This window comes from Phoca vitulina, unplaced genomic scaffold, assembly GCF_004348235.1.
Source record: "Phoca vitulina isolate PV1807 unplaced genomic scaffold, GSC_HSeal_1.0 scaffold12, whole genome shotgun sequence".
NCBI lineage: Eukaryota > Metazoa > Chordata > Mammalia > Carnivora > Phocidae > Phoca > Phoca vitulina.
In genome coordinates this window covers 22,954,771-23,024,714 of record NW_022589715.1, presented here as the reverse complement: position 1 = coordinate 23,024,714, position 69,944 = coordinate 22,954,771, and the positions used below count along the sequence as shown (strand labels likewise).

The following is a 69,944-nucleotide window of genomic DNA, read 5'->3' as shown; positions in this document are numbered from 1 at the left end:
TGAGTCCCGCTGGGAGTCTGCTTGTCCCTCTGCCTCTCCCCCACCTCATGCTCTCACTCTCCTCATTCTCTCTCAAATAAATAAAATCTTTGGGTGCCTGGGTGGCTCAGTTGGTTAAGCAACTGCCTTCGGCTCAAATCATGATCCTGGAGTCCCTGGATCGAGTCCCGCATCGGGCTCCTGTCTCAGCGGGGAGTCTGCTTCGCCCTCTGATCCTCCCCCCTCTCATGTGCTCTCTCCCTCAAATAAATAAATAAAATCTTAAAAAAAAAAAAAAATCTTTTTTAAAAAATTAAAAAATAAAAATAAATAAATCTTAAAAAAATAAAATAAAGCAAAATAAACATTAAAACAAAGTAGGATAAATACAGATGCTCTCGAGAGGGGCAGTCTCAGTCTTCCCTATGGCCTATAGGCTTTCCTTCTGAGGCCTCAGACAGCCACCTGGTCTCAACTATGATCCCAATACAATGATTTCCAAAATCATGTCTAGCTCTGACCTCCCTCATGAGTTCAGGCTGCTGGGTAGCTCTGGGTAGCTGTTTTGCAGGGCCAAAGCCTTAACACACCAAACACTGACCTCTTCACTTCCTGCCATACTTTCCTTTGGCTGTTGATGGCACCATCATTCTCCTGGTCTTATCCTGACACCTACCAAGTCTGGATTTTACCCCCTCAGTGTCCTCAATCCTGCTCCTCCTTGCCAATATTATTAGCAGCTCACACCTTGCAGTTGCACAGGGTGTGCACTGCACAAGTCTGGGCGGGGGTGGGGGGTGAGCACCATTAATATGGACTACCACGTGGGCCTCGATCATTGTCATAGAGTCCTCCCACCATGGGCAGGGGTGTGCTGGAAGAGGACCACAGCAGGCCCCTCTAAAGCTGGTGGCGCAGGGCAGAGGCCTCTCATAACTTGGTCTAAAAATGAGACCTTTCAGAAGATTGAGTGACTCACCCAAGACCATCCAGCTAGGGAGTGGCAAAACCCAGACTCAAACCCAGGTGTGTCTGACACGAAAGCTTGTGCCCTGTCCAATTCTATCCCCGCTTCTTCTTCACCTTAGGAGCCGTGTACTCAAGGGATACCATTGTTCTACTGGCAGGAACCTACCCCCAAGCAGAGCTTAAGGCATGGCCGGCAGCCCGGGGGCCTGGGGGCACGAGAGGCACAGGCTGCAACAAGGGGCTCTGCAGAAAGACGTGCTCTTGCACTTTTTCAACAAGTGTCAGTAGCTGAAAGCCTGCTGTCCTGTCTCTATTTGATCTCTCTGCCCACCTCACCAAAACCAATCTTACCCAGATAATAGTCATAAAAACCAAATCAGATGATACAATTTCCCTGTAACATCCTCACTGCTCCGCATTTGGTACAGCTCTCAGGATAAGTGCACCAACCCAGCTTTGTCGCGGGGCCCTGCAGGACCCGGCTGGGCTCGCACCTGTAGACCACCGCAGGCCAGGCGGGGTCTTCTGGTCGGCGGATTACCGCCTCAGCACCCGCCACTCCCAGTGGCTTCTCAAATACCAAGGGGCTTTCAGGCTAATGGTAGTGCAATACCACCGAGAACTCATTCCTTTTAAAATCTATTAAAATATTACATAAACTATAAAACTACTCCAAATAAGTTATCAATAAGAACAAAAAGATCAACAAGATTTTACTCAAAGAAGTCTGAATAAATAGGAAGACAAGTTATCTGAAACAAAACAAAACAAAAAAACCTTTTGCCGCACAAAGAACAACATTAGGAATTCAAAGCAGCAACGAGTCCTTTGCAAGCAAGACACAGGTTAGATAGTGACTGCAATCTATTTTCAAAAACATTAAAAAGAATATCTCACCTACTCAACAAAGTCAAGATTACCTGATGACAGACCGAACAGCGTCTATGCTGAAAGCATAACTGATGTGCAGAGAACAGAATAACCAAAGCAGATTAGCAAACAGCTATTTAACGGGAAGGAATATACAGGATGACGCACGAGGCCGTAAAAGACCATGAGAATAGAGGGCTGAAGGGCCTCCTGAGAACCCGGAGAGTCCCCGTAGAGGACACAGGATACATGGTTCCGAATCAGTAATCCAAGGTCGATGGGAACAGAAATATTCTGAACGAGGTCAGATGAGAACGGGCACCACAGGTTGTGGCTCATGCCAAAGAAGTGAGAGTCCCGGAAATTCACTTCCTCCTGATCACCTGAAGACACATTTCTGCAAAGACCTTTGGACTCTTCAGCATGTTCGCATTCAGAACCTGGAGCAAAAGCTGCTGCCCCTTGTCCCAGACCCGCTCACCCCGTAGCCGGCATGGAGCACGTCGCTCTCAGCAGCTGCTGTGCTGGGTGCTGGGCACATGGGGCCAGGCCCACACAACCAAGCAGTTGCATGGATATTTTAATATTAACATGGACCGTATATTTTAACAGCTAGTGTACCCTCACTGCTCTTCCCTTTCGGGAGTTTCCTAGCTGTTCTTGCATGTTTATTTTTCTATGTGAACTTTGGAATGAACCTGCCTAATGCCAGGAAAGAAATACTTGTTGACACTTTTATTTGACTCACTCACATTAAATTCACAAGTTACTTAGAACTGACGTTTTTACGTGGTTGAGTCCTTCTATATAAGAACAAGGTTACATTTGCCATTTGTCCAAGTCCACTTCCTGGTCACTTAGAAATTAACGCACACGGAGTGCAGGGCAGGCGTGTAGGTGAGGAGTGATGGGGGGGCGGGGGGCTGGAGGAGACCCAGGAGGCAGCCCCTGCATGACGCGTGACAAGGGGATGAGATGGGGGGTGGCCAGGGAGGGACCCACAAGGAGCCGTGCCCCTGGGAAGCACCCTTTCCCCCCGCCACCTGGCCTGGGGCATGGAGGGATCAGTTTGACTTAGAAAACCACACACAGTGAGAAATTGCTATTCTTGAAAAATATATCCCATGCGTCAGGGAAGGGACAGAGATCAACTCAGCTATGCAGAGCAACTCAGGACCATTTGAAGAAATACCAACCTCGGGGCACCTGGGTGGCTCAGATGGTTAAGCGTCTGCCTTCGGCTCAGGTCATGATCCCAGGGTCCTGGGATCGAGCCCCACATCGGGCTCCCTGCTCAGCGGGGAGTCTGCTTCTCCCTCTCCCTCTGCCTCTCCCCCTGCTCATGCTCTCTCTCTCTCTGTATCTCTCTGTCTCAAATGAATAAATAAAAAATCTTAAAAAAAAAAAAATTAAAAAAAAAGAAGAAATACCAACCTCAAAAGAAGTCGAAGGAGGAAGAAAAACACAAGCACACATCACGGAAAGCTTTCCCTTCCACCCTGTGAGCTGAATGAGTGATCACGCGGGGCAGCCCTAACTGACCCGCCACAACTTGACATCACAGACAACTGTGGAGTGCGCGGGCTGTGGCCAAGACCTGTGCGGGGTGGGAATGGCACTCTCGTGAATCACGGAAGACACATGCTCACCGGAAGCAACTTAAATCAAGTCAAAGACGATTTGAGCAAGATTGCAAAAAGACTGGCAGAGCTCAGCAGTGTTTTGAGAAAATGATGCTGACAGGAATGTTTTAAAACGTGGATGGTGAAAAGGCACACCACCAAGCTCGAAGGCTTGCCAATGGCAGAGGACAGCAATGCAGAACACGCCTCAATTCTCCAAGAAATGCTACCATGTGCTGCGTGAATATTAACATCCTCATAGTTCGAACATCTTGCAGAAAACACGAAGGGTGGAGGCAAGGAGGAGAGTGAGAACAGGAGAATCAATGAAGACGTGCAGAGATTGATCAGCGGGCGATAGCAATCAATGAAAAGTTCTCGGAGAGAACAGGAAAAGCAGCTGAATCAGTGATCTGGAAAATGTCACAGCTGGTAATAGAAACTGTCAGGTCAGAGTCTGAGCCTTGCAGAGACACCTGAGGATGACACTCAGCCAAAGAAGTTACTGTGTCTGAGAACAGTTTTTCCAATTCCAGAGAAGGCAAACCAGAGGTCAAATCTGTTAGCAAATCCAAAAAGAAGTTATGGCTGTTTATAAGAATAAATAAGTCTCCCGAACAGAAAAAGGAACTCACTGCTTCAGTGAATTCATGATCTTCAAACTCCAAATTCACTGTTTCAAAAGCCTCAAATGGAGGGGCTACAATGCTAGAGGATTTCAGTAATCTTCTGCCTCAACAAAGAAGGAAGAGGCTATAAAAGAAAGTCAATGAATTAAATAAAGAAATCCAGATGGAGATGGATCAAAGAGATGGCATAACAAAGATGAAGAATGACTCTCTAAAGAATCCTCAAATAGGAGACCCAGCCAGTTTGGGTCAGAGATTAACAGAAGTTGCCCCAAAATATAGAAAAACTGTGACAAAGTCTGGCTGGCTGAGGTTTAAGGCAGGCTCCCAGCACCAAGCGAATGGGCCTGACAACAGAGGAAAATGTACAAAACCCCCAAACCCCAAATAATGGTGTACAAGCCTGGGGGGCCACAGAGGAGCCGAGTTGGGAGAGTGAGGTGCAGGTTCTGGGCATGGATTTTTTTTTTTTTTAAGATTTTATTTATTTATTTGACAGAGAGAGAGACAGCGAGAGAGGAAACACAAGCAGGGAGAGTGGGAGAGGGAGAAGCAGGCTTCCCGCTGAGCAGGGAGCCCGATGTGGGACTCGATCCCAGGACCCTGGGATCATGATCTGAGCCGAAGGCAGACGCCCAATGACTGAGCCACCCAGGCGCCCACTGGGCATGGATTTTAACAGTGAATTTGAGGACAAGGAACCCCTTCCCACCATGGAAACATGTAAAGCTCTCTGCCTCTGTGAAGGGCAGAATGAAGGGGGCATCCCGGCCGCTGGGGCAGAACCACCGGACGGTGGAGAAAGGAAGTGAGCAGGGTTATGTTCCTACTTTCTTTGTCAGAGTCTGTTTGGACAAAAATGCCAAAGGTGCTAAGACATAGATTTATATCTCTTTTAAAACTTAAAAAAAAAAAAGAACTGGAATTGTTTCTCCCCACAACTGTGATTGTTACAGGCAGTTCTTCAAAACACAGGATGGATGGATAGCGCCACAGTCTATGTTTTTACAGACCACCATAGTAGGCTTTTAGGCATCATACACCTGAGTTTCCCTCATTTTTTTTCTAGCTAGACAATGATTTTATTGCTTGAATACATGGACAAATTTATGCCACCAGGGCAGAGGCTGTGGATGACTCAAATTTCCAACTGGGGACGAGGTGGGGGGGGGGGGGGACTTGTTTGGTCTTCAAATACCGAGCCATCCAGTGATTATGGTTCTTGATCAGAATATAGTCCGAATTTAGCATCCCTATCCTTTCTGTTCCTCTCAAGATGCTTGTAAATAGCAACAGCTTTCTTAATCACATGGTAGAGATCCTCAGGAGCATCAGGAGAAAGTCCTTTGGCCTTAAGAACTCTCAAGATCATATTGTCTGTCACAAGACATGCTTGTGCAACACCATGCGAGTCTCTCCAGATCACACCAATTTCCCGGCAGCGTGCACGCGACCCATGACAGCAGCGTCCACATAGCGGAAAAGAGCCTACTTTGGACTCTAACCCAGTCTCTCTTGCTAAGAGGAAGCTTTACACCAAAAGCTGCCAACTGCCAATTTACAACTGTACCATTCGAAATCTGATACACCTTTTTTCTTTTGGCAGCATCTGTATACAACAAAAAAGTTGGATTCTACCTTCTAACCATTATTTCTTAACCAAAAAGGATAGCCTCGCGGGGGTGCAGAAGACTTCAGCTCTCTTCTGCATGTACAGTGTCTACCATGTAGCGTATCATCCACTCGCCACAACTTGACCTCACAGCATGTGAGCAGGGTTATGTTCCTACTTTCTTTGTCAGAGTTGACATCAGAATGTTACATTTTATAACTTAATAAATTGACCTAAGCTAGTTTGTTAAATTTACTTAGTAAATTTACTAAGGGGAAATCATGAACAAAATAAAGTCTCACCCTTCCTGAGTAAAGAAGTAAATAAAAAAATACTTACACTGGTAATAAACCTTTATATTTTTCCTTAAATGCAGTTAAGATCATGGGCAGTTCATCGTGATTATGCTAGCATGTCTATTTGATCCCACATAACCAGTTGAAATCTGGGAAAGTTTGGACAATCAACCTGTTGACTTTTACACATGACATCAATTGACCTCTCTCCACAGAACTAACACAGTAGATCAGATGTTCTCATGTTGGATAGACATGTTTATGTGCAAATAGTGCTTGTCTGCTTCTCAACCACCTTGGTTCTGATTCAGCAGGTTTGGTGGCAAGAGGAGCTGCATTCAGCTCCAACTCCCCTAGGCTGGCCTCCACCCAGAACACAGTGTGGTCGTAGCTACGGTCACACACGGATGCTCAGCATAGTGCTTCTCAAAGGGCGGATTTTTAAAATCATTGGCATCTTTACAACTTCACTTTCAAATTGACTGGGATTTAAAAAACATTTTATTTATTTATTTGACACAGAGAGAGAGAGCAGAAGCAGGGGGAGCGGCGGGCAGAGGGAGAGGGAGAAGCAGGCTTCCCGTGGAGCAGGGAGCCCGATGTGGGACTCGATCCCAGGACCCTGGGACCATGACCTGAGCCGAAGGCAGATGCTTAATCAACTGAGCCACCCAGGCGCCCCTTGACTGGGATTTTTAAAAAGCAATACAAGTAAAGGCTCATTTTAGAAAATAGTATGATTAATTTTAGCCAGAATAAAATAAAATTTTCTCACCAACTTTAAAAACCTGCCCACGCAGGATTTGCATTCTTAAATTGGCCCTGAAGCACGAGGATGAATAGTGAAACTAGTCACGTGCATAGACAGCTACCAAGCCCAGGGTTTAATCATGCTCAGTAATGAGATCTACCCAGAGATCAGAGAACCAGCTATTAAGTTAAATGGGTCAGAAGAGAGGTGTCAGGTTGAGATCTTCTTCTTCTTATTATTTTTTTTGAGAAATATTTATTCACGTCCTTCCTACTTTTAGACAGGAAAATTAGCTTCTTGTTTCTACATTATGGGCTCATTTCATAAGGTCAAATCAGAAGATCAGAAAGTGGCAGGAAGGGAGTCACGCTTGCTGCTCCGGCTGGCCCATGTTGCAAGGTCCCAGAAGTGAGGTGGCTGACATTTTATAAGGGCTACCAAAGTGAAATGTTGTGGACTTAATGACAGCCTGACTTACAACTATACAGTTTTCTAAATTTTGTAATTAAAAGCTCTGTTGAATTATGCCTTTACTGACATGATATTGATAACGCCGCTCATTTTGACCCAGACCTCTTCAGGGGAATCCAGTTCTCTTTTTTCATGCATTGTAGCAAGAAAATCAGCTGATCCTCAAACCATGAGGATTTGTTTTAATGAGCCAGAAATGCTTCTCCTCACTGCAGCACCAGTAGATTCCTAGCTTCAGACATTTAACCAAATGAAGAGGAGAACAAAGATATAAAAAAGATCCAACCTTCCCATCCCAGATGAGGAGCTCATTTCCAAACTGTTAGCTACCAGAGAAGGCAAAATAAACACCGAAAAAGCCTAAAACGGGGCAAGTCAACATTAGCTTCTAAAAATCCTGCCTTGAAAAACATCCTGTTCTTTGAACTTTTTTTTCTTCTTTAGAGTTGTGCAAATTTGATTCAGAAAATAGCTCAGTTGGTTTTTACAGGGCGGGGCAGGCGGCTGTGTGCATAAATGTATGAGCCTTAGTGTACGTTGTAAGCCTCAGCTCCGAGAACAGAGGAAGATGTGGGGCAGGGGTGCAGCAGTTTAAGATATTTTGTATTTTCAGTTCCGCTAGTCAATGGCTGAAGTATTAGAAAAAGTACAATTTCCAAGGCATCAGAACTTTCTACTTCCATCCGAAGTATTCTTTTTCTTCCAACAGTTCTCTGTTAGATAAAAGAAGGACAGTCTCAGCTTGTTTATAAAGTTTTCTTCCTTTGTTTCACAAGTTACTAATTACACGCTTACAGGTTAATAATGTGCGTGGAGAAGCCTTTCCTACCTAACCTTGTTTATAAATCTACCAAACCTCACCCAAGACAATGCCTTCCTTTAAACCCATCCTGTCTGGGGGAAGCTGCTACTTTCTGATGCCTCTAACTCAGGGCACCTGTTTTATTTTTAATACTGCTGGTGCACTTTTTTGGTGTGATGTCTAAGATGTGACTATTTCATGTTTGCCAAAATGTCTAGAATAGAGTAACTTTCAATTGGCCATCTGGATGGTGACTTCTTTTGCAGTTTTGTCTTTGTTATAAAAATTGCTTTCTGTAGCAAAAACCAGTAATAGATATGCAAACAATTAAGAGAAAGGAATCCAAGTATATCACTAAAGAAAGCCAGCAAACTGTGAGAGAAGAGAGCAAAAGAAGGAACAGAGAAGGGGGCGCCTGGGTGGCTCAGTCGTTAAGCGTCTGCCTTCGGCTCAGGTCATGGTCCCAGGGTCCTGGGATCGAGCCCCACATCGGGCTCCCTGCTCAGCAGGAAGCCTGCTTCTCTCTCTCCCACTCCCCCTGATTGTGTTCCCTCTCTCGCTGTGTCTCTATCAAATAAATAAATAAAATCTTTAAAAAAAAAAAGAAGGAACAGAGAAGAACTACAAAAACAACCATAAAACAAGCAACAAAATGGCAATAAATACATTCCTATCAATAATTACTTTGAATGTAAATGGACTAAAAACTCCAGTCAAAAGACAAAGTAACAGAATGGATAAAAAAGCAAGACCCATCTACAGGCTCCCTACCAGAGATTCATTTCAGACCTGAAGACATCTGCAAATTCAAAGCGAAGGGATGGAAAAGCATTTATCACGCAAATGGAAGGGAAAAGAAAGCCTGGATAGCAATACTTATTTGGACAAAATAAACTTTAAAACAAAGACTGTAATAAGGGACAATGAAGGACACTACATAATCATAAAGGGAAAAATCCAACAAGAAGATACAACAATTATAAATATTTATGCATCCAACAGGGCAGCACCCAAATACATAAAGCAGTTAAAAACAAATATAAAGGAAGTAATTAATACAATAATATAGGGGACTTTAACACCCCACTTACATCAATGGACAGATCGTCCAAACAGAAAATCAACAAGGAAACATTGCCTTTGAATAACACATTGGGCCAGATGGCTCTAAGAGATATTCAAAACATTCCATCCTGAAACAGTGGATTACACATTCTTTTCAAGTGCACACAGAACATTCTCCAGATCACATGTTAGGACACAAAACAAGTCTCAACACATTCAAAAAGACTAAGGTCATACCATGCATCTTTTCTGACCACAGTGCTATGAAACTAGAAGTCAACCACAAGAAAAAATTATGGAAAGAGCACAACTACATGGAGGTTAAATAACATGCTACTAAATAATGAATGGGTTAACCAAGAAATTTAATTAATTAATTAAGTAAGTAAAAAAATACATGGAGATGAAATGAAAACACAATGGTCCAAAACCTTTGGGATGCAGCAAAAGCTGTTTTAAGAGGGAAGTTAATAGCAATCCACACCTACCTCAAGAAGCAAGAAAAATCTCAAATAAACAATCTAACCTTACACCTACAGGAGCTAGAACAAGAAGAATAAACAAAACCCAAAACCAGTAGAAGGAAGGAAATAATAAAGATTGGAACAGAAATAAACAAAACAGAAACTAAAAAACAATAGAACAGATCAATGAAACCGGAGCTCGTTCTTTGAAAATTGATAAACCTTTAAACAGACTCATTAAGAGAGAGAAAGAGAGAGAGAGAGGACTCAAATGAAATCAGAGTGAAACAGGAGTAATAACAATTGACACAACAGAAATACAAAGGATTATAAAGAATATCATGAAAAATTATATGACAAAAAACTGGATAATCTAAAAGAAATGGATAAATTCCTAGAAACATACAATCTTCCAAAACTGACCCAGGAAGAAATCGAAAATCTGAGCAGATCAATTACTAGTACAAAATTGGATTGGTAATAAAAAAACTACCAAAAAATAAAAGTCCATGGCTTGACCATCTGGTAAATTCTACCAAATATTTTTTTTAATATTTTTATTTTTAAGTAATCTCTACACCCAATGTGGGGCTCAAACTTACAACTATGAGATCAAGAGTTACACAATCTGGGCGCCTGGGTGGCTCAGTTGGTTAAGCGACTGCCTTCGGCTCAGGTCATGATCCTGGAGTCCCTGGATCGAGTCCCGCATCGGGCTCCCTGCTCGGCAGGGAGCCTGCTTCTCCCTCTGACCCTCCCCCCCCTCATGTGCTCTCTCTCTCTCATTCTCTCTGTCTCAAATAAATAAATAAAATCTTTAAAAAAAAAAAAAAGTTACACAATCTACCGAGTCAGCCATGCACCCCCTCTACCAAACATTTAAAGAAGAGTTAATATCTATACTTCTCAAACTAGTCCAAAAAAATAGAAGAGGAAAGAAAGTTTCCAGATTCATACTATGAGGCCAGCATTACCCTGATACCAAAACGAGAGAAGACACTACAAAAAAAGAATGACAGGCCACTATCTCAGGTGAACACAGACACAAAAATCCTCGACAAAATATTAGCAAACTGAATCCAACAATACATTGGAAAAAAATCAATCATTTACCACAATCAACGGGAGTTACTCCTGGGATGCAAGGGTGGTTCAATATATACAAATCAATCAATATGATATATCACATCAACAAGAGAAAGGATAAAAACCATATTATCATTTCAATTGATGCAGAAAAAGCATTTGACAGTGTACAACATCCATTCATGATAAAAACCCTCTGCAGGGGCGCCTGGGTGGCTCAGTCTCTTAAGTGTCTGCCTTCAGCTCAGATCATGATCCCAGGGTCCTGGGATGGAGTCCCACATCTGGCTCCCTGCTCATCAGGGAGCCTGCTTCTTCCTCTCCCTCTGCCACTCCCTCTGCTTGTGCTCTCTCTCGCTCTCTCAAATAAATAAATACAATCTTTTAAAAAAAACCCTCTGAAGAGTAGGTTTAGAGGGAACACACCTCAAGATAATAAAAGCCATATATGATAACCCACCGCTAACATCATATTCAATGGTGAAAAACTGAGAGCTTTTCTCCCAAGATCAGGAATAAGACAAGGATATCCCCTCCCACCACTTTTATTCAACATAGTACTGGAAGTCCTAGCCACAGCAATTAGACAAGAAAAAGGAATAAAAGGCATCCAACTTGGCAAGGAAGAAGTAAAACTTTCACTATTTGTAGATGACATGATACCAAATACAGAAAACCCTAAAGACTCCACCAAAAACCACTAGAACTGATAAATTAATTCAGTAAGGTTGCAGGATACAAAATCAATATATAGAAATCTGATGCATCTCTATACAGTATAATGAAGTAGGAGAAAGAGAAATTTAAAAAACAATCCCATTTACAATTCCACTAAATATAATAAAATACCTAGGAATAAACTCAACCAAGGAGGTGAAAAACCTGTACTTTGAAAACTATAAAACATTAATGAAAGAAATTGAAGAGGATGCCAAGAAATGGAAAGACATTCCATGCTTATGGATTGGGAGAACAAATATTGTTAAAATGGCCATACTACCCAAAGCAATCTACAGATTTAATGCAATCCCCATCAAAATACCAACAGCATTTTTCACAGAACTAGAATTTGAATGCAGCCACAAAAGACCCCAAATAGCCAAAGCAATCCTGAAAAAGAGCACAACTGGAGGAATTGCAATCCAGATTTTAAGATACACTACAAAGGTATACTGATTAAAACAGTATGGTACTGGCACAAAAACAGACACATTTAATTAAAAATAGAATTACCATATGAACCAGCAATTCCACTACTGGGTATTTACCCAAAGAATAAGTAAATACTAATTTGAAAAGATATATGCACTCCTGTGTTTACTGCAGCATTATTTGCAGTAGCCAAATTATGGAATTAACCCAGGTGACCATGGATAGATGAATGGCTAAAGAAGATGTGGGGTGTGTGTGTGTTTGTGTGTGTGTGCACGTGCCCATGCGTGTGCACTGGAGTATTACTCAGCCATGAAAAAGAATGAAATCTTGCCATTTGCAACAATGTGAATGAATCTAGGGAATATAATGCTAAGTGAAATAAATCAATCAGAGAAAGACATACTATATGATTTCACTTGTATGTGGAATTTAAGAAACAAAACAAATGAACAAAGGGGAAAAAAGACAAACCAAAAACCAGATTCTTAACTATAGAGAACAAATTGATGGTTACGAGAGGGGAGATGGGGGGTGGATCACAAAATGGGTGATCGGGATTAAAGACTACATGTATGATGAGCACCAAGTAATGTATAGAATTACTGAATCACTATATTATACACCTGAAACCAATATAACATTGTATGTTAATTACACTGGAATTAAATTTTTTTAAAGATTTTTTGTTTTTTAATTGTTTATTGTTATGTTAATCACCATACATTACATCATTAGTTTTAATTTATTTGACAGAGACATAGCACAGATAGGCAGAGCGGCAGGCAGAGGGAGAAGGAGAAGCAGGCTCTCTGCGAACCAGGGAGCCCAATGCGGGGCTCAATCCCAGGACCCTGGGATCATGACCTGAGCCGCAGGCAGACGCTCAACGACTGAGCCACCCAGGTGCCCCAGAATTAAATTTTTTTTAAATGATCAAATGAAATCAGGGATATGAGAATATTATACAAATTGCTTTAAGCTTAAAAAACTAAGCTCTTATTTATGCTCAACTCCAAACATTTTCCCCAGAAGGGGAAACACACTGGAAATCTGAAATCCCTAAACACCCAAGTGTTTGCTAATATGGGTACAGTTCCATGGTGCCCCGAAAGAAAAGGTTTCCTGTGACCACATGTGGTTGAGGAATATGTTTTTGGCGTCTAAGGCACAGTTCTTCTTAAATCTAAAATAAGCAGAGGATTTTTTTTTTTTAATTTTATTTAAGTAACTCTACACCCAACACGGGGCTGGAACTCACTATCCAGAGAACAAGAGTCGTATGCTCCTCCGACTGAACCAGCCGGGGGCCCCAAACAGAAGCTTGTCTTTAATGACAAAAAAAATTGCTTCTGTCAAACACATCCATAATTTGCCCCCAGAATATATTGGTTTGCACTGCTATTTAAAAACTAAAAGGTCGTCGAAAGCAAGGAAATTCTGAGAAACCGTCGGGGCCAAGAAGAGACAAAGGAGACAGGACAATGACATGTAATGTGGAGTTGTGGAGGGGACACTGGGAACAAGATATTAAGGAAAAACTAAGGAGATCCGAATAAACTATGGGCTTTAATTTGTAATATTGTATCAATATCGGTTCATTAATTGTAACAAATGTACCACACTAATCTCAACCGTTAAGAGGAGGGGAAACGGTGTGGAATACACCAGGCACTCTGTACTCTCCTGTCCATTTTTCTGTAAATCTAAAATAGTTCTAAAAACAGTTATATAACTGTCCTAAAAACCGTTTACTTAAAAAAAGCTAACATTATTACTTGAACTTCAGTTGTTCTCACTTTTTACTTTTTCATCCATTTGTTTAGCTGGCTATTCGGCTCCCTGAGGACCTCTGGGTTTTTATGACTGCTGGGGAGGTGGCTGAGGCCAGAGACCATTACAGACACTCGGGTTCTGAACAAAGGGCGTTTGAATAAAGGTCAAGGTGATTGAAGAAACTGGCATCTTTTACTTGTACCCTCTTACCTGCCTCCCTAATAAGCATTATATTTTTCTTTTCTTTTCTTTTTTTTTTTTTTTTTTTAAGATTTTGTTTATTTATTTGAGAGAGAGAGCACATGAGGGGGGGGAGGGTCAGAGGGAGAAGCAGACTCCCTGCCGAGCAGGGAGCCCGACGCGGGACTCGATCCAGGGACTCCAGGATCATGACCTGAGCCGAAGGCAGTCGCTTAACCAACTGAGCCACCCAGGCGCCCCAAGCATTATATTTTTCTAAAACAAAACAAAATTAAAGTGCATAAATGTTCTTTGAAATTCCCAGTGTCAGGCCATCTCACCACGACCTGAGAAACGCGCTCAATTTCCTGAAAGGAGGCGCCTAATGACAGACTTGATCCTACCAGCGTTATTAGAGCAAATGCAAGGAGAAAAGATGCAGAAGTCGGGCTCATTCGGTAAGGGGTGAACTGCAAGATACGGATGGCGTGGCTTAAGGCTCTCTGGGTTGCAAGTAAGAAACAACTCTGCTGACTCAAGCCAAAGGTTTCTGACACGCACGCGGGCACAGGCGGGGGCGTCCTACCTTGCGGGCCGGAGGGAGCGCAGGGCAGCGACGCGGTGCGTGGTGCTGCTCCGGAAAACTCGGGAAACTCCCAGCTGCCAGAGGCCTGGCTCCTTTTTCCTCGGACCCACAGGCCGGATTCCGCCTGGGGCAGCTGGGGGGCCTGGGGCCCGCCCCCAGCTCGGGTGGCATGGGCGCTCTCCCACTGCTCACCCCGTGGAGTTAGGGGGTGCAGGCAGCCCCCCCACCCCGCCCCAGCCAGCAAGGTGGGTAGGAGATGGAGGGGAGCTGGCAAACTGACGCAGGCGCAACAGCTCCCTGGGAGGAAAGGGGGTGGGCAGGACAGGCCTCACCCAGGTTTCGGGGCAGAGGTAGGGGGTCCGGCCTGACTCTGGAGGCTCTAAGGCGTGCGGGGCGGCTCACGTCTGTTTTTAACTGCCTGGTCTCTGCCTCGTGGTCCTGGGAACGCCCCAGCTGTGAGTATTTTAAACACCCCGGGTGGTTCTCATTTGCAGCAGGATTGAGAATCACTGTCTTCTTTATTCCCCAGTGTCGGCTTCCTCTCAACTCAGATTTGCCAATGCCCCCCTGGCATCTCCCAGGCCATTTTTCCAACTTCCGTTTCTCCTAGACGGATTCTCTCCGTATTTCTTGACTGGAGTGCCCTTATTTGTTTGCCCAGAGCTTTCCACCAGCCATGAGCTGTCCTTGGGTCATTTACTCTCGCCTTTCCAGTTTGGATTCCCAAGAAAGACGACTGGATTCCTTCGCTCTTTGCCAGCACCAGCATATAGGTGGGGCTTCGTGGCCCTGGGTCCCCTCCCAGGCTGCAGGCCAGCCGGTGCCCTGGCTGCTCGTTCGGTGGTCTAATCAGGGGAGAGAGGGGCACTACATGAACCCATGGGACCAAAGGGGCCTGGGGGAGGGCTGTGCATGGGGCAGTGTCCCTTAGATTGATTGATCTGGTCAGCAAGCACCTACCTCAAGATGCTTTGAATTTTCCACTGGAAAACTGGACACTATTTTTAAAAGGACACATGACTCAGAAACTGTGCCCTCTCCTTCCACAAGTAGCACGGAAGCAGCAAGCTAAGAGTTGGCTGTCAGATTCAACCTTATACTCTGGCCACTCTGATTAAACAATTTCTTCTTGTTTAATCAACTAAAAAGAAAGTCTGATTCCTCCAACTTTCCTTTTAATTTTGGAGGAAGAACAACTGCAGAGGGGGTAGGGGAGCTCCTTGAAGAAGTTCTTGTTGCCAGATTTGGGAACAGACATGCGGCCGCGGTAGGGCTGACACATTTCTCCGGGCCTGGAGGGTTGCCTGGGGTGGGGAGACGGGGTGAAGCCAGGGAAGACTCCGAGTTTCCCTGGTGTCCCCGGACTCCTAGCAGGCCTGCTAGGCCCCATCACCTTTCCCTCCGCTCAAGAATACCTGTTGTTTGTCCCCAGCCTCTTCTTGGAACAGAACCCCCCACTTTTTGAGGCGATTGCTCCTCCCTCCACTCTAACGCCGAGTCCGGAGAGAGGCTGCCGCGTCACCTGCCTCCTGGGTGGCTCCTGATTCAAGGCGGGCCGGTCGGAGGCCTTCCCGGGCATTCTTTGGACTGGAACTTGGAAGGAAAGTCTGCCCTTCTCACGGCTTGGACATTAAGTATAAAAATTAAGAGCCACGGGCAGGACAGTGAGTCATACCCTGGCAGTATATGGTGAATGCCAGTCTACAATACATATATCTACGATAAAGCTGATCTGCAGAGAGAAGCAGACAGGAGATGCGGAGACCCAGGGGTGTCGTGAGCTCCTGACCTTGCGCTCCTTTCTGCAGTCCGGCCCTCCCACCTCTCCTTCAATATGTGAAATGCCCCAGCGTCCTGCCCATACTGCACACGTGTACCAGTGTACACAGTTATCTGTTGCTCTAGAACTTACCCTGAAACTTAGTGCCTTCAAACAACAAATATTTATTACCTCCCAGTTTCTGTTAGTCAAGAATTGGGAGTAGCTTAGCTGAGTGGTTCTGGCAAGCTGCAGTCAAGATGTCAGCTGGGGCGACAGTTGTCTGAAGGCTCAACGGTGACTGTGACTTGGAAGGACCCACTTCCAAGATGGCTTACCCAAATGGTTCTTGTTTTGGCAGAAGGTTTGGTGCCCTGCTGGCTATTGGCAGGCCCGGGTCATTGGCTGTTGGTAAGAGGCCTCCGTTCCCCACATGGACGTCTCCACAGGCTGCTTGAGTGCCCTCACAACATGGTGGCTACCTTCCCCCAGAGTGAGCAGTCTGAGAGAGAGCAAGGAGGAGGCCACAGTGTCTTTTATGACGTAGTCTCTGAAGCGGCCCCTTGTCCTTTCTACTGGATTCTGTTCTTTAGAAGCAGAGGACTACGTCCAGCCCACCCTCAGGACAATTAGACTCCACACAAGTAACCAACATGTGTCTAATTCTGTGATCTCTCTGTCCTCACTGACCGCTACCATCTTCTGGCCCCTGGGACTCCATTCTTCGGTGTTTCCCCACTACGCCACCTAAAAGCTGTCCTCTGGGGCGCTCTTTTAGAGGTGCCCCTGATCCTCAGTTCTGTTTTATCCTGGCTTCTCAGCTCTTATACAACTCAGTGAATCTCTTCCATGTAAAAGGCGGCTCTGCCTTGGCAGGACACCAATCCCTCCCCCTTACTGTGGAGTTAGAGAATATTTTTAAACCCCAAAATGGGGGCATGGTATATGAACAGATTATTTAAAATTTGTGCTGCTCCAAAACTCGGGCCCAAGGTTGTTTTAACCACATACTTTCATTACTTCGGGACATACTAGGGAATCTCCAGAAATGATAGTGACCACAGGTTTCCCCGGTGAGCAGCTCCACGAAAGACAAAGGAGGCATTTGAGGAAGGAGCGGATGGTCAGCCTGGCGTCACCATGGTGACTGGGGTGCCGAGGACTGAGAGCGGCAGTGGACACGGTCTCTCAGACAGCTGTCCAGGAGGGAAGTGGGGGCGGGACGGCAGGAGCCCCACTGTGAGGGGCGGGTGAACCCATCAGGGCTCTCTCTCGGTTGCAAGCAACAGACACTGACCAGACTGATGTGAACAATAAAGAATTTAGTGAAAGGACATGGAACAATCCCAAAATTTCTGGGAAGATTGGCGAACCGGCTCCTGAAAGTGGGCAGGAACAGGAAGGCTCTGTTACCAGAGCCCGGATCATGCCGCAGACCCAGACACGGCGACCGCCACCACGGACTCCAGAGCCCCGCAGCTTGCGACACTGATTCTGTCACTACCAGCAGCCGGAAGGCCGGATCCGCTGCCTCGGCGGCTGGGACGGGTGCGCCGCCACCCCTCTTTCTCGGCTCACTTGCTCCGCATTCAGAGTCCACGTCCGTCTCATGGGCTGAGTCTAGACCTACCCGTGCCCATATGCAAGCGAGCTAGGAAAGCAGACCTTTCCCGCTTCTGCTGCGGGAGATGGGCTGCACCTCCCTCCAAGATGTGGAGGGCGGGGCATCTTCAAGCACGAAGAAGACCTTAACCCTGGCATCCCAGACTCCTCAGAGTTCGCTCCAGGGAGTCAGAAAGTGAAGGTCTAAGATCATTCTTGTAAGAAGTTTGGAGGGGGAGGGAAAGCCAGGCATTCGACCGAGGGAACAGCAAAACCAAAGGACATATTTTTTCTCTTCTCTTTTTCTCTTTTGGGTAAGATTAAGGGGCCTTAAGAGCAGTTTATCCTAGAGGAGAAGAAACAAGAAAGTCTCTTGACATGACAGAACGAGATGGCACTCCCCTCCACATGTGTAGCAACAGGACACAACTGACAAGGACGAGACCTTTGGACAAAGGACACTGCCTCCGAAACAGAGGAACCAGACGCATCACCAATGACTCTTCGAAGGTTTCGGATATCTGTTGCCTTTAATTAAACTCTAAATAGAGAACATATTCTTCTATGATTATAATATGGAAATGTCTATGAACAAAATAGATAACTTTTTTGGCAAATGCCTAGGAAAGGATGGTGTCAGCCAAGTTCATCCAAGGCGTTAAGCAGCAGCATCTACGCGGCCAGGACGTGGTCAGTGTTTGGGGACGGAGGTAAATATCCGCAATCCGTGCATCCCTTTGATTTCTTCTTTCAGTGCCTACGTAAGGAGAAGAGCATCACTGTTTTGCATCCGACCCCGAGCACAGTAAGTCCCTCTGAGAGTATCTGTATATGGCTCTCTCCGTAGGAGGCGCTGCACGTGCTTTGTCTGAGCAGTTTCCCCTTTTTTTTAGAAAACAGTTTTTTGTTTTTTTGAATCAATACCTAATGAGGCTCAAAAATCAAAAGTTATAGAAAGGCATGCAGTGAAGTTTCCCCCCTCCACCTGCCCTGCACCACCTCCCATTCCCACCCCCATCCCCAAAGGAGAGAAGTGGTGTCAATTTCTTGTATGTCTTTGCAATGATTGAAAAATGCATGTTTAAGCTAATATGAATATATATCCACCCTGCTACCTTTTATTTTTTTTAAAGATTTTTATTTATTTATTTGACAGAGAGAGACACAGCGAGAGAGGGAACACAAGCAGGGGGAGTGGGAGAGGGAGAAGCAGGCTTCCCGCAGAGCAGGGAACCCGATGCGGGGCTCGATCCCAGGACCCTGGGATCATGACCTGAGCCGAAGGTGGACGTCTAATGACTAAGACACCCAGGCACCCCCACCCTGCTACCTTTTAATAACATAAATGGTAGCATGTCAAACACATTGTTCTATACCTCCCCTTCTCCACCAGCCACTGGAGATCTTAATTGTGTACAGCTGGTGGGCCTACCAATTTGCCTGGTATTTAGGTAGCTATGTGCCTCTGGCCCAGCCTGATTGGTCCAGGGGTGACACATGACCCAAACTGGGCCAATCAGAATCTCTGCTGGGATTTTTCCCTGTGGAGCCTTGTCTCTTGGGTCACTATATTTGAACAATGTCAATTGGAGGTGGCTGGGGGCCATGTTCTCCAACAAAAAAGAGAAAGCCCATCTCCAGTAGGAGAAAATGAGGCCAAAACACAGAAGCCAAAAGCTCAGCGAGGGGGAGAGAGAGAACATGAAAAAGAGCAAGCAGATGAACTTAAGACCCTAAATCTAGATATGCCAGAAACCAGATAATTTAACTGCACAGGCCAATTAATTCCCTTTGTTTGCTTTTGCTAGCTTACAACAAAAAAATTCCTAACGTGCAGTCGGTTTACAGGGAAGGATCCTTAGAGATAATCTAGTCCTATCCCTTTCTTTGATAAAAGACACAGAATCTACCCCCTGTCCAAACCCAGCAAGTGAGGAGCAGAATCAGGACCTGACCCTGATGTTCTGGTGATCCCTCGTCCCCCTCGGGCCCCCGTCCCGCCCTGATGCTAGGAGCTGCTGTGTGCTGGGGGCCGATGAACTGCCCTGGCCCTTCCACATTCACCGGCAGCCCCCTCAACTCTGTAGACAACAGAAATACCCTGGGGAAAAAGCCTCATGTCATGTCACGGGGCGGGGGGGGGGGGGGGGGGGGGAGGGAACACAGCCCCCTGGGCCCCAAGCTCTCTGCTTTCTGCAGGCACAGAATGCCCCCTAAAGGCTGTCCCCGTCCCTGTGTTTGGGCTGTCACCTGGGTCACAATCCTTAAAGCCTCCTTGGCTAGGCGTGGGCCCAGCCGCCCTTCACGTGGAAAGCCTTGACCCCTCATGCCCTGTGCACTTAGCCCTCCCAGTGCCTTCTACCAGCTCTCTCGCAGGCTTCTAAGGGCCTGTGACCCAGGTCACAGTATCTCCCAGCTACAGGGGGCCCTAAAGGTCATGCGGGTCACTTCACAGTTGAGGTCCTGGTCGGGAAGTGACTTAGCCATAGCCCCACAGTTCACAAGATGTAGTTTGGGTAAACATTTCTCAGCGTCCGCTACTGTGATGGGGTCGCAGGTGCAAAAGGCAAAGGGAAGTAATACAAGGGCACACAAAACAGACATGGCGCACAGTGACAGGCACTGCTGGACCACGAGGCTGCGGGCGCTGCTGTGGGTGTGGGGACGGAGCCAGCCTGTACTGGCCGTTCGTGGAGCGGGGCAGCTGGGAGTGGGACGGGCAGAGGGACCAAGTACTGGGCCCAGGAGGGAAGGCCAGGGACCTGCCACGATGCACGGGGGGAAGCCTGGCTGTGAGTCAGGAGCAGGCGGTGCGAGATTGAGGCAGGCTCCAGAGGGGAGGGTGGGGCTGGACTCCCTGGGCACTCAGGGCACCCGCCGCAGGGCTCTGGGCAGGGGAGGCATGGGCTGAGGCACCCTCAGGGGCAGGTGAATGGGCAACAGGCGGGAAAGAGGCCGGAGAAGGGGAGAGGGCGACTGCTATTGGCCGAATGCCTTCCACGTGCGTCGCGAGGCCGGGCACGTGTGGCCAACACCTCATGCGATCTTTGCCGACACAGACACTGAGGCTTGGGGCCCGCTGTGAAGCAGACAGCCAAGAAGGAACCAGCTTCCTCCAACACAAAAGGGAACTCAGTGCTCACTTCTCTCCCTGGGACTGTTCCCCAGGGCGGGAATAGGATGGATGCCATCCCTGGGGCCTGGCCCAAAGTCAACACCAATGACTACTCCAGAAGAGAAGGCTAATGAACCCTGGGAGCTGAACGAGGCCAGGCTACACGTCGGCAGGGTCCCTGACGAACCGCACATTCCTGCTGAGGGTGGAGCCCGTGTGAGTCGTGACCGCAGGGACGCCCGTCCCCAGGGAATCAGGCAGGGACTGTCTGACCAGCAGTGGACTCCAGTATCAGATGGACAAGGTGGCCTTTTCAGGGCCTTTTGGGCCTAAGAGTCTCGATTCTATTAGGGTGACTAAGCAAGATCAACGAGGAAAGCTTCACCCAGCCCAGGCCCACCAGGCCCCCACCCGGCTTCTCCCGCTCGGAGGGTGCCGGGGGAAGTCCGAGTTCTGCAGGGGTCCAGAGGAAGCCTTGAGCCCAGGACATTCCCCCAAACCCAGGGAATGGCCGCCTTCCCCCTCCCCCCAACATGGCCGCTGACGTTTACCGAGGGCTCACGAGCCGTCAGACTGCGTTCTGGTGCCACGCGTGTGTTCTACCGCGAAATTTGCAAAACAGCCCTTTGAGGCAAGTACTGTTTCTCTCCCCGGTGACAGATTAAAGAACCGAGGCACAGGGAGGTTGAGTAAGTTGCTCAGGATCACACAGCTAGAAAGTAGCAGAGCCCACATGCGTAATGTGGGCAGACAGACTCCAGAAACTGCGTCCTTAACCACTTGTATCGGTGGCCCCAGGCCAGGGGATGCGCTCAAATTCACAGCGCCCCTCAGAGCCCAGGCGCACCAGGCAGCCTGAGGAGTTCTAGGGACAAAACCCAAAGTCCTGCTGTTTGGGGACGATTTGGGCCCGTCAGGTCTTCCCTGTCTTGCCTTGGCTCCCACCCCTGAGATCACACGGGACAAGTACTTTCGGGGGAGCAGAGAGGCCGTTCTACCCCAGACCTCCCAGCAGACCCGCAGCACGCCATATGGCCGAAGGTGTCCGCGTGCAAGTGAAGGACTGGGCTCCTTGAGGAAGGCAAAGATGGATCCAAAAGGGAACAGCCCACAGAGGGATGACAGGGCCAAGGGACAGACAGCAGGGACCTAAGTATCCAGGACACAAGGTAGAGAACGCTGGAGTCAGAGGGTGCGGGAACATTCGTTTCCTGCCAGGCAGGTGGAGGTGCGGGGGGGGGGGGGGGGGGCATTTGGGCGGGGGGCGGGGGGGGGGGGGGGGGGGGGGGGGGGGCGCAGCATTTGAGCTGGGTGCCGGAGGAGAGGAAGGGAACCCAGGCAGGAGGGCTGATCTGAGCAAAGATCCAGAGGCACAGACAGAACAACGGGCAGGGGCCAAGGGAGGCTTCGTTCGGGGAAGGGTGGGGAAAGGTCTGGAATAGCAGTCTGGGACACCTGAACTGGATACACAAGGGGCCACAGAGGGACTCTCATGACCAGAGCTGTGCTGGACAAAAATGAAACTAGTTTCACAATGTGCAAGACCTTCCAGAACGATGTAAGCCACACCCCCTGTGGGGGTGACTGCAGAGACAGGCCAGGGCCCAGGCTGCTGTAAATCCCAAGTAAAAGAAGCAGAGATCATGAATAAACTGGACCTGAGTCTGGTTAAATCTGATGTTCCAGACCCCCAATATCCTGTCACTGGGTCTGGGGCAGCTGGGGCAATTCTCAATCGTGCCGTGCCTCAATTTACCCATCTGTAAAGCAGTCCAAAGAGACGCTAAAAAAAAAAAAAAAATCTTCAAATCTACAAAAATATCTATTTTTTAGTACTTGTATGTTTACAAATATATACAGTAAACATTGGTAGCATTATACAAAAAAATACAGAAGGAAATGCAAAATAACTATTGGGTGGCTTCTTTTCAATTCTGAATAAAATTCCTATTTGCCCACCGTCTGATTCCAGGTAAGTTCCAGATTACATTTTGCTCAGGTCCTGAATGCTGTCTGCATGAGCGTGGTATTGCCTTATTCTTTCCCAGGGCTGACAGTTAAACACCATCCCGCTCGTCAGGCCCTTTAAGATGCTGGAGACCGATGGCAACGGAGCCGTGTTGCTTCTACTGACCTGATTTACCATCTGGTGCTGCTGGACAGTTCTCTTCTCCTTAAATTCTTCTGACTCGATCCGGATTTCATACATCGCCCCACAGCCGCCTGAAATAAACATGACTCAAAAGTGTTTCAATTATTAACTTACGGCAGCCACTGTCCCATATGTCCTCAAAGTACCGTACAATCCAAAGAAGGTCTGAATATTCTTATTCAGCAGAAAGTTGCTAATACGGTTAGAAAAACGTCATAGCTGATGACCGGACCACACGCTCCCCGCGGGGCCGCCTTGATCCAAAATGTGCTCTTCCTTTCGCAAGTCAGCTGCACGTACCCAGGATTATGCCTTGTGGGGCATGAAAGGTAAGGCACAGAGCACAGAAAGCCTAGGAAATGTCGGTTTGCTTCACATTTCTGTTGAGTAGGCCAGGAAACCCCCTAGAGGAGGAGGGGCGGGAGAGGCTGAATTCCCGCGTTCGACCCCACCACAGGGGCAGCAATCAGTATTTGTAAAAATGCAAAAATACACTACAGTTTGGTTTGAAAAAAACCTGTGTAATAGAGCTGCGTGGGTCTCTCTCTCTCTTTTTTTTTTTTTTTGGATTTTATTTATTTATTTGAAAGAGAGAGATCAAACACAAGCAGGGGGAGCAACAGAGGAAGAGGGAGAAGCAGGTTTCCTGCTGAGCAGGGAGCCCAGCGTGGGGCTCGATCCCAGGACCCCGGGATCAAGACCTGAGCCGAAGGCAGCCGCTTCACCGACTGAGCCAGCCAGGCGGCCCTGCACGGGGCTCTCTTCAGCCCCTCCTGGTCTGTGAGCAGCCTCAAGGGTCTCATCCCGGGCTCCCTCGGGGAGGGAATAGCTTTCTGGTCAAGCTGTCTGTGGTGGACACATCCACACGCACCCACATGGCCGGCGAGCTCGTGCCGATGACCGACACAAGTGTGCTGCCCTAGCATGAACCTACGCGGGCAAGAGAGAACATGTCCCCTGTGCTGGGAGCACCTGGCCAGTTTATGAGAAGTGCAAGTTACTCAGCAGGCTTTATGCGCCCCAGGAACCGAGCTGCCCGGCCTCGGTTCCCTTTCCACACTCTGCTCAGGGCGAGGCAGAGCCAGACGGAAGGTCAAGTTCCAGCTCTGCCTGACCTGGGCCTGGGGCAGGTATAGGACTGAGAACATCATGGCAATGCAGGGTGCCAAAGACACATGTGGGTATGGAGAGATGCAGGTGGACGGCCACCTAACTGCCCCCGCTAAGCTGTTCCACACGTGCGTCTGGACAAAGGCCCTGTCCTCCTGGCCTGTGGGTGCAGAACTCGCCTCCCCAGCCCGTTCCTAACACACAGCCAGTCTGAACTTCTGAGGCGCCTGGGCCTGGCAACTGGACTCAGGACAGAGTCCGCCTGTGTCCCCCTGTGTCCTGGTGCTGGTTCCAGTTCTGCCACCTCCTCCCTGGGAGGGGCTGAGCAGGTTGTTTGGCCTTTCTGGGCTCAGCTCCTTGTGGGGAAAGTAAGGAAGTTATTTTCAAAAGGATAAAATCCTTCTGGGATCCGCCCCAGCTCTAACATTCTAGGGTGTCAGAGAATGTGGCAAAATTAATGTTCATCTGGAAGTCAAATTAAAGACTGTGGGCCTGAGCCCCAGGGAGACCGAGAGCCAGGCCAGGCTAGCAACCACGAGTCCTCCCAGCCGGGCCTTATCCTCACACAGTCTCCCTCCGACGCCTGCACATCCACACCTCCAGCCATCGGCTGGGAGAGACTGAATTCCATCTGTCCAAAAGCCACACGTACTGAGAAGCAGCTGATGGCGAGTGCGCTCTGCCCAGCGCCCTGGCCCTGCGGAGGGCAAAATCCTAGCAGACCCCGTGGGAAAGATGAGAGAAAACCTCACCTGAAATGTCGGTGACTTGGATAGCTGTAGCTCCAGGAAACCTTTCTTTGAGAATTTGGGTCACTCTGAGCTCCCCCTCAGTTTGCGAGGCAAACATTCGCTGGACACAGTGGAGAAGAGGAAGCTGCCACAGAACAGAGGAGAGTCATGGCCGAGCGAGACGATGGTGCCCCCAGGCCGGGCCTGGCCACTGTGCAGGTCCCACCTGCCACTGCCCCGCCAGCCAGGGCCCAGGCCCCCCGCCAGCATGGCCATGGGCTGCATCCCAGGGACTGCGTGGCATCGCATGTCCACTGAAGCTCCCCCAGCATAAACTTCTGGGGGAGTTGGTGGAGTCGGGGAGTGGAATTGTAAATAACTCACTTTGACTCCAGAACAAGACAAACTTAACAGATCTTGAACTCCTCACGATAATGCTGTCAGAGAGACACCATCATGGTGTCAATTTTGGAGGTGAAGAATCGGGGGGACTGTGGCAAGTGCTAAGGTTGGGTCCACTGGTGAGATGTGGAGCCAGAGGCCAGGCAGCCCGCCTCAGACATGCCTCCCCGGGCCAGCGTGCCACTGACCAAATGCCACCTGTCCTTTAGGCCTGATTCACATTGCACACCCTCCAGTGGGATGTGGCCTTGTGACGTACTGCTCACTAAGCACGCTACACTTTGCTACATGTACTAATTCTTACTGGGAGAAGCAGCAGAATTCTGTTAAAGGACCTGAAGGAGAAACATTTTTAGATTATTTACCACTGGCAACAACACTCCCCCTGCCCCCAGTGGCTACCATAGGGAGCCAGTGCTTCTGATGGGGACATGTCTCAACCCTTATGGGAGACAGAGCAAAAAACCAGGTCTGCAGCCCTTTGACGGGGTTGAGCACATGCTAAAAGGGAGACTGAAAAGAGAGCATGGCAGGCCCTGAATGTCAGGCTAGAGATCTTGGCGTTTGTTAGGCCTCTTGGCGCCAAAGTAACCTGCACCAAACAGTGCCTTTTGAAGCTGGTCAGGAAAGATGCCCAGCTGAGAGGTATTACAAAGGGAGTAGCCTGGGCATCAGACTGGAGGGGGGTGACAGATGGGACACACGGGCGCTGTTCATCTAGTGTTGGTGCTGAAGGGACCATCCCTTCACCCTTCAGTCCCACCTGTCCTCAGGCTGTTCCTGATGGCCCAGAGCAGGGTCCTGTGTTAGAGAGTCTCACAGCACTTTCTTCTTTTTTTTTAAAGTAGGCTCCACACCCAGTATGGAGCCCAATGCAGGGCTTGAACTCACCACCCTGAGTTCAAGACTTGAGCTGAGATCAAAAGTCCGACGCTTAACTGACTGAGCCACCCAGGCGCCCCTTGAAGCACCTTCTTTAAAATGACCTGTGCACTGGCTCTTTCACTAGCTGGTTTCAAAGGCCAAGACTGAGTCCATCCTGTTACTGCAGCCTTCCAAAGCTGGGCCAGGACAGGCCCTCTGGGAGACTTGGGTGATGGACGGATGACCGAATGAGCACAGTGAGCACACCATTCAGGGCATGCCTACTCGCACCTGCAAAGAAGTCTCAATTCTAGCAGGCAGTTGAAATGCAAGTCAGAAGAAAGATCTGGAGTGAGACTGAGTGCTGTGTGGAGGGACAGAAACTTGATGTTGGGGGCCTGGCTAAAATTGGGATGGAGGGGGGGGGTGTGGAGCCTCCTCTGAGGACAGAGCCTTGGGGAGCAAAGGCAGAGGGTAACCAGGTGGCAGGCAGAAGCAGAAATCGCGAAGGGCTGAGGGTACTTAGCATTGCTGATTTCTTGGGAGGTCTTCCTCCATTTTAGCTAATCTGTAGGCAGTGGCCTTTACACGAGCCATCTACTGACAAAATCCCTAGAATCCTGGCTGTCCCGCTGAAAGTCACCAGCTCTTTATACTCGGCGGAGGCGGGTTCAAGAGCGGCCGGCGAGGAGGAAGAAGGGAAGAGCAAAGTGGATGAAGTGAGGAAAGGATGACTCAGAAACGAGGAGAGAAACTTCGGCGAGCGCGCGGGCAGTGCCCTCTGCTGGGCTTCCACTCAGGGCGTGTGGGGCTTGGAGAGGGCGCGGAGGCTGGGAGGACTTGCCCGAAGCCCAGACCCTCGCACTCTCCGGCACCCACGCCAGGACTCCGGGCTGTGACTGCTATGTCTCCGGCTCAGTACCTCAACACCGCTTTCTCCGCGCCCGCGGGATCACGACGGTTTCTGTGTCCGGTCCCCTCGCCCCCCACCTCCGCCGGCTCAGGAGCTCCGCCAGCGCGCGCCGGGGCCTGACACTTCTCCGAGCCCCGCCGCCCCGGCCCCCTGAAGGACCCAACCCACTAGGAATGAATGAGAGAAAGGAAGGGGAGGCCCCCGGGCCCTGCGCCGCGCTCTACGGGAGCCGGTCCTCGAGCCCCGGCCGCGGCCGGCCCCGCGGCCCCTCGGCATCTCCCGCCCGGGAAGAGCCCGGGAAGAGCAGCCCGGCCCCGCTGCTCACCCCGCGGATCCCACGGAGCAGCGGCGCTGCCGCGGCCGGGCTCCACGCCGCCATGCCCGGCCGACGCGGCCCGCCGCCCGAGGTCGCCGCGTCCCCTGAGAGGCGCGGAGCCCGGGGCCGGGAGCCGCCGCCGCGGGCGAGGCCGCCCCCTGCCGCCCGGAGGCCGCGAGCCGCCCCGCTCGGGTCGCGTCCTCGCCCGGGGGACGCCTCCCCGGAACCTGCTGCTCCGCCCGTTCGCGACCCTCCCCGGCCCGGTCCGCGCCGCGCTCCGCCAGCCTCCGGGGGTCGTTCCCCCAGCGGGCCCTTCTTGCCCAGCCTGGGGACGCCCGGGGTTCTCGCCCTCCGATCTGAGCTGCCCACACGCCAGTGCCCCTCGCGCCCTAGGTAGGACATCTCCCTTGCTATCCCCACCGCCCGCAACCTGGCTTCCAAACTGGGGCGTGTGGGTTTCTCCCTCCAGAATGGGCGAGCCGTGGAGGGACATTAAGTAGGGGAGTCGTTTTCAGATTTGCGTTTTAGAAAGATCGTTCGGGCTCCTGCGAAGAGGAGGGGCTGTAGGGGGCTGACACTGGAGACGAGGACAGAAGTTCTGAGGCTACCGCAATGGTCCGGGTGAGATTTGAGGTCTCGACGAGAGCTGGGGCCGCAGGGATGGAGGAGTGGATCTGGATACTTGGGAGGGGAAGGGAATGGAGTGACTGGATTGGGCGGCGAGGGTGAGGAAGGTGTCTGGCGTGGACAGTGCGATGGGTGGAGGAGGGCGAGGTCTGGAGTGAAGGGGGCCGACAGACTCAGTTTTGGTTTTGCCTGGGTTTAAGGTGCCTGCTGGACAGGGCCCAGCAGAGAAGTAGCCGGGAACCACAGACTGTGGAGTCCTGAGAATGTAGTGGAAGCTGCCGCCTTGAGGACGATAAGATTATCCAGCCAACCTGCCTCACCTCTGAACTGATTGAGACAGACGTCAAGGCCGGAATTCGACAAAGCCCTTTCTCTCTCTAGCAGTATATTTGGGCAGCATGTGGTCTGGTATACCCTGCAGGCTTCACCAATTCCTTTTGCTATTGCATTCCCGCCTGTGCAATCAGTATGTTCAACATGTTCATCCAAGCGTTGCACTTGGATGAGTTGGACGGACCTACAGTTGCTCTTTAAAGTGATCACCTATATATATGCGTATTCGTTCCAGTATTGAGTGACTTCTATGTTTTGGGTCTCATAATTTCTCCTTTGGATTACTCTAATAACCTTTCTCACACTTATTGCTTGATTCCTTAAAACTCATGGTCGGTGGGATTAGGGATAACTTGCTAACTTTTCATTTTTCTTCACGGGAGTAATTAAAACTACCAAAAATATTTTTCCGGTTGTGTAGTAGTGAACCACCCTTTGCTCCTCATACCACACGGTTCAGATAAGGTCGAGCTGTCCCTAGCTCCGAGAGTGGTCACATGACCCAGGTCTGGCCCATCAGGCACGGATTGGTTTGGGTTGGTCACATGATCTGAGCCAGCCCAGTGAGAGTTGGTCTAGAGACTCGCCCGGCACTAAGGAAAAGAAACGGTCCTTTGCCACTGAGCGCCTGCGGCTGGCTGCCACCTTTGTAATCATGTGCACAGCACCCATTTTGGAAATGAAATAGATACAGGAGTTGTTGAGAGACAGATGTTTACCACTGTTTGTCAAGTAGTGCCAGAAATGAGCACTAAAGTCATTTTAGTTGGTTGGGTTGTTACTTGTAAGAGACCCACGTTAAACTCACTGATTTGTGTTTGCAGAATTCCTCTTTTATTGAAAGTCAGTACTTTTGCTTATCTTCAGCCTTCCTCTTCTTCCTAATTTCATGATCGTTCACATTATTATTGTTATTTTGGACCATCACTCTGCCCTAGTATCCAGTATCCTCCCCTCCGTGTCTCCACACTGCTGTCAGAGCCCATCTGAAGTGCAAACCTGTCCATTATTTGCTTATCTAAAATCCTTCTGACCCTCCATCACCTACTGGCAAAAACCCAAGTTCTTTCATATGATTTAACCCCTACCCACCTGTCCAACTGAAATCCACCCTTCAGTAATACTGGACGGCTGGTACCTCCCCGTACAAACTACCCTACAAGCTTGCTTATGTGGTTACCCATCTTATAAGCCGGCTCAAGCCTTGTCTTCTCCAGGCAACCACCTCTGATGGCCCCACAGTAAACTCAGGGGCCCACAACTTATGCATAACTTTTACTGCACATATGGCAATCAGAGAACTCTACCAATTTATGTAGGTGTCTGTTTTTCCCAGTGGTCCCTGAGCTCCACCCCAGGCTCTTGATTTAGTCTTGGCAGCTGCCCAGCTTGGCATAGAACAAAAAGTGCACACACACACTAGGATTACTAAACAGAGCTGAACAGTGGTTTAGCCATTCTAGCTCCAGAGTGTGAATTTGAACCTTTTTAGGAAAGGATTTGCAGAACAATCTCACCAATCCTGGGCTTCCAAATTAGTTCCAATTTAACATTTCAAGTGTAACTTTTTATGATAGAAGCAAATAGAAGGCCAGTTTTACTTTCTTATGATTAAAAGTATAATAGCTTTAGTCCCAGTCCTAGGTGGCTGTAATGATTAAATGAGATAACCTGCTGAAGCCCATTTACAATTGCACCCAAAACCATAAGATACCTAGGAATAAATCTAACCAAAGAGGCAAAGAATCTGTACTCAGAAAACTATAGAATACTCATGAAAGAAATTGAGGAAGACACAAAGAAATGGAAAAACATTCCATGCTCAGGGATTGGAAGAACAAATATTGTGAAAATGTCAATGCTACCTAGAGCAACCTACACATTCAATGCAATCCCTATCAAAACACCATCAACTTTTTTCAAAGAAATGGGACAAATAATCCTAAAATTTGTATGGAACCAGAAAAGACCCCGAATAGCCAGAGGAATATTGAAAAAGAAAACCAAAGCTGGTGGCATCATAATCCCGGACTTCCAGCTCTATTACAAAGCTGTCATCATCAAGACAGTATGGTACTGGCACAAAAAGAGACACATATATCAATGGAACAGAAGAGAGAGCCCAGAAATGGACCCTCAACTCTATGGTCAACGAATCTTTGACAAAGCCAGAAAGAATGTCCAATGGAAAAAAGACAGTCTCTTCAACAAATGGTGTTGGGAAAATTGGACAGCCACATGCAGAAGAATGAAACTGGACCATTTCTTCACACCACATACAAAAATAGACTCAAAATGGATGAAAGACCTAAATGTGATAGGAATCCATCAAAATCCTTGAGAACACAGGCAGCAACCTCTTCGACCTCAGCTGCAGCAACTTCTCCCTAGAAAAATCGCCAAAGGCAAGGGAAGCAAGGGCAAAAAGGAACTATTGGGACTTCATCAAGATAAAAAGCTTTTGCACAGCAAAAGAAACAGTCAACAAAACCAAAAGACAACCAACAGAATGGGAGAAGATATTTGCAAATGACATATCAGATAAAGGGCTAGTATCCAAAATCTATAAAGAACTTATCAAACTCAACACCCAAAGAACAAGTAATCCAATCAAGAAATGGGCAGAAGACATGAACAGACATTTCTGCAAAGAAGACACACGAATGGCCAACAGACACATGAAAAAGTGCTCAACATCGCTGGGCATCAGGGAAATCCAAATCAAAACCTCAATGAGATACCACCTCACACCTGTCAGAACGGCTAAAATTAACAAGTCAGGAAATGACAGATGTTGGCGAGGATGCGGAGAAAGGGGAACCCTCCTACACTGTTGGTGGGAATGCAAGCTGGTGCAACCACTCTGGAAAACAGTATGGAGGTTCCTCAAAAAGTTGAAAATAGAGCTACCCTATAACCCAGCATTTGCACTACTGGGTATTTACCCCAAAGATACAAATGTAGTGATCCGAAGGGGCACCTGCACCCCAATGTTTATAGCAGCAATGTCCACAATAGCCAAACTATGGAAAAGAGCCTAGATGTCCATCAGCAGATGAATGGATAAAGATGTGGTGTATGTATATATGTATATACATACATACACACACACATACATATACACAATGGAATATTATACAACCATCAAAAAACCGAAATCTTGCCATTTGCAACAATGTGGATGGAACTAGAGGGTATTATGCTAAGTGAAATAAGTCAGTCAGATAAAGACAATTATCATATGATCTCACTGATATGAGGAATTTGAGAAACAAGACAGAGGATCATAGGGGAAGGGAGGGAAAAATGAAACAAGATGAAACCAGAGAGGGAGACAAACCACAAGAGACTCTTAATCTCAGGAAACAAACTGAGGGTTGCTGGAGTGGAGGGAGGTGGGAGGGATGGGGTGGCTGGGTGATGGACTTTGGGGAGGGTATGTGCTATGGTGAGCGCTGTGAATTGTGTAAGACTGTTGAATCACAGACCTATACCCCTGAAACAAATTATACATTATATGTTAATAAAAAAAAAGATAACCTGCTGAAGGACTCCCCTAAACAGGTAGGCTCCCCTAAAGAAGTGGTATTTAAAGTGCTCATCAACCACAAGAACTTGACCAGAATCTGAATCAATAATTGACTTCCTTCACTTAGCAAATAGCTACAAAAAATGTCCGTTGAGCTGAACAGTGTGCCCAGAAAACTTACATTCTAGTGAAAACTCCCTTATCTTTTCACAGAGCAGGAACAAAAAGTTCAGGGCAGGAGCCAGTCCCAAGTTTTTCGAACAACCAGCATCAATTTTGCTGTGAACTCTAAACCTACGGTAAAATCCAGAAACTTCCCCAGCCTCTCTAGCAGCCAGGACAGAGGTATATGACCTAGGGTCTACCAAATCTGAGGTGCCCATTATGTGTTTGTGTTTTTTGTTTGTTTGTTTTTGTCACCCATGTACATTTTTTATTATAAGACACAGGAAAGGAAGACAGTTCTAGGTAAAATTCTTTATTCTGGTCAGGGCTGATGCATCGGGCTTTTGGGAGGCGCTGACGCAGAGACTGACATCTAGTGGTCAGCAATAATGCTGCAGGCTGTAGTGTCCATTCCAAGGCCTTCAGCGTGAGTTATTAGCCAGAGGGCCTGAGACATGGTGTAGACACTGTAGCTTTGAAGCCTGACTCCGGCCCTCCCAAAGATTATTTGGGTTATTCTACTACTCATTTATAAAGTTTAAAATAGCTTTCAAACTTAGACATTAGACATCCTTACATTTTTGTGAGCGATTATAATCCTATTGAAATGTAACAATCAAAAAAAATCCAAAACTGATCAAGAGTTTGTATCTCTTACAAAATAGGAGTGTTAACCCATATTATTTAGCCATATTAACTTCTAAATTTTAACTCTAATCAAAAGGTCAAAACAATTCTAGCATTGCTATTTTGAATTAAAACTAGGCACCTGTAATTTGGACCTCTAAAAATCACTCTCGTATTTCTCCTGCGAGAACAAAAACCGGCTATTTGGGGTGGGAGGTCTTATGATGAGCATTCAGTTCAAGGTCAGAAAATCATGAGTCCATTCTCTCCTCTTCCCTTTTCTCAATCCACAACCAGGAATATGCAAAAAAGAGATCAGCTTGGTTAGTGCAGGAGACTACTAATTTTTTGTCTGGGATGGGTTTTAGCCACTGTAATCGTAGGTCTAGTTTGTTTCTTGGGGGTGGGTCCTTGGTATTATAGTTTATTTAGGGACTTCTCTTTCCTCTAAGAGTTAAGGAAACATTTTAGCTACTAAATGATAAGCAAAGACAATCTTCTATAGAAGCAAAAATCTTAAGTTTCACATTTAAATAGAAATAAGTGTGAGGGGCGCCTGAGTGGCTCAGTCGGCTTTGTGTTTGACTTGATTTGGGCTCTGGTCGTGAACTCAGGGTCAGGAGATCCAGCCAGTGCTGAGTCTGCTTGCCTCTCTCCCTCCCCTGCTGTCCCTCCCCCCTCGCTCAGGGGGATATGGATGTGCACTCTCTCAAATAAATAAAATCTTAAAAAAAAAAAGTGTTGAGACACATACTTTAATCAGTCATTTCTTTTAATATATTTTATTCTGATGAAGTTACAAAAGTAGATACAAAATACTTTCTTTAAAAGTACAATTAACTGACTTAGAAAAATAGATAAAGCCCCTAAAAGTTTAGAAATACAACATAAATTCTCATGTAAAGAACATTTAAAAATATTTTAGATGGTAACCAAGACTAACTTATGCAAACTATTGTTGATGTAGACCAAACCTAGAATGTTCTATAAAAAACCCTATAGCACACTGGTAATCCATTTGGATTTACAGACTACTTGTTTGGAATAGAATCTGAGAATGAGAGAAAACCCAAGTGAATTGCAGGGCAGTTGCTTCAACAAAGTCACTGCTATCATAACAGGTAATATCATTCCCCAAAGCCTTTTATAGTCTGAAATATCAGAATCTAATGCGAGCACACAGGAAGACTGAGGGACCACTATTTTCCCTCTTTGCCAGAAGTCTACAATAGTAAAACTCAAGTCCACTTACTGAACTGACCTCAGGAAGAGAGAACGTCCCTGCTGGAGGGGCTCAGTGTCCGGGGTCTCGGCCTCCTGTACCAGGCAGGTAACAACAGCACCAGGTCTGCTGCTCAGCAACAAATTTCTAAGACTTCGACTCTTGAGGGCGGATTTGTTTATGCTGATGAGGTAATGATGTTCTGTTTAGAAGCTCCACTTCTAGTATAACCTCACTGGTCCAAGAGAAAGCCAATGGTATAATCGGAAAACCTCAAAAATGTTTACAAAAGTTAAAATCACCAGCGGATTGCTCCTCTTGCCTCTGCACTACTAGGAAAGCCTTCCCTGTGTTATCACAGTCGTGATGAATACAGATTTGCATTTCTCAAGCAGGCAGCAGCTTACAGAAGCTAGGGCTCTGCAAGTCTAAGATGAAAGGAAATTTGTTAGCTGGCAGCCCTCTAAAAATCACTTTGTTCACAGTCTGGAGAATAAAAGAGACATTTGGCTATCAAAACAAAAACGGTAGTACGAGGAAGTTTCAATAGTTAAACAAAAATCTGCACACCATCGTCTAAGGTTTTTAAAGGCCTGGAAATTAAGCACCTTAGGACTACCTGCGTAATTTAGCAAGCACTCTCCATCCCGTGACTGTACTCAGGGGTGAGGAGCAGCGACCAGACCCTAACAGGAGGTGACCTCTGATTTGGGGGGGGCGGGGCGCGGGGGCGGCAGGGAGGGTTGTGGAACAGGCAGACCCCGGGCACAGGAAGATAAATCACAAGGGAGAAGACTCCCAAGACAGACGGATTCCTTCCAACTCTTCTCAAAGACCGGCCCTCTAGCCCAGTCAGGAGGGCCTCACCCTCCCCCCTCCTCCAGTTCTCCTGCTCTCTACTCGCTGGCTTTAGATGTGAACAAGTAGTGTTAATTTAACGGTTAGGTGCATTGTTGGTTAAGCCCAGTTAGTCTGGGAACCTGGTAATGTGTTATTTTTAAAAAGGACATTCTGAGTCTCAAATTACCAACAAATTTTTTATTTATGCCTAAGCATGTGACCATCTTTGGTTTGTTTTGGGATGGAGTCATGAAGAGAGGGAGGATTTCTATCACTGAAAATAAATGGAGAAAAGTGAGAACTCCTTTAAAAATGTGAAATATGAGAAATGATGGAAAGTACAATCCTAGCTGAGAAATAGAATTTCATTCCTTGAAGACTTAATTAAAGCCAAAGTTGAGAGGCAGTTAACATTCTGGGTGGCATCTAGAAACCTGCTTCCTTGTTCATAAATGATCAACACAAACACACAGAACTCCGGACAGGGACCTTTGGATAAGCTTAAAACACGGATTGTGGAATGTTTCAGAGGGCTTTTCTCTTTTTTTTCCATAAGGGATTATCCCGTTTTTTAATTCCTGAAACAAAGATATATGGTTTCAGCCTAAATAAAATAGATGAAAGGTTTTGTTTCCTTTAAAATTCTGTATATCTGGATATGAAATGGAGTTATAAAAATGGAATTCCTAAGCAATTTTTTTCTTTATACTTTAGTGGAATAATAAAAATAAATAACAAAAAAACCTAACCAATCTAACCTTTTATCAAAGCCATCAAGGGAGTTGGTGAGCACTCTGCAAAAATCCCAGCTCTGAAATCACACAGAGTGCTGATGGACTTTAAGCAATGCTGGTCGGGCAAGTCTTCAGCAGACTTGTGCCCAGTACATTCTTGACAGGCAGCTGGAGTTTATAAATCCTAGAAACCTAATGAAAATTAGACCTTTATTTCACTAAAGGGGAAGATTTCTTTTTTTTTTAGAAATAGAAGAATTTCAAGTTTTGATACAAAAACAATTAAAACAGGATTAAACCCCCTATTGGGGCTCAATCCATCCTTTGACTACTAACAGAATGAAGTAAGATCTTTTACTTATTCCTCCCATTTAGTTCACACACACACATACACACACACACGCTAGGTAGCACACCAAACTTTAAGCTGTGTTATAAAATGTGTACACCTTCAAGGTTTTTTATTATGGTCTTCCTTAAGTTTTATCCTTGTTGGGATTAAAGCCTGGGCATTTCTACACTACCCTTAACTAAGTCTCAAGTCACAATAAAAACACATAGAAGTAATTCTTGTTTTTGTTTTAAAGGACACTCAAAAGAAAATAATCAAGTATCTGAGTACTTTCTTCCATTTTCCTCTCCAGGATCTCAGGGGCTCTGAAGAACAACATGAATGAAAATAGTGGTTCTGAGACCTAAATTTGTCATAATTTTGGGGAGTTTTCTTTCTTAGCCAAAAGCTACCTATTAAAATTAATCTGAATGAAGCATTTCAAAATAAAAATGTACAAGACTATCCTTACATGCCTTAAGAAAATTATTTCTGATATACATACTCCTAAAACTTTACTTTAGATAGGTTTATGTGAATAAAATCCCAAATAAAGATTAAAAAATAAAGTCATTTTAGAAATAACTCTGGTTACTCCCATACCACATAGGTCATATGAGGATTTAAACTACAATCATGGGATTCTGAAAAAATAAACATATATATATAGTCTTATCTATAAAAACACTAGCATACAAACTTCAAACTAAAAGGTTATCCAAAGTAACACAGAAATGTTCTAAATCTTAAGAAAACTTAAAAATACCTCTTCTATTTGTAAATAAAAGCAGAATAAAACTGATCTGATTGCATTATTAGGTAATTGGTTTTGGAAACTTGTTAATAAAGTATTGGTGGAAATTCTCAATAGCCATTATGCTATAACCTGAAGCACTCAATCATTTTCTTCAGTAAAAGAATAAGTAAACTAAGAGACTACATGTTAGTCATCACATATTACAACCAAGTATAACACTGACAGTAACAGGAGTGGTCACACAGTGCCTCAGTCGGCTGCCTCTTGAATTTCTCACTGAAGGATTAGGCCAATCTACCTTTGGGACAATTTTATCGGTAGACACCAACAACAGGTGTCTTTTTATCCTGTTTTCTTAAAGTCTGTATCACTAGTCTATAACAGATAGCAGTGAGATAGCTCTAGCAGATGAAGCAAGAGGGTAACTGTGTTCTAGAAGAAACATTTATCTGTCTTTCGATCCAAGCTTCTCAATTAATTCCTGAAGAGGTGCCAGCTCACGCCTATCAATCAGATTAAACTCCTAAAAAGAGAAGAAAAGTAATATTTAAAAATAGGCCTAAAATTAAAACTCCATAAATGTCATTCAAAGAAGGGATTCCCAGCCCTGGTTTTCTGAAATCCAAAAAAATGATGAAATGATCTGTGAACGTTTTAAAATGGGATCATTTTTACTCACTTTTAAAAATATAGGGGATTTACCAAAGAAGCAACTGTATGTATTAGCATGATCCTCACTGTGTAAAACATTAAAATGAAAATTAGATATATGTTTGCATTTACATGGCAATGATCTTAAAACTATACAGTGAACTTCTGACAGTGGCCACCTCCTGAGCAGTGGCCCTTTGTCCTTCATAGATCTATACTGTATCTACATCTACATGTGTCTGTGTCTGTACTGTCGCTGTATTACTGCTCTATACTCTTATCTGTACCTACAACTAACCTGCATCTGTATCTACATACCTGTATCAGGCCTAGACTCTACCGAGATCGACGCCATGCAACAATCTCAGAAGGAAGACAGAGACGAGCACAGTACATTATCCTTTGTGTGGCACATATAATTGAAATACACAGTATCTACTATAAAACTCCTGGCTTTTCTGTCAAAAAACAGTATCTAGACATATGTACATTTTGCATAGAAATTATGGATCTCTAAAGTTGCTAAAGGAGTCTCTTTAATATCTTTTTCAAACAATGCGAATTATTTTGATTTTAAAAAGTTCCAATTCCAATTAAGGGTCCTTTAGGTAACAGGCCCCATCTTTGAAGGGGGTGGTCCTTTTTGAAGTTTCTAGCTGCTGACTTCAGAAGATTTGGCCTGAAATGGGATTTCTAGAAGCTTAAACTAAGAGAGCAGCTAACAAGTTCTTCCAAAAGTTTCTCTCCCAGGCACAGACATCTCATGAAACAATCTAATTGCAAATGTTTTTCCATAGCATCCTTTCACTCAACAGTGGTGATGGAACAGGAGGGTATGGACAAGCTGTCCTGGGGTTTTGGTGCTCCCTGTCATATCCTAACTGGAGACCCGGCTGCGGCAGCCAGGGGCAAAAGGCCCAAAATGGGGGTGATGCTTTCTATGTTGCTACGCCCACCAATGAAATAAACAACATGGAAAAGAGAAAAGAGAGAGCTCTGCTTATACTTTGCTCTACATCTATAAATTAAGACAACTCTATAAATTACTCTGTATTAAAATTAACAAATGAGTCCAAGTCAAAGGACAAAGATGTCAACATGGTTCAACTTACCTGAACAAAGAAAATAAAGTGCTTAAAGGAGGTGTTGAGGTGGGCCTCCTCTTGCAGCTGCATCACAGAATCAAAGTGCTGGTGATAAATATGGGCATAAACCCGGAACAGACGCTTCAGAATGGTCTTTGCCACAGACATAAAGTTTTTGGGAAATGGGACACCTGTAATCAAATACATATATATTAACTGTCTTTTATCTAATTGAACAGCATAAAGTTTAGAAGCTGCCATAGCAACTCCAACACACAAACACACACATTCACAAATATAAGCCTGTTTTCCATACATATACTTTTTTTAAAAGACAAAGAAAAAAAAAACCCAAACATAGATATATGAGGTATCCTCACATAGCACACTTTTTCTTACATTTATAAGGTGCCGCTGAATCAAAGTTAAAATAAACATAACTTTAGCTGTTTAATACCGGAGAGTTTCTTCCTAAGATTAATGCAACAAGTATTTTGACTATAAATAAAAACCTTTTATTTTTGTAATACATAACTCTAAAAATTTTTACACACACACACTCAACTAGGAATGAAAACTAAGAGAAAAAGGCATTATAATCTACTGTCTATAAATAAAAAGTATTTTATCTTCTGAATTACCCTGAAAAACCAGTTTTCTTTCTTAAATCAAGGAGTCCCCAACTTCTTATCTTTTCAAAGTGCTATTTTCATTTTCCTATAATACAAGATAGGGACAAACTTCCTGAAAAAGGGAGGAAGAGCGCCTCACTATTTTGCAAAGAAAATAAACACTTCCTTAGAAAAGAACGGGGAGAGGGTTTGCTAATCTCTCTCTGGTCACGTTCCTGAGAATTCCGGTTGACAAGATCAAAGTCTTAGGAAACAGGGACAGGAGAAAGACAATACAAGTGGCACTGAGTACAGTATATAAACACATTAAGAAGTCATCAGCTTCCAAAATAACCTAGATTAGACAGCCTTAAAGGCTATTCCACAACACTACTCAAGAAACATTTCCTTTTCTTCAATCTTTCAGAAAACAAAGGTTAAAACACTTTCTCCTTGCCTGCATTTTAATTTATTTCTTAACCAGTCCTTAAAAGCTTGAAATTTAGTGTATTCTGCTCTTGCAAGCTAATTTTTCTGGTCCCCCACCCCCACCCCATCTTGGCTAACAACTGCCATGTGCATTTTTTTAAAAAATTTTATTTATTTAAGGGGCACCTGGGTGGCTCAGTCATTGAACATCTGCCTTCGGCTCAGGTCATGATCCCAGGGTCCTGGGATCAAGCCCCGCATTGGGCTCCCTGCTCCGCGAGAAGCCTGCTTCACCCTCTCCCACTCCCCCTGCTTGTGTTCCCTCTCTCGCTGTGTCTCTCTCTGTCAAATAAATAAATGAAAAAAATCTTTAAAAAAAACAACAACAAAAAACTTTATTTATTTAAGGTAAGCTCTACGCCCAACGTGGGGCTTGAACTCAAGACCTCTGGAGATCAAGAGTCGCATGCTCTACTGCCTGAGCCAGCCAGGTGCTCCTAACAACTTGCATTTTCAAACTTTATTTTGGAGCTTGTGCGCATGTTTTTCTGGACTGGGGTCTTGTACTCATATATTGAAAAGCTGGATTTTTAAGTCAAACTCCTTCTCTTAGAATTTACAAATATGCATCTTGCTAATAAGAGGAACAGTAATAATTTAGATGTATTAGTTCAAAATGAGTAACAGTTCTATCTAATAATAAATAACTGGCAGAAGTAAGATGTTGATAATAGCCTAACTGGGGGGGAAAAGGGTTCCAGAACATTAGGCTGGATTACTGAAGAATAGAATGCTGAGAAAAGAGAACAAACTTTTAAGTATTCTTTATCTTCCATAAGCACAAGACTTTAATGAATAAAGAAATAGAAGTAATTTGTCTTAAACCAAGCATTTTCCAAGCTGAATTGAACAGAAACATCCAAGCACAGTCAATTACAATAAAGAATCTGTGAGAAAGGAAATAAGCAGTTTAGTAATAAAATAGAAAATCTGACCAATAGCAAACAGACGGAGTGTAACATGATACAAGTTCTTCTCCCAAAAGAGCCACTGATTAGACCGCAAAAAGGAATCTGCTATGGTCTGAATATTTGTGTCCCCTCAAAATTCCTATGTTGAAATCCTAACCCCCTAGGTGATGCTATTAGGAGATGGGGCTCTGGGAGGTGATTATGTCACAAGGGCAGAACCCTCATGAGTGGGATCAATGCCCTTATAAAAGAGGCCCCCGAGAACATCTGCTGGCTCCTTCCACCATGTGAAGACTGAGAAGTCGGCAGTCTGCAACCCAAACATGGGCTTTCACAGGCACCTTGATCTTGCCTTTAGAACTGAGAAATAAATTTCTGTTGTCATAAGGCATCCAATCTCTGGTAGTTTTGTTATTAGCAGCCCAAACAGATAAGACAGAATCCAACATGTTATTTGTAAGACACTCTTAAACTGAAAACGAAAAGACTGATCTCATCCATAAATACCGATGTCAAAATCTTAATCAAAATATTAGCAAATAAAAAATACTCTTCCAGTGAAACATTAAAAAAAGATACTGGAGAAAACCTTATGGTAACCAACAACAGACACTGGAAAAATATAAAACTCAACAACCATACCTGATTTTTAAAAATTTACACACCTCTAACCAAAAGCAAGATTCCTGCTTAATGCTGAAGTACTAGAAGCACTTGCATAAAAGTAAGGAAACAAGAAAAGGAGGTCTGCCACATCATCACCATTACTCAGCACTACTCTGGGGCAATGAGATAAGAGTTACATGAGAGTTAGCCTGGTGATGGGTATTAAAGAGGGCACGTTCTGCATGGAGCACTGGGTGTTATACGCAAACAATGAATCATGGAACACTACATCAAAAACTAATGATGTGATGTATGGTGATTAACGTAACATAAAAAAAAAAACACAGAATAATATCTTTCCATATCAGTAAAAAAAAAAAAATTACACAAGAAGCATCCATATCAGAAAGGAAGAGGCAAAATTAATATTACCTTAATATGATGTGACGGTATACTTAAAAAACAAGAAAACCAACCCAGAACAACTGAAACAATCAGAATCTGATGGTCAATTTATACAAAATTTTACAGAAAAATCAATAGCTTTCCTATATACTAAACAATAACCGTTTGGAAGCCAGATGTCAATGAAAAAAACTACAAAATGTCTAGGAATAAACTTAAACTTGAAGGATTAACATAAACTACAGAATTTTACAAGAGGAAATAAAAAAGATGAAGAAATGTACCTTGTTCTTGAGTAGACCCAGTATTGTCAAGAGAACAAGACTGCCTATGTTAATCTACAACTTGAATGAAATAATCAAAATCTCACAAATATTTTTATTTTACCTTGCCAAAATGGTTCTAAGTTCTTTGGAAGAACAAATATCCCAGAATAGCCGTGAATATTCTGAAAAGGAAGAGCAAGGAAGAGAGACTAGCCCTACAAGATGCTCAGATATATGGCCATGGTAATTAAAACAGTGTGGAATTCCTATAGGAACAGATAAAGAGACTGAAAGACTCCACATTATGTGGCAATCCGGTGTACACATATGATAACCCAGGGAGAAAAGACACATGTATTCGATAAATGGTACTGGACAAACTGATTCGCGTTTATAACTAGAAAAAAAATGAAGGGAGCCTTAAGAAAAAAATTTCTGGCAAGAACAAAGATTTAAATGTAAAAACAAAACCACAAAAGTACTAAATGAAAACAAGGACAAATATTTTAATAATCTTGAAGTAGGGAAAACCTTTCTAATCATTATATTAAAATCCACACAACATAAAGGAAAAAATTAATAGGACAAATAAGAAAGTTACAGCAAGAATACCTCATGAACAAAATAAGAAAAAAGGCAAGCTGGGGAAAGATACATATTATATGTCAAAGAGCTAACATCCTTACCATACAAAGAAATAGACAAAGGACAGGAACAGAAAACACAAAGATTAATAAACCAAAAAATCTCAATGTCATCAATATTTTTTGAATGTACATTCAAACAAACTTATTTACCCAAACTGAAAAGATTAAAAAATGAGTAGCCAACCAGTATTTGTGAAGAAACACAGGCAGACACAAACATGGCTAGAGGGAGTATGCATTTACAATCTTTTTGGAGAGGAATTTGGCAGCCTTTATTACATTTTTTTTTTTTTTAAGTAACAGAGTATTAAAAAGAACGCAACATATTTATCAGTTAAAAATGAAAACATTCAACATTAACTCACCGATCTTAGAAGGAAAAAGAGTTTCATCATCAAGCTGATCCTGAACCCAAGTCATCAAATAGTCAATGTATTTTGGTGCAGAACACTTGATTGGCTTTTTAATATTAGTACCATCTGCCCAATGATATTCGTATCTGGAGAGAAAAAGGTTTTACTTACAGAGTTTTCAAAAGCAGTAACAAATGTACAACTTGTAATAAAAGTAGGTCTACATTTTGTCAATTGAAGTTATTTATAACTTAGTAAATTACCTCAAGTTCTACTGAAGGTTACTCAGAGTTCCCTATAGAATTATCCTGAAATAGGATAGTTATAATTGGAAGAGAAAAGGAGGATAATGTGGCAGCTGACAGTGCCAGAATGGATTTTTTTTTTTTTTTTTTAACACAGCCCTGGGAAAGATAAAGGAACTACACATTCCTGGCAGAGGGTGCTGAGGACTGGGTCAGAGACAGATGGATCCCCTATATCCTGCAACAGCTGGCCATCAAGGTAGCAACAACAGAGTCAAGATAATAAGACTCTGTTTCCTGGGGGCGCGTAGGTGGCTCAGTCAGCATCTGCCTTCGGCTCAGGTCATGATCCCAGGGTTCTGGGATGGAGCCCCACATCGGGCTCCCTGCTCAGCGGAGTGTCTGTTTCTCCCTCTGCCTCTGCCCCTCCACCTCCCCCGGCTTGTGCTCTCTCGCTCACTTGTGCTCTCTCTCTCTCCTGTGCTCTCTCAAACAAATAAAATCTTTTAAAAAATAAATAAAATAGATTCAACTAGAAAAAAAAATCCAAAATCTTAAAAAAGACTGTGTCCTGGAGAGGGTACTAAAGAAACACCCTTAGGCATGCATCTTTTCCTCCCTCCCTTTGCTGAGCTGAAATGCGTAATAAGACTTCTGCTAAACTTCACTGTGTGAAGCATTTAAGCCATAGATAAGTTTAATTTTCTTATTTATTTTATTTAAATTTCTTTTCAGGAAGTTTGAGGAATAAAACTTAACACAAAATAAAAATATCCCTCCAAAATACTGTTATTAAAAACAGAACTAGAAACTCACTGGAGACCTTTTTTTCCCGTTATACCTGTAGCAAATTCAGGAAAGGCAATTTTTTCCCAAGGGGTAAATATCTTGATACCATGTATCATCACATAAAATTAGTCATTTATTATTGGAAAAAAAGACTGGAAAGAAACACTAAAACATTAATCCCATCATACCTTGACTTAACATTATGGGTGATAAAACAGTTCCACGTTTCTTAATGTTTCTTAAAATGTATAATAGTCAAATTTCTTCTTATTTGAGAGAAAGAGAGGGTGCACGTGCATGCACAAGCAGGGGGAGGAGGAGAGGGAGAGAGAATCTCAAGCAGACTCCCTGCTGAGTGCAGAGCCTGACGTGGGGCTCGATCCCATGACACTGAGTTCACAACCTGAGCAGAAATCAAGAGTTGGCCACTTAACCAACTGAGCCACCCAGGCGCCGCCGTAGTCAGATTTTTTCAATCTAGCATCTTTAAGCCAGACAATTAAAGCAGCACAATTTGGACATAATTAACACTAAATAAGCACAAGAAAAAAAACTGAACATTCATTATTTAGCATAATACAATTAAATACTAAGTACCACATACTAAAGTATTTAATAATAACTAAAAGCTTATAGGGACGTATTCAAGAACTCATAAAATTGAACTGCTTTTACACAAGCAAACAGATAAGAAAAACAAAAAGGCTTTATTGTTTAATTTATATCAATTAGTGATTAGCTTTATTTAGTACTTCAAATACCTATCTAATAGGCAGTATATGTACCTTGGACCTGCAGACATGACTAGACAGCTTGCTTCAGTGCAGAATTCTGTAATAGTTCCATACAGCATGTTGATCTGGTTGAAGAAATCCACAGCTGGAAACGTAATACCAGAACTGTGTTAAAATGTTTGTGCAAACACAAAAAAAACATCAGACCTCTCAGTTGAAGGAAAAATGGACAATGCCTTCAAGTTCTTGAATAAATCCTTAAGAGATTCAATGATCCAGGGGTACTGCAAATTCCCTTCTCCTTTTAAGCTGTCACACCTAAATTAACTTTTAATATATATTCACTTTAATATAGTAAGTTTTTAGCCAGCATAGAATAGCAGGAAAATAAAATCTTAGAATAATTCTAACTTATCGGTAACTACTGTATCATTAGAATATATAATTTGATTATATCCAAGGGAATGAAAAAACCCACTGCTTCCTATCAATCTGGACCAGACAATACCATTTGTGCTGGGAAAAAGCAGAGAGCATTGTAGAGTCAATATCCTGTGAAGGAGAAGGTGTATCAGCTGTATCAGCAGGCATTTAAAACATCTTAGCATAAAAAACCTGAAGCCTAATGCATACTGAGGACACAAAAAGGACATGAGATAATGTCCCTTGTCTTGGAGACTCCAGCTATCTGAAGGGACAAAATTGAAAGGAATAATAAATACAACATATAAGAATTGAGAGAAAAGGCAGCATCTTGAGGGGCTGAGGTAGTCAGGGAGCACTTCCTACAGGAGCTTCAGCTAGATATGGAAGAAAATGGAAGACGAAGGGGTGAGTAATGAACCTATCTGAGTCAAATGTTCCTCTGCAAAGACACCCACATAAGCCTTGGAAAATTTTTAAAAATGTTTTAGTTCCCTGTCTAGAGGAGTACCTAAAAACCAACTAGGGCTTTTCCACATTTCTTAAAAAACAAATAGATAAAAAAAGCTCTGTCTTGTCAAAAGGAATTTTATATAAAATTCCCTCACTTAGAAACCTTCCTTTTACTTAGTCACGTTGGAGAACAGCCTATCTAAAGCAAAAAGTCTCAAAGAAAAATTGAAGGCTGAAGAAGGCCAACAGATGCCTTCAGATAACATGATAATTTGAGTTAAGGTTAAAAAAAAAAAACAGGGGAAGGTCTTTTCTGAATATATAACGCTTCACATGGTTCACAAAGATCTATAAAAACATATAGTGATAAATCTTAATCCCAACCACTCCAGCTTCCCCCTACAGACAACCACTACATTATTTTTTTCGTCTCCTGCCCCCTAAGCACCTGTATCCTGTCTTACACAAAAGATTTAACATATCACGTAGTTCTGCACCTTGTTTTTTCTCCTAGTAATATGAATGGCTTTTTAATGTGCTGAAAAAAACCAAAAAAAATTTTTAATATGGTTACTAGAAAGTTTTAAATTACATTTGTAGCTCACGTTATATTTCTGTCAGACAGTGCTGATCAAAGGAGTGATTATCAACAGCTGAATACCACCAAGAAAGACAGCTAGACACTATGGAGGACATTATGGACACTGTTGGAAGTATATGCCACCACTTATAAAGTAGTCTTCCAAACAAACAAAATCAAACCTGAATTTGAGCAAAGCTCCACATCTGTGCTCATGTGGGAGCCACTAGCCACATATGGCTACTTACATTAAAATTAAATTTAAAATTCAGTTCCAGTCACACTAGCCACATTTCAGGAGCTAAATGGCCACCGTACAGATACAGAACATTTGCATCATTGCAGAAAGTTCTATTGGACAGTGCTGCTCTAGATCTATCATTTACAGGAAATAAAAGGAAGAACAGAACATGATAATGGATGCCTTGGGGACACAATCAACAAAATTCATGCTGTGGGAAATAAATGAACTGGTTTCTTCAACAACAACAAAATAGCAAGGAAGAAAGACTGCAACGAGAGAAACCTATGAATTAAGAGAATCAAGAAACATTACATATAGGCCTTATTAGTCCTGATTTAAACCAACCATAAATTTTTTAAAAAAAGAAACATTTAGAAGACAATCAGGGAAAATGTGAACACTGACTAGATATTTGCTAACGTAAAGGAATGGCAGTATTGTCATTATCTTTAAAAGGGGGAGTTCCTGTCTTTTAGAGATATGAAATATTTATAGATGAAATAATATGTTTGGGATTCACCTCAAAACAATCAGGGTGAGGTGGGCTGGCCAGGTCTCGCTGCCAGCATGAAACCAACCAGGGTAGAGACAGGAAGAGTGGGGGGAGGTGGAGAGGGGAAGGAGGAATTAAAATATGAAAAGAAAAAAAAAAAATCAGGGTGAGATATAGAAGCATGAATTGGCCAGGAACCAACTGCTGAAACTGGACAATGGATGCCTGGGAATTCACTATACTAGTTTCTCTACTTTGTATGTTTGAAATTTTCCATTAAGAAGTTTAAAAATTCCGGGCGCCTGGGTGGCTCAGATGGTTAAGTGTCTGCCTTCGGCTCAGGCCGTGATCCCAGGGTCCTGGGATCAAGTTCCGCATCGGGCTCCCCACTCAGCGGGGAGCCTGCTTCTCCCTCTGCCTCTCTCTCTTATGAACAAATAAATAAAATCTTTAAAAAAAAAAAAAAAAAAGTTTAAAAATTCCTGGAACATCTGAAGTTCCTGACAGATTTAAACCTTATCACCCGGCACTGATCTCACCTCAGAAATGATAGGCTCAAATATTCAAATCTCTAGCCTCAGTATATATAACTTTTCACGTCATGCCCTCATTTTCTTGAACTCGAGTGACTTTCAGCTCATGAGTCCCTCCCATTTTCTCCCAATCTCTCAATTTCCTGACTACTCCTAAGTTACAACAATCAAGTGACTGCTCCTATGAACCGCAATTGACTTCTGTGTATATGCAGGCAGATGAGAGCTGCTGGGAGAGGGGGATGCAATTGTGCAGACGGGCTCCCTACAAAGTCATGGTCCGCTACAGGCAGAATTTTGTATTCTAATCTTTTATTTGAACTTACCCAATAATTCCTACCATTCTATCCTCAGAAACTACCCCAAAGCACTCAACATTTCTTCTCTGGTGTCTCTATCCAGCCACACAAGCTACATAACCAAGTACTCTGAAGAGAACAAAACAGTTTTAGATGTATTTGTACTTATGAGTTTCTTTACAGGTAATCCATTACACTACAACAGTTATACCTGTAAAAGAAAATTCATTAACAAAAAAATTTTAGCAAATTGTTCCTATAAATCAGCAATGCTGAATATTATTAAAAACTTACTGTTAACAGCAATCCATTCATTGAGGTCCTCTCCCTCTGGCAACATAACAGCTTGTCTCAGATTCCCGCTTCCTAGAGTTGCCTCTGCATGTTTTAAGAGTTCATACTGATGAGAGCCCTCAGGGATATTCTTCTTTGGTTTGAATGTTTTAGAAGAGCGGCTGCTGCTGTTAGGTTGAAAGTAAAAGTATATCAATTTTTATTTTAGGACTGAAAGCAGAATGGCATAATTTTAGGCATACAAATTGTTCTGAAAATTTTAAAAAGTGCTCTGAAAAGTGCCAGGATAGGGAGGGGGTGATGATCACAAAAAAAGAACGCTTTAAATGTTTTTCTTCACATAGATTTAGGATTAGCAACACAATTTCATATAGAACGCAATTCTACTAACCCTCATGAAGTAGTATGGTGTAACAGGGTTCTAGTCCTTGATCTGCCACTAATTCTGTGACTGTCTGACAAAACAAACTTCCTTTGGGCTTCAATTTCTACTTATAGAAAATGGTGGGGGAGAGAGGTAGCCCTAAGTTTTGAATAGCTCAAAAATCCAGTTTTCTGTATCAAAGGATCTGTGATGCCATCAAAGCAAACCACAGTAGAAGTGACATTAACATTTTGAAGTTATTAGCAGGGAGAATAAATGAGAGACAACTGGTTACTGTGAAAAAGCGTTTTTCTGTAAGGAAGCTAACAGGATAAGAAACCCAGAAAAAATGGAGGTATTTCTAACCATAAGAATTAAGATTTCCATAACAGAACAAAGAGACAAGTAACAAAAAAAGTACTCACAACATGTATTACAAAATATTAACTAAAAAAAAGAAAAAGTACTAACCAAATAATAAAGGGTTTCAATAATCTGTTAAGAAAAAGGTAAGGAACCCTTTAGAAAAATGGGCTACAGATCAACTGGGAACTCAGAAATAAAAATACAATGGCCAATGGACATATGAAAAACTGTTCAATTAAAATAACTTACTTTTCCTTAATCTGAATGTCAGATTAAGTTACAACAACTATATTAAGTGTGAGCTAGGGTACAGGGAAATTAGTTTTTAATACACTTGGTGAAAGTGTAAAGGGTGGGCGCCTGGGTGGCTCAGTTGGTTAAGCGACTGCCTTCGGCTCAGGTCATGATCCTGGAGTCCCAGGATCGAGTCCCGCATCGGGCTCCCTGCTCAGCGGGGAGTCTGCTTCTCCCTCTGACCCTCCCCCCTCTCATGCTCTCTCTCTATCTCATTCTCTCTCTTAAATAAATAAATAAAAAATCTTTAAAAAAAAAAAAAAAAAAAAAAAGAAAGTGTAAAGGGTGGGGCGCCTGGGTGGCTCAGTCGTTGAACATCTGCCTTCGGCTCAGGTCATGATCCCAGGGTCCTGGGATCAAGCCCCGCATCAGGCTCCCTGCTCGGCGGGAAGCCTGCTTCTCCCTCTCCTACTCTTCCTGCTGTGTTCCCTCTCTCGCTGTCTCTGTCTCTGTCAAATAAATAAATAAAATCTTAAAAAAAAAAAAGTGTAAAGGGTATAATATTTTGGGAAGGCAGTATCTATAAACAGTATCTATAAACATCGAGGTGCTCCCAATCCATCCGTTGAATTGTAAGAATACAAAAAAAATTTTTTTTAAAGATTTTATTTCTCTGATAGAGAAAGCGCAAATGGGGGAGCAGGCCCCCTGCTGAGTATCTCTAGGTATCTCTCCTAGATATGGATAAGGATGTGGTTCCCAAGACTGGTTTTAACAGTGAAAAACCGGGAAATAATCCTAAAACTTATTAGAAGAATAAATAAATTTGATATATCCATAATATGGAATACTACATAGTTAAGAAGAACAAGTTAGAGCTACATGTATTCACATGCCAAGTTCTCAAGTCATAGTTAAACATACTAAAGGACCAAATGTACAGCAGAAGCCCATCTTGTAAATGCATAGAAAGTGTAGGAAAGGGGGCATCTGGCTGGCTTAGTCGGTAGAGCATGTGCCTCTTGATCTTGGGGTTGAGTTCAAGCCCACATTGGGTGTAGAAATTACTTAAAAATAAAATCTTAAAAAAAAAAAAAAGAAAGAAAACATGAAATGATGTCTCAAGATTCAACACGGTCTTCGTCTAAATTAATACTTTTGTGGGGCGCCTGGGTGGCTCAGTCAGTTAAGCATCTGCCTTTGGCTCAGGTCATGATCCCAGGGTCCTAGGATCAAGCGCTCCATCAGGCTCCCTGCTCAGCAGGGGGCCTGCTTCCCCCTCCCTCTCTGCCCCTCTCCCCCACTTGCACTTTCTCTATCAGAGAAATAAAATCTTTAAAAAAAATTTTTTTTATATTCTTACAATTCAAAAACAACCCCCCCCCAAAAACCCAATTTAAAAAATGATCACAGGATTTGAATAGATATTACTCCAGAGAAGATATACAAATGACCAAGAGCATACAAAAAGATGCTGACCATCATTAGTCATTAGGAAAATGCAAAGTAAAATCACAATGAGATAACATTTCACATCCATTGGTATGACTATGATCAAAAAGACAATTAACAAGTGCTACCTATGGTGGGTAAATTGAAACTCTCATACAGTGCTGGTGGGAATGCAAAATGGTGCAGTGCTTTGAAAAAGTTTGGCAGTTCCTCAAAAGATTAAACATAGTTGGCATATAACTCAGCAATTCCACTTCTAGGTATTTACCCAAGAGCAATGAACATATGCATCCAATACAAAAATCTGAACACAAAAGTTCATAGCCGAATTATTCATAATGGCCAAAAAGTGGAAACTCAAATGCCTGTCAACAAAGGTTTGAAAGAAAAAAACCACCTCACATTTCAATCCAAAAAGTAACTAAGCAACTGAGCATCCACAAACAAACCACTAACTAAACATTAACTCATAGGAAAAAGACTTTGGGACTGGAGGGAGAAATTGTTCCAGTAATATGGAGATTTACAATTACAATCTAAATCATACAAACTTTCAGACATGGTCATCATACTTGTGTAGACCATACTTCTAAAAAATAATCGAAAGGCGGGGGAAAAATGATTTAAACAAGGGTATTCTCAGTAGTGCTATTTTCTAATAGCAAAATACTAGATAGAATCCAAATTTCTCTGCTGTGTATGGGTTTGGTAAGATTTCAAATCCACTTGTTTATGACTTCAGTGAAATTTGTTTTAATCCACTTGTTCATGACAAAGACAAAAAAAAGTTGTTTTCATGTAAGAATGAAGTAAACTGTGTCAGGACGTCATCATCTCATCTATTCTCACCCATAAGAACTCAGCCGTTCAGCTGCAGAGAGGCCCTGCTGGGGCTTATCAGTGAAAACTTAGGAAGAAGCAACTATGGCAAGGAGACATTTTGACTATAAATACCACCAATTTGTGCGGAGTACTGGAGAGTGTTAGGTCTGGGCAAGGTGACACCTTGCTGACCTAAACAGCTCTGTGAAAACCTTGGGACAATTGGCCCCCGCCAGGCAAATGCCCAGCGCAGAAGGAAAATCCACTTGCTGGTCAACACCAGCGCCATGGATCCTTGGCAACAAGGACTTTCACTTTAGTGCCGGCAGCTGGACCTCAGCGCTGCGTTGGCTAAGCCCAACCCCTCTCCTCAGGACCAACTCCTATAAAGGTAGATCTCAACTAAATTTGGACTTTATTTTTTTCATCTCCCCTTTTCTGGAACAATAGTGTATTTAATCTATCACTGACTTGGAGTATTTCATTAGTTTAATAAGAAACACTATCCGGTATGCTATTGGCCTATGAAATGCCCACAGCAAACCTGTTAAATACATGCCGGCAAAGACAAAGTCAGTCTCTGAACTTAACGTGCCTCTCAAAGCAAAACATTCTCACAATAAGGAACTGGATAAACTCTGGTTAAGGAACACGACGTACTTTAATAAAATTTAATAAAAATGTCAGATATGTCCTCAATCACACAACGCATAAATTTAATGTACCAGGTAGAGAGAGCCACCTGAAATAAGGTGCTGGAGCAGTGCTTCCCAAACCTTAACACGCTTAAGAATCATCAGAGAATTCACAAAAGTTTCCATTTAAGCCTCGTTTGGGCCCCAGGCCTTATCTCTAAAATAGGATCCTACCCAGGAAAAGTTAATTACACAAAGTGACAGCGGTGCCTGGCTGGCTCAGTCAGGAGAGCGTGCCACGCCTGATCTCGGGGTTGTAAGTTTGAGCCCCATGATGGGTGTAGAGATTATTAACTAACTAAAATCTACACAAAGTCACAAAGTGGGCTGAATCCGAATTGGACAGAAGTCTGCATGCAAGGCCGCAGCTTAACTTCGAGCTTCTCGAACTGCGGCACTCAACGTCTTCCTGGGGCAGCGTTTTTCCGCGGGGGTAATTTAATACTGAAGATAATAAAACTTGACATACGGTAGAGTAACAAGCTAAGTCAGCATGGATCGGTACTAGAAGGCTCCAGACTTGAGAGGAATCGGGAGCCCAGCGGCCGGGCTCGGGGCTCCACCCCCCGGTCGTCCCTCCGCCCTCAGGGGCTCTGGGGCGGAAAAGTTTGGAGGCACTGCCGGCCTCGGGGCCTCTCTACTCCGCAACCCTCTCGCTCCGCTTCCTTTGCCTCGACCTTCACCTCCCTCTGCCTGGGCCCACGTCCGGGCCGCTCCCGTGGCCCGCGGGGGGAGGGGCCGGGGGCCGGGCAAAGCAAACGTCGGCCGCTCCGACTCCGACCCCGGGGCCCGGCCCTCGCCTCAGGCGCCTGCTCGCCTCCTTCCTCCCCCTCGCCCTCGGCCTTCAGCCCTCGGGGCCCTCGGCCCGGCCACACTCACAAGAGGAAGCTCATCTTCTATCCTCGGAGGGGAGGGGCCGCTGGCCCCCGCCGCGGTCTGGACTCGGAGCCCGCGCGGGAACCACGAGGAAGCGGACAGTCCTCAGCTCGCGGCCAGCGGAAGCACCGGACGCCGCTGCTCTGAACCGAGGGTCGACCCGGTGCCAGTTGCTGCGCTCGTCTCCCCCACCTTGCCGACCCGAAATGCGGAACCAGCAAAATCTCGCGAGCTAAGGCTTCGGCCCGCCCCGCCCCTGCGAGAGGGACTCGACGCACCCCTCTTCGCCCCGCCCTCTCCTACAGTTCAGCCAATCAGCGACCTCCAAGCCGGGACTTCCTCCTCCTGGGGGCGTGGTCAGTTCGTGGTCCCTGGCCTGGGGGAGTGGCTCACCTTGTGCTTGGTCTGGGTTATTGCTGTTGGTTTGCGGGCATCCTCTTTATAAGGCAAGGGGTCTCCAAAAGCGCTGCAATTTTTAAGACTTTATTTTGATTTTTAAGTTGAGATATAATTCACATAGCATGAAATTCACCCTTTAAAAATTTACACTCCAGTGGTATTTTTCCTCTGTTCGGAGTTAGGCAACCATCACCTCTAATTCTAGAACATTTTCATCACCCGGAAAAGAAACCCATTAGCAGTCATTCCCCTTCCTCCCTCCTGGCAACCCCTGGCAACAACTAGTCTACCTTTTTTATATGGACTTGCCTCACCTGGACATTTCACATAAATGGGTTTATACAATATGGTCTTGTGACTGGCTTCTTTCACTTAGTATAATGTTTTCAAGGTTCATCCACATTGTAGCATGTATAAGTACTTCATTCCTTTTTATGGCTGAATAATAGTCCATTGTATGAGTATACCTATTTTGTCTGCCCATTCATCGGTTGATGGGCATTGAGTTGTTTCTACTTTTTGGCTATTATAATTAATGCTGTTACAAACATTCCTGTAGTGGTTTTTGTCTGGACAAATGTATTATACCTAGTAGTGTCTGGGTACTATGGTAACTATACGTTTAAATTTTTGAGGAACTCCCAAACTGTTTTCCGAATTGGCAGCACCATTTTACATTCACACTGGCACATGTCTGAGGGTTCTAATATTTCCATATCCTTGATGACATTTGCTATTGTCTTCTTTTTTAAGTGTTTTCAGGGGCACCTGGGTGGCTCAGTTAGTTAAGCTACTGCCTTCGGCTCGGGTCATGATCCTGGAGTCCTGGGATTGAGCCCCTCATTGGACTCCCCACTCGGCGGGGAGTCTGCTTCTCCCTCTAACCCTCCCCCCTCTCATGCTCTCTCTGTCCCATTCTTTCTCAAATAAATAAAATCTTTAAAATAATATAAAATAAAAAATTAAGTGTTTTCAGGTGCATTTACCTTTTTTTTTTTAAGATTCATTTACTTATTTTAGACAGAGAGAGAGTGCATATGCAAGCAGTGGGAGGGGCAGAGAGAATCTGAGCAGACTCCCCACTGAGGGTGGAGCCCAATGAGGGGCTCTAGATGGGGCTTGTTGTGGGGTTTAATCCCATGACCCCAAGATCATGACCTGAGCCGAAATAAGGAGTCCACGCTCAACTGACTGAGCCACCCAGCTGCCCCACTATTGTCTTTTTTATTGTAGCTATCTTAGTGGATGTGAAGTGATAATTTCATTGTGACTTTGATTTGAATGTCCCTGTTGGCTGCTGTCGAGATCTTTTCATCTGCTTATTGGCCACATGAAAGAAATTTACTTTTATCTTCCTTTAAAGTTATCTCAGCCCCTCAAAGGATGATACAACAACCTAAAAGGGGTTCCAGTTCAATAACATAGTTCACTGTCTCCATGACATCACCATCCCTTTGTTCCTCAACACTCATCAATCCAGATTCTACACCCCACCTGACCTCCTGAAAAAATTTGTCTCATCAATCTCTCCAGTGTCTTAGCTTCTAAATTCCATGGGTATTTTTCAGTCCTTGTCTTACTTGCCACTTAGTTCTATCTGGCCCATCCTACCAGACTCATTTGATCACAGTGATTTCATTTTTCAAGAACCTCTTTCTTAAAAAACACAAAACCTCTTTCTTACTCCCTGTGATCTGGTTTCTATAAGGTGAGATTGGGGGGCACAGAAAAGGGAAGACCATGACCAGAATGTTGTAATAGTTTACTTTAGTCACACTTTCTTAGTAGCAAGTGACAGAAACCCACACTGTTTGTATTTCCATCTGACCTGTCTTATATTTTCTTTCCCACTAGACTGTGAGATTACTTAAAAATAAAATCTTTAATGGGGTGCATGGGTGGCTCAGTCGTTAAGCGTCTGCTTTTGGCTCGAGTCATGATCCCAGGGTCCTGGGATCGAGCCCCACATCGGGCTCCCTGCTCAGCGGGAGGCCTGTTTCTCCCTCTCCCACTCCCCCTGCTTGTGTTCCTGCTCTCGCTATCTCTCTCTGTCAAATAAATAAATAAAATCTTTAAAAAATAAATAAATAAAATCTTTTTAAAATAAATAAATAAATAAATAAAAATAAAATCTTTAAAAAAATAATAAAGTGAAGCAAGATAGAAGAATGACTAAAAAGCTCATGTGACTGTGTTTGAAAACTGCCAGTGCTACTTAATAATCATATGATCTTTTAAGTATTTTATAACCCTTTGCCTCGGTTTTCTCATCTGTAAAATGGGGAACAACCTCATAGGGTTGTGGGGATTAAATGAGTTCAGATATAGAACTCAACTGAGTCTATTCTTGGAACATATACTGGATTAACTTTTGCTATTTAAAAAGAAATTTTGACATGTCTTATTGAGACAGAGAAACTGAAGGGACCCCATGAGAAAAAAGCTGTTTTTTTTTTTTCTCTTTGCTTCTCTTCCAGTTCTATTCTTGCTAGGACCTGCACCTCTACCCCACTCTACACACCCCTTGTAATGCAATAGCATATGTCCTCCTTGTAAGGGACAAAGAGATAATGATGTCTTTGGAGTCTTCCAGCACAATATATAACATCTAAGGAGTGACCGGGTGAGGTCATCATAAAGGTTCTCTAAGACCACTGACTCCAAATACCTTGATGCCTAGACCCCTGACTTCAGGGAATGAGTGACTTAGGGACACCTGGACCCTGTCCTTGTTCTGACCAGTTCCTGGATTCCTAAGAGGACACGTGCACTACACCAGACCACAATCACTAATAAAACCCCAGGCCCCAAGCAAAGATGAGACATCCAGCCAAATCTCCTGGATGCTCCGTCTGCATCTCTCTCACTCCCTCTGTATATATACCTTCAATAAACTCTGCTTTCACCTACTGCTGGCTCAGGTTTGATTTCTATCCTGCATGAAGCCAAGGACTCTCTTCACTAGTCCTGCGGGACCCCCTCTGGGTCCTCGGACTAGGCCTACCCACGTCATTATCACCTCTGTTGGATGGCCAGCTTCCTGACAGCAAATCCCTGATTCGTTTACTTTTGTGTTTTACACGTGTGAACTGTGGGGCTTTGTGTCAGTGTAGATATTCGGAAAATACTTGCTACATGAATGTGATTGGATAGCTGGCTATATATTATTTTATTTATTATTTTTTAAAGATTTATTTATTTTAGAGAGTTGTGGGGGGAGGAGGGGCACAGGGAGAGGGAGAGAGAGTCTCAAGCAGATTCCATACTAAGCACAAAACCCGACTTGGAGCCCAATCCCACGACCCAGAGACCATGACCTGAGCCAAAATCAAGAGTCGGATTCCCAACCAACTGAGCCACACAGGCACCCCTATATATTATTTTAGATTAATTCCTTAATTGATGTAGTCCCTGAATTTCAGTAGTTTTGCATAGCTTGGGAAGTAGTTATATATGTTTGCCCAGAAATTACATGCTCACCTTTTTTTTTTTTTTTTGTCTTTTATCTACCATGGGTTTCCCCAGTTGAGAACAATTTTTGATCAAATGACTGTGAAATGACCATATATGGCAGTACATTTGTTCTGGGAGGGATGGAAATACTCTCCCCAGACATTTTTACAAGGAAGCCATGTGGGAAAACCACAGAAATATATCACTAGGAACCTGTGGGAAAGCTGAGGAAAGTCCTATGCTGGTTCTGTACTCTTAGCTTCTGAGAGAGAACACAGCCACTAAATGCTAGAGCAGTGGTAAATTGGAAACTAGATCTATGTGTTTTGGATACCCATGTATTTTCTATGAGAATTTTTTATATGGTACTTTCAACTTGTTGTACACATGCTCTCTGTGTCACACACACACACAATTATTCTAGACCATATAGTCTCATAGAATTACAGTGTGAGCCACTTGTATAATTTAAAACTTTCTAGGATATATATGTATATATATTTTTTAAAGATTTTATTTATTTGAGAGAGAGAGCATGAGCTGGAGGGATGGGCAGAGGGAGAGGGAGAAGCAGACCCCCCGCTGAGCAGGGAGCCCAACATGGGGCTCAATCCCGGGGCCCTGGGATCATGACCTGAGCTGAAGGCAGACGCTTAACCAACGGAGTGGCCCAGGTGCCCCTCTAGGATATATATTTTAAAAAGCAGAAATAAACACAAACAAAAAACCCAGGTGGAATTAATCGTGATAATATATTTTATTTAACCCAGTATACCCCAAATAATGTGATTTTAACATGGAATCAATTTTAAAATAGTGAATGAGCCATGTTGCTTTTTTTTCATTCTAAGTCATCAAAATATGAGTGTATTTTACATACACACAGCTTAATTCAGACTATCCATATTTCAAGTGCTCAGTAGCCACATATGGCTAGTGGCTGCCATACGGGATGGTATAGTTCTAGATCAACTGTATGACCCTCTGACGATACAATTTCAGTACTGTGGGTCCATTTGTGCTTGCTCTTGTTGGTACTAAAGTGCCAAGTTGTTATGACCTAATGAAACATTAACAGAAGCAAATGATATGAAAACAATGCATTAGCACCAAGTGACAGTTACATGATGCCATGGTCGAATGAAGAAACCAAGGAAAAGGAAAATTGTGGGAGAAGAGTCATAGCTCAGTAGATGGTGGTACAGGATGCCCTGCGCAAAAGAACTTGCCCTGGACCTGTCACTACCATATTCATGTTGCAGGTGATTTCATTTCATCCAAGTATAACCTGTCACATTAAGTGATGATGGTATTTTGATTTTATTAACTTCAGTAGTTTTGTTGGTGTTTAATTTATAACTGTTTTTTTAAAAGATTTTATTTATTTATTTTTTGACAGAGAGAGACACAGTGAGAGAGGGAACACAAGCACGGGGAGTGGGAGAGGGAGAAGCAGGCTTCCCGCCGAGCAGGGTGCCCGATGCGGGGCTCGATCCCAGGACCCTGGGATCATGACCTGAGCTGAAGGCAGACGCTTAACAACTGAGCCACCCAAGTGCCCCTATAACTGTGTTTTTTGATAGCTGTAAAAAGCTATAAACATAAAAACATGTATGGATTTATAGTTTTATAATAATTTATATTATTTAAATAATGTGATTACCATGAAAATATTTCCAAACAGCATGGGGAGAAAGGAATTCATGAAAGTTCTTCCCTCTTTTAATGGGATTGTTCAAGTTGGGCATCTCCCCTGAGGATATGAAAGGCCACCCACTTATTAAAAAACCTTTGAGGATAGCTAGATTTGGGGGTGAGGGAAGTGAGGAGTCTGAGGGATTTGGGGAAAAACCTAGGTCAATATTTGACCAGGATATCAATATAGTTCACTTATGAATCAAAGATAAGATTTCTGAGTTGGAGAAGGGAGATCTTGAGCTAATTACTAATTGCTGCAGGGCAATCGCCCCCTTCCTGGGGCCAACGCACACAGCCTATAGTCTACGGAGCCTCCTTGGCTCAGTTGTCTAAAGAGATCATTGCCCACCATCTGTTCACAGCAGATGCTGAAAGCAGAAGCTAAGCAGTAAATTATAAAGTAGCCAGGACTGCCTTTTCGAACCTCTCCCAGGCCCCCACCGCCACCCCCATTCATCACTCAGTTCCCCTTTTCAGCTCTCTGGGACAGAATTTGCAACCTTGCATTTTCATTCTGTGTAAGTGTCCTGTCTGATCATTCGCAGAACTCCAGCTTTGCCGCACCGACCTCACTCACACGCGGGGCCTCTTCCCACGTGGCTCACGGCAAGGTGCCCGCCCCTCCCGGGCTAGCCAGTCTCTCAGCAGCAGCTTGCGTTTTAGCCCCTGTCACAAGTGAGTGAAAAAAGACAGGCAGTAAAGTTGCTAAGTCGTCCTTGCCCGCTATATCAGGGCTCAGATGGCAGATTGTGAAAGAGAAATCCCAATGTATCAGACACCGCAAACACTCAGCCAAGAAGTGGATGAAAAGTTTCCACTTTGAAAATATCTTAAGTCTAAGGTCAGACCTCTGCCAGTCACCTAGACGGGTGAGTAAAATACATGGTCCTTGCTCTCCTGGAGCTTACATTCAGTTGGAGAAGACAGGTATTAATCAAATAACCACATAGCTACTCTTAGAAGGAAAAGCACAGAATGCATTATGATTAAGAGCATTCCGAGCGCGTCATGAGAGACCTAAGAGAGACCAGGGAGTCTTAGGAGATGCCACTGAAGCCGGGCCTCCAGAACATGAGTTAGCCAACTGAGGACAGAGGGGAGAGGGTCCATGCAGAGTCAGCAGTATTCTCAGAGGCTTTGAAGTGGGTGTTTGTTTTGATCATGGCTCCAAAAGAAGCCGGTGAATGTGGCAGGCAAGGGGAAAAGGGAAGGGAGCCGAAGGCAATCACCAAGAATCTTGGGTCTTATTTGAAGCAAGGTGGCCAGTCAACGAGAGGTTTTCAGGAGAAGGATGATGCCAGCTACACTGTAAAACGCTGAAGCAGTTAAGAAGCTATTCCGTTGTCTGGGAAGGGAGATGTAGCTGACTGGACTGGAGCAACGGAGAGAGGTAGATGGAACTGAGCTCTATTCTGGAGAAAGAATGTGCAGGTCTCAGTGCAGAGCTGAATGTGGTCAAGGCTGGGTCCTGTGTTTCTGGCATAAACAACTAACTGGTAGTTGGTTTGTCCCAATTACTAAGAGAGAAAAGACTGGGAGGAAAAGCAGCTTTGGGGGTAGATTGGGAGTTCTGTTCTGAATGCGTTAACTCTGAAATGTTGACAATACAGATACACTCAGGTGTGGAGCTCAGAAAAGAGACCAGGATGGAGCTAAACCTGGGAGTTAGCAGGATGCCTGGGTGGCTCAGCCAGTTAAGCATCGGCCTTCTGCTCAGGTCATGATCTCCAGGTCCTGGGATTGAGCCCTGCATCCACATCAGCAGCTGGCTCCTTGCTCAGTGGGGGACCTACTTCTCCCTCTCCCTCTGCCTCTCCCCCTGCTGGTGCTCTGTCTTGCTACCTCTATCTCAAATAAATAAATAAAATCTTAAAAAAACAAAAAACAACTTGGGAGTTAGCAGCATATAGATATTCACAGCCCTGGCAGAGGATAAAATAGCCGAGGGGAGGGTAGAGAGTGCCAGTATAGAACTGATATTTAAAGGCCACATAGAGGAGAAGAACTTTGAGAGGAAACAGCCAGAGAAGTAGAAGGGAAAGTAGGAGGGGATCTTATGAAAGCAAGAGAAGAGTCTTGAAGGATAAGAGAGAAGGTCAACCCTGTTGAATGATCTCGAAGTTTCCGGTTAAGATGAGGACTAAAGGGAAAGTCTATGAAAGCAGTGACTGTGGGGAAATCTGATGGCTTTCTCATCTTCAGGTTCCACCTCAGTGATTCAGGACAGAAGCCTTGTAACCACCATCCATGTGGGGGGAGGGACTCGGGCAGGAACCAGATGTACTGATGAAAACCTCTGTCACCCAGGCATGGCCTGCTCTACTCACTCAAGCGTAGCTTTCTCTGAAAGTGTACTGTTTCTTGAGTGAGAAATGGTGAAAAAAATTTGGGTCAAGTTGCCTTCTGCCATGGAGACTCCAATGACTCCAAAGTTTTAAATGCCTTTTCTCTCATATTTTTTTCACCATTTTACTTTGCTCTATTAATTCTGCCACTTGAGAGCTGTACACCAAGGGCGAGTTATTTCGCCTCTTTGTGTCTTGCTTTTCCCCACTGGTAAAATGAGGATAATACTACAATAGGTATGAGGATTGGATAATACATGGAAAACACTTAAAACTGTGCCTCGTATATGTTGACTATTATTAGTCTCAAAAACCAAAGTTTGGGTTGATGACTTCTTTCCTTTTCTCTTAATGTTCAAAAATGAATTTTCTTGCGTCTTCAAAAAGGAAAGGAGGAGCACCTGCGTGGCTCAGTCGGTTGAGCAGCCGATTCTTGGTTTCAGCTCAGGTCATGATCTCAGGGTCCTGGGATTGAGCCCCCCACGGTGCTGTGCTCTCTGCTCAGTGAGGGTTCTGCTTGTGGATTCTCTCTCTCTCTCCCTCTCACCCAGCTCTTTCTCTCTCTAATAAATAAATAATCTTAAAAAAAATAAAAGGAAAGGAAAGGAATTTGAAAATTAGATCTGCTATTTACTAGCCATATGATTTTGGGGAAGTTACTAATCTGTCTGTGCCTCGGTTTCTTGATCTATAGCATAGGAATATTGTAGTAAACTACTTTATAGGGTTAATGCGAGGACTAAATGAGTTATTAAGCATAAAGCATTTAGAACATAAAGCCTGGCACACAGAAAGTTAAGTGCTACCTGTTAGTTATGTTGTTCTCTGCGGCAAATAATTCCCCTCAATATTACTACCACCTTAATCTTAAATGGAATAAAGTCAGGACAAATAGTAAGTGTGTAGAATTATTTTCATGATAAAATACATGTTGTAATTGATTTATAATTAATTATAAAGAGATAATAAGTAAGAACATCGTGGATTGGCATCCAAGTACTGATGTTTGGGAGACAAGCAATATTTTCCATAACAATTCTTGGTGCTGTTCTCAGAATCATGTATTTTTAACCACTCTGGTAAAATATCATCTCTATTTTTTTAAATAAGATTTTATTTATTTATCTGAGGGAGAGAAAGAGAGCACAAGCAGGTAGAGGGCAGAGGGAGAAACATACTGCTAAGCAGGGAGCCCGATGTGGGGCTCGATCCCAGGATCCTGGGATCATGACCTGAGCCAAAGGCAGACACTTAACCCACTGAGCCGCCCAGGCACTCCTATCATCTCTATTTAAAAAAAAAAAAAAAAAAAAAAAACCACACAAAAAAAATACAACATTTTTTAAATGGTAAAAATTTAATGAGTTCTTTTTAGCTGGCCATAAAAACAAAAAAGAAAATAAAAAGGAGGAGGAAGAAGAAGACAAAGAAGAAAAGGAAACAAAGGAAGGCTTGTTAGAGTATAAGCTTCCGGGAGAATCATGTCCTTAAATGTTCTGTAACCTTGTCAGGATCCCTTGTTCTACATTCTGGCCACTATATTCTGCCAGATGCCCTGTCTTCTGTCTGACCTAACACAAGAGTGATAGACGTGTTTTGTGGAAGGGCATTGGTTCTGGAGGAAGACACACCTATGTTTAATCCTGGCACTGCCATTCCTAGCTGGTGATCACGGGCAAATTACTTTAAATTTGTGAATTTGTCTCTTCTACAATAGAGATAATAATAGAATGACATCATAGGAATGGTAGGATTATGTGAGCAAATGTAGGGGAATTATCTAGCACAGTTCCTGGCATGTGGCTAATGGTCTATGAATTTAGTTCCCTTCTTCCCCAACCTCTCACTCTCCGTCCCCTTTCCTTTCCTGCCAGTAGAGTCAGGTTTACTTACTTCTCCTTGAAATTCTAGGGGTGCCTGGGTGGCTCAGATGGATAAGCATCTGCCTTTGGCTCAAGTCATGCATGGTCTCTAGGTCCTGGGATTGAGCCCTGTGTCGGGCCAACTGCTCAGAGGGAGTCTGCTCCTCCCTTTCCCTCTGCCTCTCCCCTCTGCTCGTGCTCTCTCTCTCTCAAATGAATAAATAAAATCTTTTAAAAAAATAAAGAAATTAGGAGAAAACTGAGTTGCATCATTTCAGGGTACCACACTGACTCCCCCAGATACAGAGGAACCCCTTAAACTGAAAGACCCCCAGTTCAAAAGACAGGAAAGAGAACCGAAGAAAGAACCTAAATCTTGGAAATTCTGAGGCCGGTATTCTCCAAACACAAGATCCTTTTTAAAATTTTTTATTTATTTTTTATTTATTCATTTTTGAGAGAGAGCGCAAGCATGAGCAGGGGGAGGGGCAGAAGGAGAGAATCTTTCAAGCAGACTCCCTGCTGAGTGTGGAGCCCCACTCGGGGCTTGATCCCACTACTCATGAGCTGAAACCAAGAGTCGGATGCTTAACTGACTGAGCCACCTAGGTGCCCCATTCCCAGCTTTTTAGGAGCTAGGATGTACTGCCTATGAACCTCCAGGGCTCCTTTTCCTTGTCGAAGGCCCTGCCAACAAGGCTGGACATACTCCCCATTTTCCTTCTCCGCACCTACACTTTCACTATGGTCACAGAGGCAATTCCAGTCTAAAGGCAAGAAGAGGAATTTGCCATGAATTATGGGTCCCTCTGCTAAGCTCCCAGAGCCCTCTGGGCATACCTCTATCACTTAGCACTTAACTGCTACATGATTTGTCTTCCATCCCACTGGGCTAGAAATCTGGTTAGTCTGAGTTTGCATCTTACTTGACATTTTTATATCCTTACTTCTAAGCACAATACCATTCGTTCACATCTGTTGTCTTGAAGGTGCTCAGTACTACAGTTTTTCCCTCTTTCTTTTCTTGTTCACTGTATGTCTGCCTTATCCCCAAGTGCCATGAGGGTAGAAACCTTACTGGTCTTTTTCTTTTCTTTTTTTTTTTTTAAGATTTATTTATTTATTTGAGAGAGAGAGCATGAGCAAGTGGGGGGAGGGGCAGAGGGAGAGAGAGAATCCTGAAGCAGACTCCCCACTGAGCAAGGAGCCAGACCCTGAGATCATGACCTGAGCCAAAACCAAGAGTCGGCTGCTTCACCTACTAAGCCACCCAGGTGCCCCACTGGTCTTTTTCTTTTTTTAATTTGAAATAATTTCAGACCCATAAGTTCAGAGAACTCTCTTCACCCACTTCCTAGTTGTTAATATGTTACATTTGCCATATGGTGTATCAGTTTCTCTTTATGTATATGCATTGTTATGGACTGCAGTGTGCCTTTCCCCAAATTCATTTGTTGAATCCCTCATCCCCAGTACCTTAGAATGTGACTGCATTTGGAAATAGAGCCTTTAGAAATATAATGAAGTTAAAATGAGGTGGTTAGGGTAGCTCCAAATCCAATCTGACTGGTGTCTTTATGAGAAGAGGTGATTAAGGTATCCAGAGAGAGACAGCAGAGGTGTACTGCCTTAGGGGAAACCCAGGAGCGGACAGCGAGAGGGCAGCCATACGCAAGGCAAGGAGAGAGGCCTCAAGAGAGAAAACGCCCTGCCAACACCTTGATCATGGACTTCCAGCTTCTAGAACTGGGACAAAATAAATTTCTGTTGTTTAAGCTACCCCGTCTACGATATTCTGTTATGACACCCTTAACAAATCAATGTTTATACAGGTGACCCTTGAACCACATGGGTTTGAACTGCTTGGGTCCACCATGTAGAATTTTTTCGATAAATACAGTACAGTACTAGAAATGTATTTTTCTCTTCCTTGATTTTCTTGATAACATTTTCTTTTCTCTAGCTTAACTTTTTTTTTTTTTTAAGATTTTATTCATTTATTTGTCAGAGAGAGAGAGAGCACAAGCAGAGGGAGTGACAGGCAGAGGCAGAGGGAGAAGCAGGCTCCCCGATGAACAAGGAGCCTGATGTGGGGTTCGATCCCAGGACCCTGGGATCATGACCTGAGCCGAAGGCAGACACTTAGCCAACTGAGCCACCCAGGGGCCTCTCTCTAGCTTACTGTATTGTAAAAAAATATATGGATATAATACATATAACATAAAATACATGTTAATTGACTGTTTATGTTATCAGTAAAGCTTTTGGTCAATAGTAGGATATTAGTAGTTAAGTTTCTGGGGAGTCAAAAGTGATATGAGGATTTTTGACTAGGTGGGGGTGTGCACTCATAACCCCCCAGTTATTCAAAGGTCAACTGTATTATATTATGCTATGTTATATTATATATATATTTTTTTCTGAACCATTTGAAGACATGATGTGTCTTTATTTCTAAAGCCAAGTACATTCTTTTATGTAACCACAATATGGTTAAGTAAAGCAGGAAATTAACACTAATACCATGCTATTAGCTGATCTACAGACTTTATTAATATTTTGCCAATTGTCCTGTAATATCCTTTACAGCAAAGAGAAAGGAAAAAGAAAAATGAAATAAAGAGGGCACCTGGGTGGCTCAGTCGGTTAAGCGGCTGCCTTTGGCTCAGGTCATGATCCCAGGGTGCCGGGATCGAGTCCCGTGTTGGGCTCCCTGCTCAGCATGGAGTCTGCTTCTCCCTCTGCCCCTCAGTCCGCTCAGGCTCACTCGCTCTCACTTCCTCTCTCTCTCAAATAAATAAAATCCTAAAAAAAAAAGAAAAGAAAAATGAAATAAAGAGAAAGAAAAATAATTTTTTTGGTTCCAAATCACACATTACATTTGTCATGTCTAGACTTCTCTAATCTAGAACAGTTCCTCATGCTTTGTTTTTCATGACTTTGACATTTTTCAAAGAGTATAGGCTGCTTTTCTTGTAGAATGTCTCTCAGTTTGGGCTTGTCTGATACTTCCTTGTGATTAGATTAAGATCCACTAGTATATTCCAAAATTTCAGGAATATGGGTTTTTCCTAGACTGTTTTAATATTCCAGGTCTTTGTTCTCTCCTCTCAGTGTGTAAATGAAAAATCTGTAATAGTTTTTAGGGGACTGGGCGCCTGGGTGGCTCAGTTGGTTAAGCGACTGCCTTCGGCCCAGGTCATGATCCTGGAGTCCCGGGATCGAGTCCCGCATCAGGCTCCCTGCTCAGCAGGGAGTCTGCTTCTCCCTCTGACCCTCCCCCCTCTCATGCTCTCTCTATCTCATTCTCTCTCTCAAATAAATAAATAAAATCTTTAAAAAAAATAGTTTTTAGGGGACTTAATGGTTTAGGAAAAATCACTTCATTCAATTTTCAGACTTGTGAAGAGTTAGGAAGTGATGTGTCCTCCTTAATGCATCATAATGCGTGTCTGTTCCATTACCGATGGTGTTAACTTTGATCACTCGTTTAAGTAAGGTCATGACTTTCAGGTTTCCCTTTGTAAATTTACTATTTTCCCCCTTTACTATTTTTTTTAAAGATTTTATTTATTTATTTGACAGAGAGAGACACAGCGAGAGAGGGAATACAAGCAGGGGGAATGGGAGAGGGAGAAGCAGGCTTCCCGCGGAGCAGGGAGCCCGATGCGGGGCTCGATCCCAGGACTCTGGGATCATGACCTGAGCCGAAGGCAGACGCTTAACGACTGAGCCACCCAGCCGCCCCCCCTTTACTATTAATAAGTATTTTGTGGGAGAGATACTTTTACACTATGCAAAAAGGGTAGCCAGATAAAATACAGGAAGCCCGGTTTAATTTTAATCTCAGATGACCATCGAATACTATCCTACTACAAGTATGACCCCTCCTCCTAAATTATTTATCTAAAATTCAAATATAATTGAGTGTCTTGTATTTTTACTTGCAAGATCTGGCAACCCAGTAAGTACATACCTGTTCCTCATCCAGTTTCATCCAGTTGTTTTGACATCCATTGATGATCCGTTTTTCCTATGATTTCGTCAAATAGTTTCTTTCTAACTCCATCATTCTTCTATTTGCCTATCTTTTTATCCACTTTTTATGCTGCCTGGCACACAGTAGGCGCTCAGGTATTTCTTCAAGCAATGAATGAACAAACTCTCACTCGTGCTGGCCAGGCCTCCGTGACACCCGCTGCGTCGGGCAGGGGCTTGCCTTCCTCGGCCAATCTCTGCAGGCTACCGGGGCTTCCGAGCCTTCTAGGGCTCCCCTGCTGGCTCTTCTTACTCCAATCACAAACAGGGCTTTGCTGGGAAGTGGCCAATGGGTGCGGGCGGGAGGCGGGGCCTGCCACGCGGCCGCGGTATAACTGCACGGCCCGCGCGCGCGCTTCTCTCCTGGCGCGGACCTTGGCGCGGGTGATGGCTGCTGTTTCCGTCGTGTCCACGTTGGCCACCCGGCTGCTCCGGCCCGCGCAGAGCTGCCGCCTCCGTCATCGCCCCTTCCACGTCTCGGTAGTTCGGTAAGAGGGTCCGGGAGCTGGGTCAGCGCCGAAAGCCGAGGGGAACCGAGGGTGGGGGGGCCGCCCGGGCTCCGAAGGGGCGCCGAGGGACGTTCTACCGAGCATCTCTGTCCCGGGCGGTGACGGGGCGATGTGGCAGCCGAGCGCGGCCGCAGTCTGCGATCTGAGCGCTCGCTCCGTGGGGCGGGCTGATGCCCGGAGCCTGCCTTTCAGAGGGAGCCGGTCTCCGCAGCCCCGGGGCGTCGCCCTCTCTCGGGGCCAGTCCGTAGGCGGGACGGGGCCCACGGTGCAGAGCGAAGGTGCAGGCGGGCTCTGGGGCGCCCGGATTTACGCGGGACCGTACGGAGGTTACCGGCCAGAACCTGCCGGCCGCCCTTGGCGGTGTTGCCGAGCCGCTTGGCCAAGCAGAGCATAGGCTTCGGCGAGCGCCGGGAAGGACTCTGAATGAGCAGCCTTCAGTGCGCGTCGGGATCCTAGCGGCGGAGGAGGTTGGTGCAGTCTGATGAAATCCCAGAGCCGGCTTGCTCGCCGGGTACCCCGCTCTTCCCTCCTCCTTCGGGAGGTGGATGTGGCTCCCGCAGCTCTCCAAGCTGCCCCTTCCCCTGCCAAGAGAATAAATGTGCTGGGGTCACCAGGGCTTTGATGCGGTCCACCCGGAGCTAGTCACTGGCAGGCTGGTAAATTGAAGGGGAAAAAAACCCGAGAGGAGGAGAGAAGAGCTCTGTTTGCCTTTTCTTAGGAGGTAATGGGTTTTTCCTGATCTTTCTAGACTTCAAACTCCCATTCTTAAACCTAGGTTGAAGAGTCTTCTGGGGGCCTGTGCTTTCTCTCCCTAAATCTGCGCACTCCCTCGCCCATCTTTAGAGCCTTTGCGTTGCCAGCGAGCTGAGCCCTGTTATAGCAGCCCCTTCTTTCATCTTGGCACTTGGCTAGGCTGTGTGAATTCAGGGATGATCATAAGTCCTCTTTCCTAGTCGAACTCCCTTACCTGTCAAGGGGCAGAACACGTGTGTACTTTCCACTCAGTGTAAAAAAAAATGTTAGAAACATTGCCAAGATGCTGTCGTAGCACAGAATGAGGATTAATGCGTTCTTGAAAGAAGACCCAGGACACTCAGGGCTTTTCTTGTTCTGACCCTGACCTGCCTTTCAGCCCCATCCCTCATTACTGTCTGTTCTCTTCCCCGTTGCTCCCTTCCTGAGTTCTGGCCACGTGTGCCTGTGGCTTTCATGATTGAAGAGATTTGTAAAGATCCTCTAATTCACCACCTAGAAAACTGGACCAGTTTGTTCACTCTCCAGTAACAGATGCCCTCCTTTCACTAACGTTTCTGAATGAACAAGTAGACTTCCATATCTCTGAAGGCAATACTATGGTATTTATGGTTTCCTTGTATTGCTTTGATCACTGCTGGCTAGTAAATGTAGAACAGTATCTTTTATGAGTCTGCATGAATTCCTTTTGGGGGAGGGTTTCAGATAAAATAATTTTAATTAACTCCATTTTAATTAACAGTGGTCTTAAGAATGAATGATACCTGGCTGGCTCAGTTGGTGGAGCGTCCGACTCTTAATCTTGGGTTTGTAAGTTCAAGCCCCATGTTGGGCGTAGAGATTACTTAAAAATAAAATCTAAAACTCTAAACTCGTGGTTGGAGAGAGAGTACCAAAGTAGACTGGGGTATAGGGAAAAATGGACTTTGGAGGCAGAGGTTTGTGTTTGAATCTTGTTTCTAATGTCCTCACTTTCCCCTTCTGTAGTATACTATAATAGTATAATAGTATAATAACCCCAAGGTAAATGAGAGTAATGTATGTAAAACTCATAGCAAAATACCTAGTGTTTAATAGATGTTAGTTCCATCCCCCTTTGTATGTAATTAATTAGTAGATAACCGAACCCTTTCCAGAATAACCTGATCATGAACTGTAAAATGCACCTGATAATTGTTTTTATGGAAAATTATAGTGTTGTACGCTATTGAATTAGGAAAGCGAAGATGCTACTGAGCTGGATTTTGAATTTTATTTGAACAGTCCTTGTGACTTTTTTCATCTGTTCACTCATTTTATTTTATTCTCATTCGTAATTTTAACCCATTATTAAACACATCTGTGAAAAGCATTTAATTCCTACATAAGTGTTAGCTAATATAGTTAATACGTTTTGGATTCCCTGTGGGACTGAGCTGAGCCTCTATTTCTGTTTCTTTTGAGGTAGCAGTTACTTTATCTGCCCTTTGGCAAAAGAGATGATGGGAAATGAGGTAATGACTCACTGGCAGGACTGTTTCACATTTTGCAGAGTTGTATATGCAGAGGAGGGCTAGAACAGCTGATATTACAGAAGATACTCATTGTGTTGTTGCTTTGTTTTTGGTTCTAGTTGCTCTTTGACAGTTTTTTTTAAAGCTAATTGGCGTAACATCCAGAACCTGCCTTTGGGACTTGGAACACTGGGTTCTCCCAGAACCCTCTGTTTTTAACTGTAGTAGATTAGTCTTAGCCCAAATGTGCTGCTACCATTTTGTCTAAGTTCATGGCTTTCAATTTCTTAAAAAATATTTTATTTATTTATTTGAGAGAGTCAGAGAGTGTGGGGTGGGGTGGGGGAGGAGCAGAGGGAGAGAGACAAGGGTGGAGCCTGACAGGGCCCTACACACAACCCTGAGATCACGACCTGAGCTTAACTCACTAGCCACCTCAAAAGGAACTTTTTAAGGAAATGTGATTTAAGACTTTACTGAATATTTATATGTGTGTATATACGTTTACACACATATCCTTATGAGTAAGTAAATATATATGTTATATATTAAGGATATGCGTGTGTGTTTGTAAATCTAACCAACGGAAGAGAGTAAGAAATTAATTTTTATTGAATATATATGCCTTGCACTTTATATATGTTATTTCATTCATTGTAAATCACTGTCGTAAGCTCTTTTAAAGTAATCTTTCATTCTACAGCATTGCAGGGTTGGGAATATATTTCTGTACTGGGGCTATTTCCCAGGAGTGTTGCCAGAGGTGTTTGTGTCCAAAGCCCTTTGAATGAAGTCCCCTTCAACTCTAGTTTTAAAATTGATTTGTGAATGTTAACATGTTTTCAGTTCCTTAATATACCATGGGTGTATGTGAAATGCTATTATATATTTTGTGCTATGCTAGTATCATTACATAAAATTTGGGTGAAAGTGCTGTTTGCTATAAAATTTTATCTTTTTAAAGCTCCCAAGATACAAATACAAATTAATATAAAGTTTAGATATAAAATTACTGCTTTATATATAAGACATTTC

The 69,944-nt window shown here is 44.2% G+C and overlaps 3 protein-coding genes across 4 annotated transcripts in view; 1 reads left to right on the top strand and 2 right to left on the bottom strand.

Annotated features, from left to right (window-relative positions):
- Positions 1-17,033: 17,033 nt before the first annotated feature.
- On the bottom strand, positions 17,034-27,367 carry BOLA3 (bolA family member 3). 2 transcript variants are annotated; one of them, XM_032410660.1, is made up of 4 exons: positions 27,284-27,367; positions 24,801-24,924; positions 22,921-23,009; positions 17,985-18,428 (listed from the first exon to the last, which is right to left on the bottom strand). In XM_032410660.1, exons 1-4 carry the CDS (start codon positions 27,335-27,337, stop codon positions 18,363-18,365), a joined length of 333 nt encoding a protein of 110 aa, XP_032266551.1. In that variant the 5' UTR covers positions 27,338-27,367; the 3' UTR covers positions 17,985-18,362. The 2 variants fall into 2 exon arrangements, with proteins under 2 accessions (XP_032266553.1, XP_032266551.1); XM_032410662.1 differs by lacking the exon at positions 22,921-23,009 and having other exon boundaries at positions 17,034-18,428.
- A 5,954-nt stretch (positions 27,368-33,321) lies between these two features.
- Positions 33,322-52,575, bottom strand: MOB1A (MOB kinase activator 1A). Its single transcript, XM_032410659.1, has 6 exons — positions 52,363-52,575; positions 47,551-47,717; positions 44,283-44,376; positions 42,476-42,609; positions 38,203-38,366; positions 33,322-36,962 (listed from the first exon to the last, which is right to left on the bottom strand). The coding sequence occupies exons 1-6, from the start codon at positions 52,374-52,376 to the stop codon at positions 36,885-36,887; spliced, it is 651 nt and encodes a 216-aa protein (XP_032266550.1). The 5' UTR covers positions 52,377-52,575; the 3' UTR covers positions 33,322-36,884.
- A 13,952-nt stretch (positions 52,576-66,527) lies between these two features.
- The window catches only part of MTHFD2 (methylenetetrahydrofolate dehydrogenase (NADP+ dependent) 2, methenyltetrahydrofolate cyclohydrolase), a 15,019-nt gene continuing 11,602 nt past the window's right edge, over positions 66,528-69,944 (top strand). The window contains exon 1 of the mRNA XM_032410658.1: positions 66,528-66,642. Coding sequence (XP_032266549.1) covers positions 66,542-66,642 — 101 coding nt within the window. The 5' untranslated portion in view covers positions 66,528-66,541. The remainder of the gene's footprint in view (positions 66,643-69,944) is intronic.

Coding starts and splice junctions, on each gene's coding strand:
- MOB1A (XM_032410659.1), bottom strand. Junction 42,610..44,282: donor GTCATGTCTGCAGGTCCAAG/GTACATATACTG, acceptor TTTTCTCTCCAG/ATACGAATATCATTGGGCAG. Junction 36,963..38,202: donor ACTTTATTTTCTTTGTTCAG/GTAAGTTGAACC, acceptor TTCTCTTTTTAG/GAGTTTAATCTGATTGATAG.
- BOLA3 (XM_032410660.1), bottom strand. CDS start 27,337: ATGGCGGCGTGGAGCCCGGCCGCGGCAGCGCCGCTGCTCCGTGGGATC. Junction 24,925..27,283: donor TGCTCCGTGGGATCCGCGGG/GTGAGCAGCGGG, acceptor GTTCTGTGGCAG/CTTCCTCTTCTCCACTGTGT. Junction 23,010..24,800: donor CCAAGTCACCGACATTTCAG/GTGAGGTTTTCT, acceptor TGTTTATTTCAG/GCGGCTGTGGGGCGATGTAT.